This window comes from Bombina bombina, chromosome 5 (assembly GCF_027579735.1).
Source record: "Bombina bombina isolate aBomBom1 chromosome 5, aBomBom1.pri, whole genome shotgun sequence".
Lineage (NCBI taxonomy): Eukaryota > Metazoa > Chordata > Amphibia > Anura > Bombinatoridae > Bombina > Bombina bombina.
Window position 1 is genome coordinate 1128538530 of NC_069503.1, and position 72089 is coordinate 1128610618.

Sequence of the window (72089 nt, forward strand, 5' to 3'; positions counted from 1 at the left end):
GCTCTAAAAGTGAAAACCTTTATATTCCATAACAGCCGAAGAGCCTGTGACAGACTCCTCTGTCAGTACTGGAAGGGTTAACTTGGTTCAGCTTTGAGAAACTATTTTCTAAAAGACAGGTCCTGGCAGCAGCTATTGTTTACTGTAATTAAGTTTTAGTGATAAGCATTCACATTGTTTAATCACCTCCAGAGTCAGACTGCTAGGTGATAAGGACTCCATTGTTTACTTGTGTTTAAATTGTTTATTTGGTTCTATTTAAAAGGGCGTTTTCCCTCTATCTAATGTACAATACTCTTTCAACCCCCCATCTGGTCTCAGACCTGCATAAATACTGGGCATATAGCCCTCAATAAAACACATTCTGTTTTTACCTTCAATGTGGAGCCTGGTCTCATGTTTGAGGGGGGAATTAGCTGGGTTGTGTGTTGCTGATCCCACATTCAGGACATCTTTCATCTCGTATTAACCCTTGATATCTGTTGATACCATAACAATTGGTGGCAAGCGACGGGATGATCCTTATCGCCCAGAAGAGCAACTACACATCCAGACCTAATGGGAGTACCGTATGAAAGGCTGAAAAGAGCTACCCTTTAAGACCTGCTAAAACAACGGGGCCAACAAACCAGTAACCTCAGGAAGAGGGAGATTTTTACAATACTGACCGAGATGGACTGAGTACCAGGGCCCGAAGGAACCAATGAGCCCAGCATATCAGACAGAACCCCCGAAGAAGCAAGCTTTGACCGGGCGGTCAAAATAAGACTGGCACATTATGGCCCCAACCCGTCTGCGGAAATTATCGACCGGGTCATAGCCGCTGTGGAGGCCAATCTACTTCGCCAAAGCGGCGCTGCAGCAGCCCAAGTCACAGCCACCCCAGTGGAAAAGAGAAAAGTACATTTTGCAGCTCTTAAAAACTTCCTGGAAACAGAAGGAGAGATTGATGGGTACCTTGCGGATTTTGAGAGGCAATGTGCACTACACAAGGTACCCGCAGAGGACTGGGTCACGATATTATCCGGAAAATTATCCGGCCGGGCCATCAAGGCTTTTCGGGCCATTCCAGATGAGGAAGTCGGGGATTATAATGCTGTAAAAAAGGCTCTGCTCTCCAGGTATGCGGTTACACCGGAGGCATACAGGAGGCGGTTCAGAGACACTGTTAAATTAGCTGGTGATTCCTACGTTGAGTGGGCATGTACGGTGCACCGCACAGCAGCTCCCTGGATGGCGGGGTGCCAAGCCGTATCTGGGGAAGAGGTGCTGCAGCTATTCCTGTTGGAACATTGCTTTGACAAATTATCCGCAGGAGTTAGAGAGTGGGTTCGGGACTGTAAACCCTCTACCCTGCATGAAGCTGCTCGCCTGGCAGATGAGTATACGGATGCCCGCAAACTGGACACTGCTACCACTAAGCCCCCTGCCAGAGTGGAGTACAGACCCACAGTCACCCCAGCAGCTACCAGTTACCAACCCCCGGCGCCCCGCTATACCACACCGCCTTCAGCCACGAACTATCCTCAGACAGCCCGGTTCAACTCACGGGACTACTCACAGCCTATTCGGTGCTTTGGATGTAAGCAACTAGGGCACAAAAGACCAGAGTGTCCCCTAAACACAGCGAACCAAGCACAGTCCTGGAGGAGACCCGCCAGCGGAAACCCACATAACCCTCAGCCTGCTGCCCACTGCGTAGAGGAGGAAGAATGCTGGGGCATCCTACATGAAGCAGACCCCGTGCAAGCTGCCCACCGGGATAATGGACAACAGCACCGGCAACTGGTTAAAGTGAATGGGAAGGAGGTCAGTGGTCTACGGGATACTGGTGCTACCATGACCTTGCTCCAAAAGAACTTGGTGTCCGAGAACCAGCACACTGGAGACACTGTGGCTGTGAGGGTAGCAGGGGGCGCTGAGTTGCGACTACCTGTTGCCCGGGTACATTTGGATTGGGGAGTGGGCACTAGACATGTGAATGTGGGGGTCATGAAGGATTTACCAGCTGATGTTCTCCTTGGAAATGACTTGGCCCCCCTTGTTTCTGCCTACGCTCCAATGGGTCCCGCTGATGTTAACCCTGTGACGACCCGTGCCGCCGAGACCGACCCAACTGCTGCTGAGACCCAGGTAAGACTCTCTCCCCCGACTTGTACCCTAGATCAGGCCCCCTTAGGCTGGGATACCCCAGAGACGTATGGGAGGGAAACCCGGGAAGATCCGACCCTTCAGAAGTACAGGGCTAGGGCAGATGCTGGAGAAGAGGGGGTAGATGGGGAACGTTATGAGTGGGTGGGGGATAGGCTATATAGAATCCCCAAACCTGCCCAGAAAAGTACTGCCCCTCCGCAGAATCGGCAGCTGGTGGTGCCTGCGAAATACCGGCAAGAGATTCTGCGGATTGGGCATGATGTACCATTAGCTGGACATCTAGGGTCCCGCCGCACAGCTCACAGGATCACCCAAAATTTCTTCTGGCCCAATTTTAACCGAGATGTGCGGGTATATTGTAGTACTTGTGACACCTGTCAACGGGTGGGTAAGCGGGGGGATCACCCAAAAGCTAGGCTTATGTCTATGCCTGTCATTGGGGAACCCTTTTCCCGCATAGCCGTTGACATTGTGGGTCCACTGGCCAGAGCTAGTCCATCAGGTAAGAAGTATATTCTCACCGTGGTGGACTATACCACTCGTTACCCAGAGGCAGTAGCACTGTCGAATATAGAGGCAGAGACGGTAGCTGACGCCCTGGTTAAGGTTTTTACTAGGGTCGGGTTCCCTAAGGAGATTCTCTCCGATCAGGGGACCCAGTTTACCGCTGTGCTCACCCAGCAGCTGTGGAAGGTGTGCGGCATTAAACCATTGCTCAGTTCGCCTTATCACCCACAGACTAACGGTCTCTGCGAGCGCTTTAATGGCACCCTCAAGCAGATGCTGAGGACCTTTACTGACACTTGCAGAGACTGGGAACGATTCCTGCCTCATCTGTTATTTGCGTATAGAGAGGTGCCCCAGGAATCTACTGGGTTCTCTCCCTTTGAGTTACTCTATGGGAGAAGGGTCCGCGGACCCCTGGATCTCACTAGAGGACACTGGGAGGGAGAGACAGAGCAGGAGGGGATCCCCATAGTACCATATATCCTGGAACTCCGGGACCGCATGGAGAAACTGTCCCTGATGGTAAGAGAGAATCTCCAGGTGGCCCAGGGGAGGACAGAAGAGGTGGTAGGATCGGGGTGCCCGGCAGCGGGTCTTCCAGGTTGGACAGAAAGTTTTGGTGCTCAAGCCTGTGAAGACCAACAAGATGCAAGCATCTTGGCAGGGCCTGTATAAGGTGTTAGCTCAGGTGTGTGATACTACCTATATTATAGCCAGCTGTGCAGATGCAAGGATCCAGCGATCCTTTCATGTGAACATGCTGAAGGAGTATCAGGAGAGGCCAGAGGATGTCGCTGCAGTGTGTGCCCCTGCTGCAGACGACCCAGAGAATTTACCCCTGCCCGACTTACTAGAGAAGGACCCCCAGACTGACCTCACTAGTCTTGTGCAGCTAGGGGACTGGTTAAGCCCTACAGAGAAGGTACAGGCAAGACAGCTTCTGTGGGAGAAGCAGGCAACGTTCTCCCAAGAGCCCGGCTACACTACTCTAGCTGTACATAAGGTAGAGACCCCTGGACAGAATCCCCTGCGACAGCCCTTCTACCGTATCCCCGAAGCAGTCCGAGAAGGAATGCGGAAGGAGATACAGGAGATGGCTCGGCTGGGAGTCATCGAGCACTCCGATAGTCCTTGGGCTTCGCCTGTAGTCCTGGTACCTAAGAAAGATGGGACCACCCGGTTCTGTGTGGACTACAGGCGGCTCAACGAAAGGACCACCACTGACGCCTACCCGATGCCCCGGGTAGACGAATTACTAGACCGTATTGCTAGGGGACGCTATCTGACCACCATAGACCTGTGTAAGGGCTATTGGCAGATTCCCCTGGCCGAGGATGCTATCCCCAAGTCGGCATTCGTCACTCCATTCGGCCTGTACCAGTTTAAGATCATGCCCTTTGGGATGAAGAATGCTCCGGCTACCTTCCAGCGTATGGTGGATAGACTCCTCGATGGCTTCCAGGAATTTGCTTGTGCATACCTGGACGTCATGGCGGTTTACAGTGAGTCCTGGGAGGAACACCTAATCCATGTAGGGGTGATTCTGGACAAGATTCGGGCCGCTGGCCTGACCTTGAAACCAGACAAGTGCCATCTAGGTATGGCTGAAGTACAGTACTTGGGTCACCGAGTGGGGTGTGGGAGCCAGAGACCGGAGCCAGCCAAGGTAGAGGCTGTGGCTAACTGGCCCACACCTATCACTAAGACCCAAGTGCTAGCCTTCCTGGGGACGGCCGGTTATTACCAACGTTTTGTCCCAGACTACAGTACTCTCACCAAGCCCCTGACTGACCTGACTAAAAAGAACCTTCCTAAACAGGTCCTGTGGTCTCCAGCTTGTGAAGCCGCGTTTCAGGCACTGAAGCAGGCTCTTGTGAATGCCCCTGTCTTGGCTGCCCCAGTCCCTAACAAACGTTTTCTCATTCATACAGAAGGGTTAACTTGGTTCAGCTTTGAGAAACTATTTTCTAAAAAACAGGTCCTGGCAGCAGCTATTGTTTACTGTAATTAAGTTTTAGTGATAAGCATTCACATTGTTTAATCACCTCCAGAGTCAGACTGCTAGGTGATAAGAAGGACTCCATTGTTTTCTTGTGTTTAAATTGTTTATTTGGTTCTATTTAAAAGGGCGTTTTCCCTCTATCTAATGTACAATATTCTTTCAACCTCCCATCTGGTCTCAGACCTGCATAAATACTGGGCATATAGCCCTCAATAAAACACATTCTGATTTTACCTTCAATGTGGAGCCTGGTCTCATGTTTGAGGGGGGAATTAGCTGGGGTATGTGTTGCTGATCCCATATTCAGGACATCTTTCATCTGGTATTAACCCTTGATATCTGTTGATACCATAACAGAGCCCATAACATCTCACACATAAAGCAGCATAAAATCAAATAAACACAAGATTATTATTCCCCCCTGTTCAATAACTGTGACCCTGTCTTCTGTTTTAACATTAAATAATAAAAAATGAAACAATCTTACCACACTGCCCTTCAAGTGTGACAGGTCTTAGCATTGCTCCTGACATGGACTTGAGAGAAGAAAGCAGTCTGCGAAACTCGTCAACACCGATTGCTGTAGGAGCTGCTAATATGAGTCGGGATGGTGTCGCAGAGGAGAGCTCTCCCTGCAGCTCCGGACTCTAACTTTCACCCAGGCCCTCAGTGAGAAGCTTATAAGGCTACTTAAAACTCCTGTCCCATTGCGAAGAGTAGTACCCTCCATAAGAGACAAAACAAATTCTGACACTTCTCTGCCAACCTCCTGGGACGAAAGGCAAAGAATGACTGGGGGATGAGGAAAGTGGGAGGAATATTTAAGCCTTTGGCTGGGGTGTCTTTGCCTCCTCCTGGTGGCCAGTTTCTTATTTCCCAAAAGTAATGAATGCGGCTGTGGACTCTTTCCCATTAGGAAGAAAAGAGCAGTCTAAAACGGCATACGGAACATAACTCACGGGGCTGGATCACCCGGGCCCCCACATATTCTTCGCAAGAAGCAGAATCTGAATCAGAGATGTCCATCTCCAAAAAATCAGAATTCTCCAAACCCGGAATATTTAAAATTATGGCCAAAAAAATAAACGGCACCTTACACCCCCAATGGCTGGGGCACTCATCACCTCTTATGACCCAGACCAGTAGAAAAAAAAACAGACTCTCTCCGCTGCCACACAGTCAGGAATACAGAAATGGAAAACAAAAACGGGACCACGCCCAGTCACAAGGTGCATCATGTAGGCCAATGAAAAAGCGTGCCAATCCACAAGAACTGCACAGCTCAAAAAATCCAGTATGTTCCATAATAGCCACAAGCCCAAACATCACTACACATAAGCAGTCCAAATCTCATAAACATGATTAAAGTCCCCCACTGTTCAATAACCACCATCAGGAAATATTAACCCTTTATTCCATAAAGATGAAGGAGTCCCACTGAGACCCTGTCTTCTACATTAAACATACATTCACATTGAAAAGGAAACGATCTTACCGGAATCTAAGCCGTAGAACAGTAACACAGCCCTTCAAGTGTGACAGATAGTAGCGTTGCTTCTGACATGGACTTGAGTGAAGAAAGCAGGCAGCGAAACTAGTCAACGCTGATTGCTTATGGAGCTGTTAACATGAGTCGTGATGGTTTCGCAGAAAGACTCTCCCTGCATCTCGGGACTCTAAATTTCATCTATGCTCTCACTGAGAGTCTGACAGGACTACTTAAAATTCCAGTCCCATTTTGAAGAGTACTACCCTCCATAAGAGACTATCTTGAATCTTCTGACACTTCTCTGCCAACCTCCTGTGACAAAAGGCAAAGAATGACTGGAGGATGAGTGGGGGGAGGTATTTGAGCCTTTGCCTGGGGTGTCTTTGCCTCCTCCTGGTGGCCAGGTTCTGTATTTCCCAAAAGTAATGAATGCAGCTGTGGACTCTCCCCGTTTAAGAAGAAAAAAAAAGACTTACCCTCCAGGGTCTCTGCTGTGGAGCAGTCACAGAACTTCCAGGTCTGACAGCTTCATATCCACATCTGACAGGGACCTGAGGAATAAAGGAAAGCAGTGTAAGTCTACACTGGTTAAACATTCAAACACAAAAAGGAGCGTTGGTTAAAAATAGGAGGTGTCTATCCACCTATAGGTAACCTACTAAATATTATACAGTATATCCCTATAATCTATTAATGTGTAGCATTTAATTATTTAAGCTAAAAAAATCATTGAATATATATAGCAAATATACTATTAAAAACTACATTAAAAAGAAAAACAATTTAGTACATAAAATGCAAGAAAATATTCCGGAAAACAATCAATTAACTAACGTACACAAACATATTACAATGGTTACAATATGCACATAAAAAGAAATTACACAGAGTATTAGATGCAACTAGCAAAAACGTCTTTGTGTGATGTAGAACGGAGTTTAATCCAGAGCCTCAAAAATTTTCAAAAGTTTCAGAAACGGTTGTATACCGGGTCTTTTTGCTCCTGTTTAAGATTAGTCCTAACTTCCACAGACCGCTTGAAGTATAAGGCATCAAACAGCAAAGGTGGTAAAATGTCCTTAGGGCTTGTTTTGAAATATTCTTTGTTTTGAATTATTCTTCGTTTAGAGAGCCTTTGTATAGAGCTCAGGTGATTCTTGAAAATGTTTGGGATAATTATTTTTAACGGCTGTAGATGTATAGCATTTAGCCTATACCAAATACACAGAGCGTTGTATTTCCCCTTCCTACAACTGCTCCTACAGGTGCGTCTCTGGTTCAAAGTTTACACAGCTTAATGGAATTGAGCAACGCGTTTCCAAGGTCTCCCTCCTTTCTCAAGCTCAGTTTCCAGAAGACCCGGTATACAGCAGTTGCTGAAACTTTTGAAAATTTGAGGCTCTGGATTAAACGCTGTTATTCTATATCACACAAAGATGTTTTTGCTAGTTGCATTTAATCCTCTGTGTAATTTAATTTTATGTGCATATTGTAACCATTGTAATATGTTTGTGTCGGTTAGTCCGGAATATTTTCTTGCATTTTATGTAATAAATTGTTTTTCTTTTTAATGTATTTTTTAGTATATTTGCTATAAATATTCAACGATTTTTACCTTAAATAATTGAATGCTACACATTAATAGATTATAGGGATATATACTGTTTAGCATGTTACCTGTAGGTGGATAGAGACACCACCTATTCTTAACCAGGGCTCCTTTTTGTGTTTGAATGTTTAGTTGTTTTTAATCTTTTTCTCTAGATCCGTTTATAGAGGGAGCTCAGTATTCTTTAGTTGCGCAAATAACCCTTGCTGGTCTGTTTGTAAAGCTTACACTGGTTGCCAGAGGGGGTGTTAGCACACAGTGCTGGAAGGAAGACAGAATCTATTCCCTGTGACATCCAGCAGCTAACTTTCACCACAACTCTTACTAAGAGGATTACATGGTTACTCTGTGAACCTCAGTTTTGTCTTGCAGGGAAACTACCCATTAAAGGACTTCCAGAAATCTCCTTAGCACTTTCTTCATCAACCTCCAAGTTTACTAGGCAAATAATGACTGGGGGAGTGAAGGAAGTGGGAGGGATACTTATAAGTTTTGGCTGGGGTGTCTTTGCCTCCTCCTGGTGGCCAGGTGTTGTATTCCCAACAGTAATAATGAATTCATGGACTCTCCATGCCATTGGAAAGAAATGGTGAATGCCTGCAACAGCATTTAATGATGTTTAAACAGAGGAGGAGAGGGCTCTAATGGAGGCCCTATTTCTTTCTCTGTTTTGTCTAGAGGGACAAGTGACCCCTCATTGGGAAGTGTGGAGTCTGCCCTTTCAAATGGGTTCCCATGTGAAAGTAGTGATCACCATAACAATGCAATTACCTGCAACAGCATATAAATGCTATTTAACTTGAGAGGGAAGGGGCACTAATAAAGCCCCTATTTCTTTCCTGTTTTGTCAAGAGGGACAAGTGACCCATCATTTGCAAGCTCAAGCTCTCCTCTTTGAAATGAGGGGTCACTTGCACCTAGAGGATGCAGCTGATCACCGTTAAAAATGGTGGTCACCCTGCTGACTAGAAAAAGGGATTTCTATTGGTGGGAGCTACTATAGAGTATGTTTTAACTAGATGGATATGAGAACCCTCAAGAGAAAGAGGGGTCACACCCCTCTCTAATTTTCAGGTGGTCACCATGGTAAGTAGACAGCCATAATGTGTTTGAGGAGACGAATGGGGGGATTTTTAGAGCTCCCATCTCCTCCATATATCTGTATGAGAGACAGTGGCCACAAAGGTACTCCTATTCCCTAAAGACAGCATACAACACACATACAATCCGCCTCCCAGTTCTCCACTCCCGGGATGTGGATTGCTGACAGGTGGCAAGAGTGAGACTCTGCCCAGCGAATTATCTTTGATACTTCCATCATTGCTAGGGAGCTTCTTGTCCCTCCCTGATGGTTGATGTAAGCTACAGTCGTGATGTTGTCCGACTGAAACCTGATGAACCCCCGAGTTGTTAACTGGGGCCAAGCCAGAAGGGCATTGAGAACTGCTCTCAATTCCAGAATGTTTATTGGCAGGAGACTCTCCTCCTGATTCCATTGTCCCTGAGCCTTCAGAGAATTCCAGACAGCGCCCCAACCTAGTAGGCTGGCGTCTGTTGCTACAATTGTCCAGTCTGGCCTGCTGAATGGCATCCCCCTGGACAGATGTGGCCGAGAAAGCCACCATAGAAGAGAATTTCTGGTCTCTTGATCCAGATTCAGAGTAGTGGACAAGTCTGAGTAATCCCCATTCCACTGACTTAGCATGCACAATTGCAGCGGTCTGAGATGTAGGCGTGCAAAGGGTATTATGTCCATTGCCGCTACCATTAAGCTGATCACCTCCATGCATTGAGCTACTGACGGGTGTTGAATGGAATGAAGGACACGGCATGCATTTTGAAGCTTTGTTAACCTGTCTTCTGTCAGGTAAATCTTCATTTCTACAGAATCTATAAGAGTCCCCAAGAAGGGAACTCTTGTGAGTGGAAAAAGAGAACTCTTCTTTTCGTTCACCTTCCATCCATGCGACCTTAGAAATGCCAGTACTAACTCTGTATGAGACTTGGCAGTTTGAAAGCTTGAAGCTTGTATCAGAATGTCGTCTAGGTACGGAGCTACCGAAATTCCTCGCGGTCTTAGTACCGCCAGAAGAGCACCCAGAACCTTTGTGAAGATTCTTGGAGCCGTAGCCAATCCGAATGGAAGAGCTACAAACTGGTAATGCCTGTCTAGGAAGGCAAACCTTAGATACCGGTAATGATCTTTGTGAATCGGTATGTGAAGGTAAGCATCCTTTAAATCCACTGTGGTCATGTACTGACCCTTTTGGATCATGGGTAAGATTGTCCGAATAGTTTCCATTTTGAACGATGGAACTCTTAGGAATTTGTTTAGGATCTTTAAATCCAAGATTGGCCTGAAGGTTCCCTCTTTTTTGGGAACCACAAACAGATTTGAGTAAAACCCTTGTCCTTGTTCCGACCGCGGAACCGGATGGATCATTCCCATTAGTAAAAGATCTTGTACACAGTGTAGAAACGCCTCTTTCTTTATTTGGTTTGTTGACAACCTTGACAGATGAAATCTCCCTTTTGGGGGAGAGGATTTGAAGTCCAGAAGGTATCCCTGAGATATGATCTCTAACGCCCAGGGATCCTGGACATCTCTTGCCCAAGCCTTGGCGAAGAGAGAAAGTCTGCCCCCCACTAGATCCGTTCCCGGATCGGGGGCCCTCAATTCATGCTGTCTTAGGGGCAGCAGCAGGTTTCCTGGCCTGCTTGCCCTTGTTCCAGGACTGGTTAGGTCTCCAGCCTTGTCTGTAGCGAGCAACAGCTCCTTCCTGTTTTGGTGCAGAGGAAGTTGATGCTGCTCCTGCTTTGAAATTACGAAAGGAACGAAAATTAGACTGTCTAGCCTTAGGTTTGGCTCTGTCTTGAGGCAGGGCATGGCCTTTACCTCCTGTAATGTCAGCGATAATTTATTTCAACCCGGGCCCGAATAAGGTCTGCCCTTTGAAAGGTATGTTAAGTAATTTAGATTTAGAAGTAACGTCAGCTGACCAGGATTTTAGCCACAGTGCTCTGCGTGCCTGAATGGCGAATCCGGAATTCTTAGCCGTAAGTTTAGTTAAATGTACTACGGCATCCGAAATAAATGAATTAGCTAGCTTAAGTGTCTTAAGCTTGTTTGAAATCTCATCTATAGTTATTAAGTCAAGAGTCTCTTCCAGGGACTCGGACCAAAAAGCGGCCGCGGCCGTGACAGACGCAATACATGCAAGGGGTTGCAATATAAAACCTTGTTGAACAAACATTTTCTTAAGGTAACCCTCTAACTTTTTATCCATTGGATCTGAAAAGGCACAGCTATCCTCCACCGGGATAGTGGTACGCTTAGCCAGAGTAGAAACCACTCCCTCCACCTTAGGGACCGTCTGCCATAAGTCCCGTGTGGTGGCGTCTATTGGAAACATTTTTCTAAACACAGGAGGGGGGGAAAAGGGTACACCGGGCCTATCCCACTCCTTAGTAATAATCTCTGTAAGCCTCTTAGGTATAGGAAATACGTCAGTACTCGCCGGTACCGCATAGTATCTATCCAGCCTACATAATTTCTCTGGGATTGCAACGGTGTTACAATCATTTAGAGCTGCTAATACCTCCCCTAACAGTACACGGAGGTTTTCGAGTTTAAACTTAAAATTAGAAATGTCTGAATCCATTCTATTGGGATCAGAACCGTCACCTGCTGATTGAAGCTCTCCGTCCTCATGTTCAGCATACTGTGACGCAGTATCAGACATGGCCCTATTATCAACAGCGCACTCTGTTCTCACCCCAGAGTGATCACGCTTACCTCTTAGTTCTGGTAATTTAGCCAAAACTTCAGTCATAACATTAGCCATATCCTGTAATGTGATTTGTAATGGCCGCCCTGATGTACTCGGCGCTACAATATCACGCACCTCCCGAGCGGGAGATGCAGGTACTGACACGTGAGGCGAGTTAGTCGGCATAACTCTCCCCTCGTTGTTTGGTGAAATATGTTCAATTTGTACAGATTGACTTCTATTTAAAGTAGCATCAATGCAATTAGTACATACATTTCTATTGGGCTCCACTTTGGCTTTAGCACACATAGCACAGAGATATTCCTCTGAATCAGACATGTTTAACACACTAGCAAATAAACTAGCAACTTGGAAAAAACTTTTCAAAGTAATTTACAAATAATATGAAAACGTACTGTGCCTTTAAGAAGCACAGAAAAAACATAATTTATGCTTACCTGATAAATTCCTTTCTTCTGTTGTGTGATCAGTCCACGGGTCATCATTACTTCTGGGATATAACTCCTCCCCAACAGGAAATGCAAGAGGATTCACCCAGCAGAGCTGCATATAGCTCCTCCCCTCTACGTCAGTCCCAGTCATTCGACCAAGAATCAACGAGAAAGGAGTAACCAAGGGTGAAGTGGTGACTGGAGTATAATTTAAAAAATATTTACCTGCCTTAAAACAGGGCGGGCCGTGGACTGATCACACAACAGAAGAAAGGAATTTATCAGGTAAGCATAAATTATGTTTTCTTCTGTTATGTGTGATCAGTCCACGGGTCATCATTACTTCTGGGATACCAATACCAAAGCAAAAGTACACGGATGACGGGAGGGATAGGCAGGCTCATTATACAGAAGGAACCACTGCCTGAAGAACCTTTCTCCCAAAAATAGCCTCCGAAGAAGCAAAAGTGTCAAATTTGTAAAATTTGGAAAAAGTATGAAGCGAAGACCAAGTTGCAGCCTTGCAAATCTGTTCAACAGAGGCCTCATTCTTAAAGGCCCAAGTGGAAGCCACAGCTCTAGTGGAGTGGGCTGTAATTCTTTCAGGAGGCTGCTGTCCAGCAGTCTCATAGGCTAAACGTATTATGCTACGAAGCCAAAAAGAGAGAGAGGTAGCAGAAGCTTTTTGACCTCTCCTCTGTCCAGAATAAACGACAAACAGGGAAGAAGTTTGGCGAAAATCTTTAGTTGCCTGCAAGTAGAACTTGAGGGCACGAACTACATCCAGATTGTGTAGAAGACGTTCCTTCTTTGAAGAAGGATTTGGACACAAGGATGGAACAACAATCTCTTGATTGATATTCCTGTTAGTGACTACCTTAGGTAAGAACCCAGGTTTAGTACGCAGAACTACCTTGTCTGAGTGAAAAATCAGATAAGGAGAATCACAATGTAAGGCTGATAACTCAGAGACTCTTCGAGCCGAGGAAATAGCCATTAAAAACAGAACTTTCCAAGATAACAATTTTATATCAATGGAATGAAGGGGTTCAAACGGAACACCTTGTAAAACGTTAAGAACTAAGTTTAAACTCCATGGCGGAGCAACAGCTTTAAACACAGGCTTGATCCTAGCTAAAGCCTGACAAAAAGCCTGGACGTCTGGATTTTCTGACAGACGCCTGTGTAACAAGATGGACAGAGCTGAAATCTGTCCCTTTAATGAACTAGCTGATAAACCCTTTTCTAAACCTTCTTGTAGAAAAGACAATATCCTAGCGATCCTAACCTTACTCCAGGAGTAACCTTTGGATTCGCACCAGTATAGGTATTTACGCCATATTTTATGGTAAATCCTTCTGGTAACAGGCTTCCTAGCCTGTATCAGGGTATCAATAACCGACTCAGAAAAACCACGTTTTGATAAAATCAAGCGTTCAATTTCCAAGCAGTCAGCTTCAGAGAAGTTAGATTTTGATGTTTGAATGGACCCTGTATCAGAAGGTCCTGTCTTAGAGGTAGAGACCAAGGCGGACAGGATGACATGTCCACTAGATCTGCATACCAAGTCCTGCGTGGCCATGCAGGCGCTATTAGAATCACTGATGCTCTCTCCTGTTTGATTTTGGCAATCAATCGAGGAAGCAGCGGGAAGGGTGGAAACACATAAGCCATCCCGAAGTTCCAAGGTGCTGTCAAAGCATCTATCAGAACCGCTCCCGGATCCCTGGATCTGGACCCGTAGTGAGGAAGTTTGGCGTTCTGGCGAGACGCCATGAGATCTATCTCTGGTTTGCCCCAACGTCGAAGTATTTGGGCAAAGACCTCCGGATGAAGTTCCCACTCCCCCGGATGAAAAGTCTGGCGACTCAAGAAATCCGCCTCCCAGTTCTCCACTCCCGGGATGTGGATTGCTGACAGGTGGCAAGAGTGAGACTCTGCCCAGCGAATTATCTTTGATACTTCCATCATTGCTAGGGAGCTTCTTGTCCCTCCCTGATGGTTGATGTAAGCTACAGTCGTGATGTTGTCCGACTGAAACCTGATGAACCCCCGAGTTGTTAATTGGGGCCAAGCCAGAAGGGCATTGAGAACTGCTCTCAATTCCAGAATGTTTATTGGAAGGAGACTCTCCTCCTGATTCCATAGTCCCTGAGCCTTCAGAGAATTCCAGACAGCGCCCCAACCTAGTAGGCTGGCGTCTGTTGTTACAATTGTCCAGTCTGGCCTGCTGAATGGCATCCCCCTGGACAGGTGTGGCCGATAAAGCCACCATAGAAGAGAATTTCTGGTCTCTTGATTCAGATTCAGAGTAGGGGACAAATCTGAGTAATCCCCATTCCACTGACTTAGCATGCACAATTGCAGCGGTCTGAGGTGTAGGCGTGCAAAAGGTACTATGTCCATTGCCGCTACCATTAAGCCGATCACCTCCATGCATTGAGCTACTGACGGGTGTTGAATGGAATGAAGGACACGGCATGCATTTTGAAGCTTTGTTAACCTGTCTTCTGTCAGGTAAATCTTCATTTCTACAGAATCTATAAGAGTCCCCAAGAATGGAACTCTTGTGAGAGGAAAAAGAGAACTCTTCTTTTCGTTCACTTTCCATCCATGCGACCTTAGAAATGCCAGAACTAACTCTGTATGAGACTTGGCAGTCTGAAAGCTTGAAGCTTGTATTAGAATGTCGTCTAGGTACGGAGCTACCGAAATCCCTCGCGGTCTTAGTACCGCCAGAAGGGCACCCAGAACCTTTGTGAAGATTCTTGGAGCCGTAGCCAATCCGAATGGAAGAGCTACAAACTGGTAGTGCCTGTCTAAGAAGGCAAACCTTAGATACCGGTGATGATCTTTGTGGATCGGTATGTGAAGGTAAGCATCTTTTAAATCCACTGTGGTCATGTACTGACCCTTTTGGATCATGGGTAAGATTGTCCGAATAGTTTCCATTTTGAAGGATGGAACTCTTAGGAATTTGTTTAGAATCTTTAAATCTAAGATTGGCCTGAAAGTTCCCTCTTTTTTGGGAACCACAAACAGGTTTGAGTAGAACCCTTGTCCTTGTTCCGACCGCGGAACCGGATGGATCACTCCCATTAATAACAGATCTTGTACACAGCGTAGAAACGCCTCTTTCTTTATCTGGTTTGTTGACAACCTTGACAGATGAAATCTCCCTCTTGGGGGAGATAATTTGAAGTCTAGAAGGTATCCCTGAGATATGATCTCTAGTGCCCAGGGATCCTGAACATCTCTTGCCCAGGCCTGGGCGAAGAGAGAAAGTCTGCCCCCCACTAGATCCGGTCCCGGATCGGGGGCTCTCGATTCATGCTGTCTTTGGGGCAGCAGCAGGTTTCCTGGCCTGCTTGCTCTTGTTCCAGGACTGGTTAGGCTTCCAGCCTTGCCTGTAACGAGCAACGGCTCCCTCCTGTTTTGGTGCAGTGGAGGTTGATGCTGCTCCTGTTTTGAAATTCCGAAAGGGACGAAAATTAGACTGTCTAGCCTTAGCTTTGGCTTTGTCTTGAGGTAGGGCGTGGCCCTTACCTCCTGTAATGTCAGCGATAATTTCTTTCAAACCGGGCCCAAATAAAGACTGCCCCTTGAAAGGTATATTAAGTAATTTGGACTTAGAAGTAACATCGGCTGACCAGGATTTTAGCCACAGCGCCCTACGTGCCTGTATGGCGAATCCTGAGTTCTTAGCCGTAAGTTTGGTTAAATGTACTACGGCCTCCGAAATGAAAGAATTAGCTAGTTTAAGGACTCTAAGCCTGTCCGTAATGTCGTCTAGCGTAGATGAACTAAGGTTCTCTTCCAGAGACTCAATCCAAAATGCTGCCGTAGCCGTAATCGGCGCGATACATGCAAGGGGTTGCAATATAAAACCTTGTTGAACAAACATTTTCTTAAGGTAACCCTCTAATTTTTTATCCATTGGATCTGAAAAAGCACAGCTATCCTCCACCGGGATAGTGGTACGCTTAGCTAAAGTAGAAACTGCTCCCTCCACCTTAGGGACCGTTTGCCATAAGTCCCGAGTGGTGGCGTCTATTGGAAACATCTTTCTAAATATTGGAGGGGGTGAGAACGGCACACCGGGTCTATCCCACTCCTTAGTAACAATTTCAGTTAGTCTCTTAGGTATAGGAAAAACGTCAGTACTCGCCGGTACCGCAAAGTATTTATCCAACCTACACAGTTTCTCTGGTATTGCAACGGTGTTACAATCATTAAGAGCTGCTAAGACCTCCCCTAGTAATACACGGAGGTTTTCCAATTTAAATTTAAAATTTGAAATATCTGAATCCAATCTGTTTGGATCAGAACCGTCACCCACAGAATGAAGCTCTCCGTCCTCATGCTCTGCGAGCTGTGACGCAGTATCAGACATGGCCCTAGTATTGTCAGCGCACTCTGTTCTCACCCCAGAGTGATCACGCTTGCCTCTTAGTTCTGGTAATTTAGACAAAACTTCAGTCATAACAGTAGCCATATCTTGTAATGTTATCTGTAATGGCCGCCCAGATGTACTAGGCGCCATAATATCACGCACCTCCCGGGCGGGAGATGCAGGTACTGCCGCGTGAGGCGAGTTAGTCGGCATAACTCTCCCCTCGCTGTTTGGTGAAATTTGTTCACATTGTACAGATTGACTTTTATTTAAAGTATCATCAATACAGTTAGTACATAAATTTCTATTGGGCTCCACCTTGGCATTGGAACAAATGACACAGATATCTTCCTCTGAGTCAGACATGTTTAACACACTAGCAAAAAAACTTACAACTTGGTTATAATCTTTTTTAGCAAAAACGTACTGTGCCTCAAAGAGGTACTAAACGATTAAATGACAGTTGAAATAATGAACTGAAAAACAGTTATAGCATCAAACTTTAAAACAACACAACTTTTAGCAAAGGTTTGTTCCCATTAGTAAAATAACAATAATTAAATTTGACATAAAAAATACAAAGCAACGTTTTTATTCACAGTCACTATAAGAATTCTCACAGCTCTGCTGAGAGAATTTACCTCCCTTCAAAGAAGTTTGAAGACCCCTGAGATCTGTCAGAGATGAACCGGATCATGCAGGAAATATAAAAGTAACTGACTGGAATTTTTTGATGCGTAGCAAAGAGCGCCAAAAACGGCCCCTCCCTCTCCCACACAGCAGTGAAGAGAAACGAAACTGTCACAAATAAAAGCAAAAAAGGCTGCCAAGTGGAAAATAATGCCCAAATATTTATTCACACAGTACCTCAGCAATGTAAACGATTCTACATTCCAGCAAAAACGTTTAACATGATAAATAGTTATTAAAAGGATTAGTGACCTTTAACAGAGTAGTTCCGGTGAAATACCATCCCCAGAATACTGAAGTGTATACATACATGTCATTTTAACGGTATGGCAGGATTTTCTCATCAATTCCATTCAGAAAATAAAAACTGCTACATACCTCAATGCAGATTCATCTGCCCGCTGTCCCCTGATCTGAAGCCTTTACCTCCCTCAGATGGCCGAGAACAGCAATATGATCTTAACAACTCCGGTTAAAATCATAGTAAAAAACTCTGGCAGATTCTTCCTCAAACTCTGCCAGAGAAGTAATAACACGCTCCGGTGCTATTGTAAAATAACAAACTTTTGATTGAAGTCATAAAAACTAAGTATAATCACCATAGTCCTCTCACACATCCTATCTAGTCGTTGGGTGCAAGAGAATGACTGGGACTGACGTAGAGGGGAGGAGCTATATGCAGCTCTGCTGGGTGAATCCTCTTGCATTTCCTGTTGGGGAGGAGTTATATCCCAGAAGTAATGATGACCCGTGGACTGATCACACATAACAGAAGAAAGTTATGACAGTTGAGAAATAATAAACTGAGAAACTATAACATCAAATCTTTTCCGGTAAAAACACGATTTTAGCAAAGGATTGCCCCCATTAGTAATGGATAACTAATCCTGATAGCAGAAAAAAAATACAGAAATAAACGTTTTTTATCACAGTCAGCTACAATCTCACAGCTCTGCTGTGAGTGATTACCTCCCTCAAAATAAGTTTTGAAGACCCCTGAGCTCTGTAGAGACGAACCGGATCATGCAGGGAAGACAAGAGACTTCTGACTGAATTTTTTGATGCGTAGCAAAAGCGCCAAAATAGGCCCCTCCCCCTCACACACAACAGTGAGGGAGATCAGTAAACTGTCTTAAATTAAATAAAACGACTGCCAAGTGGAAAAAAACAGTGCCCAAAACATTTTTTCACCCAGTACCTCAGAAAATTAAACGATTTAGCATGCCAGCAAAAACGTTTAACATCAAATAAATGAAATGTCATTATAAAGCCTGTTGCTAGTCACTGCAAATTAGGCTAAAGTCTTATGCATACAGTATTATCCCAGTGAAGTGCCATTCCCCAGAATACTGAAGTGTAAAATATACATACATGACAGCCTGATACCAGTTGCTACTACTGCATTTAAGGCTGAGCTTACATTATATCGGTATGGCAGAATTTTCTCAGTCAATTCCATTGTCAGAAAATAATATGCTGCTACATACCTCTTTGCAGATTAACCTGCCCGCTGTCCCCTGATCTGAAGTTTATCTCACTCCTCAGATGGCCGAGAACAGCAATATGATCTTAACTACGCCGGCTAAAATCATACAAAAAACTCAGGTAGATTCTTCTTCAAATTCTACCAGAGAAGGAACAACACACTCCGGTGCTGTTATAAAATAACAAACTTTTGATTGAAGGTATAAAACTAAGTATAATCACCACAGTCCTCTCACACATCCTATCTATTAGTTGGGTGCAAGAGAATGACTGGGTGTGACGTAGAGGGGAGGAGCTATATAGCAGCTCTGCTGGGTGAATCCTCTTGCACTTCCTGTTGGGGAGGAGTTAATATCCCAGAAGTAATGATGACCCGTGGACTGACCACACTTAACAGGAGAAAAGGGGATTGCATATAATCAAATGAGTGGTATCATGCCCCTTTAAATAGCAGGTGATTGCCATAGAAATAGCAAACACCTGTATACTTTGTGCCTTTAACAGTCATCACAGCTATAAGAGAAACCTAGAACCCCAAAACATGCACTACCACAAGGCAACTGACTTTTTATTTTTAAGATGCAAGCCCACTTTTTTTAAAGGAGGGGACCCATGTCCGGTGGTTTTGTGTTGAGAAAGATCACCAGTCAGAACTCTAAGCATACTGAGCAATATCCCCTATTGCTGACACCACAATATATACATAGTCGAGACCCCTAATTTAAAGGCAACAATCCTGGTCTTTCAAATAATGGTACTGTGTCCAACCACTGCAAGCTGATTGTCACAACTTTGGTTCTTTTGTTTGGGGTTCTGATGCTTAGGAGGCCTTTAGTAACCCCTCACCATAACATTCCATAACACCCCTAATTTGAAAGAGTGAGGTTTCATGATTCAAATAAAGTGTTTTATATACTTATAGCTATGAAGTGATCACTATAGTAAGATTGATAACTTGGCAGTAACCGCTATCTTCATTTTTTTGTCATGTTGATGTTAGGGCTCATAGAACAATGTTTGTGTGATATAATGAAAATAAATAAATAAATAAATGTGAGAATTGAGAGGATGTAAAAATGGGTGATATTTTGTGAAATTCTATATAGGATGACTTGTGGTACAACTTTTTTTTTTTTGGCTAGTTTATTTTTTGCTATGCCGAGTGATTTTGGACAGATGTAGGCACATGCATACCATTTCCAAATGCGCTAACCTACCCCTCTGGGAATTCAGAATTTAGTTTAATTTTTCTGGCCCGTTGACAAGTTTTGAATCATGAAAGTTTCATTTTGACTTTAATGTGCTTTTAAGGTTTGTTTTGAGCGGTGGAGACTTTTATAAAAAAAAAAAAAAAAAAAAAAAAATCACTCTACATGTGATATGGAAAACCAGAACCAATGCAGAATATATAGCTGTGAAATTTGCCATTTACTACTTTCTAAATTCACCTGTGTTTAACCAAATGTTTATTTACAGCATTAAAATCTTAAGTACACTACTAAGCATTTGCACTGGAATCTAGATTTGTAATTGTTTATCTCCAAGACAAATCACATGCCCAGGGACAAGGACGATAGTTATTTACACTCAGACAAGGACCGGGTAAATATCACTGCTCCATACAGTGTTAGTGTGGAGTAAAAATAGAAGAAATGAACAGAACAAGTGTAGTTTTATAGTTTATATACTGAACCCTGAAAGAAAAAACTTGTCAGGCTGTCAATGCCCCTGACTCAAAAGAACGAAAGAAAACAAGTTACACAAAAACACTAGTTTTAATCAAATGCGCTTTCATGGTAAGAAAAGCAAAAAAAAAATTACGTTTATCTTACAAACTTTTTGTTGTAAATGCACATTTAACAAAAAAATCTTGCAACAATTTTTTTTTTACTGTTTTCCAGGCTTACCTAGAACGACAGCATGTTTGTATTTTATTGCTACAGAAGTTATACTTAGTTTGCCTTCAATTAAAGTTGAAAATATATTATGAGTGGTGAATGAGGCTTGATCTTCTGCTTGTACTACAAGATATTGCTGGGTTTTTAAGTAATGAGCACAAGAAATATTCACATCTGTCGTTGCATTTCACAAAAACAGAACTGAAAACCAGTCTTCATAATAGACAAAAAGATAATTAACATGTCCCATACTACATTCTAGTATGGAACATGATTTATGGAACATGTATTGTTTCAAGAAGTAAATATATTCTTATAATTTAAATGTTCTCAGTTTATGGTCAAGGAAACGCATGGAAATCAAAAAACAAACAGTAATGGAAACCAGTACCAACAGGCAAAGGGTCAAACAGGCTTTTATAGTGCTTTACCAATAATAAGGAAAGAGAAACAGGTTATCTGATGCAAAAACTGCATGGTTATATTGGATCGGTAAAGGGTATTTTTGAAAACAAAAAAAGTTGTGTGCAATAATCGGCCGGCAAATATCAGTCACAGGGCAAATCAATTATCACAAAAATAAAGTGCAAATGAAAGTGCTACTTAGAAGATATTTATGTATACATGAAATGCATTACTTAGTCATTTAGCTATGAGCTGTCTTGTCACTTACAGGGACAGTGGCTTGTCAGCCTTCCAATAAGTTAGTTAACAAAATGAGTATCCTGTACAAAGTGGAAAACAAGAAATACGTTTATCATAGTCTAAATTCAGACAGCAGCACCAGAAAGTAAAAAAGAATTTGGTCAACTGAATAAATGCATAATGAAATTAGAATTCAAAGTCTTCTTCTGTCATATCGATGGCCCAGGCAAACTTATCCCTCTGTGTTTTGTTATAAATCTTCTCTATGGGCACTCCATATTTCTTGCACCTATTGATGAAGGGATAAAAAAAAAAAATGGTCATTTTAACACTCTGCTAAACATTGTTGTCTTGAAAGACCAGCTCTGTGATAGCTTATTTTACACTTGAAATGTGTTACCATCACAATTAAAAGAACATTCTATTTTACTGAAAAATTCTAAACTCTAACAGGGTTAAAAACAAAGTGGTGTTCCTGTGCCAATACAGATAATGATACAGTGTGTAAGCAAATGAGAAGCAGCCATACATGAGTATGCTCCAATCACAGTCTCTAACCTCATCTGATGCAGAATGGGGGTTATAGAAGTGAGAAATGTTTAATGACATTAAATACATAGTAAAATGTGGTAATTTTTTAAAATCAAAATGCTCTAACATTACATGAGTGTTCACTTTTTTTAACCATAAATTCTAGGTATGTGCACTTGTTCGTTTTTAGCATTTGTGTAGTGAAAAATGAAATTTATGCTTACCTGATAAATTTGTTTCTTTTACAATACAATGAGTCCACGGATTTCATCCTTACTTGTGGGATATCGCCTCCTGGTCAGCAGGAGGAGGCAAAGAGCACCACAGCAGAGTTGTATGTATAGCTCCTCCCTTCCCTCCCACTCCAGTCATTCGACCGAAGTTAGGAAGAGAAAGGAAAAGCAAAGGTGCAGAGGTGACTGAAGTTTAACAAAATTAAAGACCTGTCTTAGAAAAAAAACAGGGAGGGCCGTGGACTCATCGTATTGTAAAAGAAACAAATTTATCAGGTAAGCATACATTTTCTTTTCTTTTTAAAGACACGATCAGTCCGCAGATTTCATCCTTACTTGTGGGATACAATACCAAAGCTATAGTACACGGATGAAACAGGAGGGACAAGACAGGGAACCTAAACAGAAGGCACCACTGCTTAAAGAACTTTCCTCCCAAAAACAGCCTCAGACGAGGCAAAAGTATCAAATTTGTAAAATTTGGAAAAAGTGTGAAGAGACGACCAAGTTGCAGCTTTGCAAATCTGCTTGACAGAAGCATAATTTTTGAATGCCAATGAGGCAGCCACAGCCCTAGTGGAATGAGCCGTAATTCGTTCAGGAGGCTGCCGTCCAGCAGTCTCATATGCAAACCGGATGATACTCTTCAGCCAAAATGAAAGAGAGGTAGCCGTAGCCTTCTGACCCCTACGCTTCCCAGAAAACACAATAAACAGGGAAGAAGATTGACGAAAATCCTTAGTGGCCTGTAAGTAAAACTTTAAAGCACGGACCACGTCCAAATTATGTAACAGCCGCTCCTTCTTAGAAGAAGGGTTAGGACACAAGGAAGGAACAACAATTTCCTGATTAATATTTTTATTAGAAACAACCTTAGGAAGAAAACCAGGTTTGGTACGTAACACCACCTTATCAGAATGGGAAATAAGATAAGGAGAATCACATTGTAATGCCGAAAGCTCAGAAACTCTGCGAGCAGAAGAAATAGCAACCAAAAATAAAACCCTCCACAATAACAATATCAAACTGAACCCCTTGAAGAACATTAAGAACTAAATTCAAAATCCAAGGAGGAGCAATTGGTCTAAACACAGGTCTGATTCTAGTCAGAGCCTGACAAAAAGATTGAACATCTGCCAGACGCTTGTGTAGCAAAATAGACAAAGCAGAAATCTGTCCCTTCAAGGAACTTGCCGACAATCCTTTCTCCAATCCCTCTTGGAGAAAAGACAAAATCCTGGGAATCCTAACCCTACTCCATGAGTAGCCCTTGGATTCGCACCAATAAAGATATTTACGCCATATCTTATGGTAAATCTTTCTAGTAACAGGTTTACGTGCCTGAATCAAGGTATCTATGACCGAATCAGAAAACCCCCGCTTAGATAAAATCAAGCGTTCAATCTCCAAGCAGTTAGCTGCAGAGAAACTAGATTCCGATGATGGAAGGGTCCCTGAATGAGAAGGTCTTTCCACAATGGAAGCCTCCAAGGTGGCTGAAATGACATGTCCACCAGATCGGCATACCAAGTCCTGCGAGGCCACGCAGGCACGATTAGGATCACTGATGCCCTCTCCTGTTTGACTCGAGCAATCACCCGGGGAAGGAGAGCAAATGGAGGGAACACATAAGCTAGGCTGAAAGACCAAGGAACTGCCAAGGCATCTATCAGCTCGGCCTGGGGGTCCCTGGACCTGGACCCGTATCTCGGAAGCTTGGCATTCTGACGAGATGCCATAAGATCAAACTCCGGCCTGCCCCACTTGAGAATCAGATTGGCAAATACCTCCGGATGGAGTTCCCATTCCCTCGGATGAAAAGTCTGTCTGCTCAGAAAATCCGCTTCCCAGTTTTCCACTCCTGGGATGTAGATTGCCGACAGATAACAAGAGTGAGCCTCCGCCCACTGAATTATCTTGGCTACTTCCGTCATCGCTAAGGAGCTCCTTGTTCCTCCTTGATGATTGATGTAGGCTACAGTTGTGATGTTGTCCGACTGGAATCTGATGAATTTGGCCGAAGCGAACTGAGGCCAAGCCTGAAGCGCATTGATATTGCTCTCAACTCCAGGATATTGATGGGAGTAGAGACTCCAATCGATTCCACACACCCTGAGCCCTCAGGGAGTTCCAGACTGCACCCCAACCTATCAGGCTGGCGTCCGTTGTCACTATCACCCATGAGGGTCTGCGGAAGCATGTCCCTTGGGACAGATGATTTGGCGACAACCACCATAGAAGAGTGTCCCTTGTCTCCTGATCTAGATCTATTTGAGGAGACAAATTTGCATAATCTCCATTCCATTGTCTGAGCATGCTCAGTTGAAGAAGTCTGAGATGAAAACGAGCAAAAGGAATGATGTCCATTGCCGCTACCATCAATCCAATCGCCTTCATGCATTGAGCCACTGACGGCCGAGGATTGGACTGAAGGGTTCGGCAGGTATTCAGAATCTTTAACTTTCTGACGTCTGTCAAAAAGATCTTCATGGCCAGAGAGTCAATTAGAGTTCCCAAAGGAACCTTGGTCTGTGGAACCAACAAACTCTTTTATAGATTCACTTTCCACCCATGAGTCCTTAGAAAGGACAGAACAATGTTGGTATGAGACTTTGTTAGCTGATAAGACGACGCCTGGATCAGAATATCGTCCAGATAAGGCGCCACTGCAATGCCCCGCGGCCTCAGAACCGCTAGCAGAGACCCCAGAACCTTCGTGAAAATTATGGGCGCCGTGGCCAGACCGAAAGAAAGAGCCATGAACTGAAAATGTTTGTCCAGAAATGCAAAACGGAGGAACTTGTGATGATCTTTGTGGATAGGAACTTGTAGATATGCATCCTTTAGATCCACGGTAGTCATAAATTGACCCTCCTGGATCAATGGAAGAATGGTACGAATAGTTTCCATCTTGAAAGATGGAACCCTGAGAAACTTGTTTAGACTTTTGAGCTCTAAAATGGGTCGGAACGTTCCCTCCTTTTTGGGAACTACAAACAGATTTGAATAAAACCCCTGTCCCTGTGATAGAACTGGACATATTACTCCCATAGAAAAGAGGTCTCCTACACAACGTAAGAACGCCTCTCTTTTTATCTGGTCTACAGATAATCGAGAAAGAAGAAACCTTCCTATGGGGGGAGAATTTCTGCCAGCTGATACCCCGAGACACAATTTCTAGTGTCCAGGGATCCTGAACATCTCTTATCCAAGCCTGGACAAAGAGAGAAAGTCTGCCCCCTACTAGATCCGGTCCCGGATTGGGGGCCGACCCTTCATGCTGATTTGGTAGTAGCGGCTGGTTTCTTGGATTATTTACCTTTGTTCCAAGACTGGTTGGGTCTCCAAGTAGACTTGGTTTGGGAATAATTCCCTTCCTGCTAAGTGGAAGAGGAAGAGGGAACTTCCTTGAAATTTCGAAAGGAACGAAAATGACTCTGTCGCCCTCTCTGTTTGGACTTTTTATCCTGAGGGAGGAGATGACCCTTACCTCCCGTTATGTCAGAAATAATTTCCTTCAAGTCAGGCCCGAACAGGGTCTTCCCCTTGTAAGGAATATCCAAAAGCTTAGACTTGGATGACACATCCGCAGACCAAGACTTCAACCATAAAGCCCTGTGTGCTAAGATGGCAAAGCCTGAACTCTTAGGCGCCAATTTAGTGATCTGCAGAGAAGCATCATTAATAAACAAATTAGCTAACTTAAGAGCTTTAATCCGATCCTGTATCTCTTCCAGAGTCTCCACTTTAAGAGACTCTTCAAGGGCATCGAACCAATAAGCGGCCGCGGTGGTAACTGTAACAATACAGGCCGCTGGTTGCAAAAGGAATCCCTGGTGAACATCATACATCTTCTTAAGGAGACCCTCCAACTTCTTGTCCATGGGGTCCTTAAAAGCACAACAAGGATCTCGGATGTTTTTCCAGTTCCTAAAAGAACTTCGGAGTATGAAGGAACTTCCAAATATTTGTCCAACTTACTCAATTTTTCTGGAGGAACCACTATTGAGTCACAATCATCCAGAGTAACCAACACCTCCCTTAGTAATAGGCGAAGGTGTTCAAGCTTAAACCTGAAAGATTCTTCAGAATCAGACATGGGCAAGGCGTTCCCAGAATCAGAGAGTTCACCCTCGGACAGGACATCCGTGCCCTCCCGTTTACTGCGGGCGGGGACGTCCTCAATCGCCATCAGAGAATCAGAGGCTGAATTGACCACACAATGGTCTTTTCTTGAACGCTTGCCGTGCAATATATTTGGAAAATTATATAACGCATCAGAAAGAGTAGAAGACATCACTGCAGCAATGTCTTTTAATGTAAATGCGGCAGGAACTGGTAAAATACCTGGCACCGCTTGAGCGGGAGTTAAAGGCTGTGACGCTTGGGGAGAAAGCTGCGGCATACTCTGCATCTCATCTGTAGACTCTTGAGAAGCATCCGCTTTAGGCAATGATGTATCAAAAAAAATATGGTCTTTATAGTGTAAAGCCTTCTGAACACATGAAGGGCAAAAAGGAACAGGAGGTTCCACAGGGGCATGCTAACAGATAGAACATGGAACAGTTTGGATTACATCTGAATCCATTTTTTGACAGAAAAATATAAACAACAACTGGTCTCATTAAAATAAAAAATATAAAGAGAACAACTGTCAGTACCCAGATAGAACTTACTGACACAATAAAAACAGGGAAAATGTTTGTTAACTAGCAAAGGGCAATAAATTTGAAAAACTTCAGACACCCTGAAAAAACACTGGCAAGTCGCCTCAGCAACTCTGCTGAGGCGCCTACCTGCCCCCTCGATCGACCAACAGTCAAATCCGCCTCTAAATTCAAGACCGGATAAGCACTACGACGCTGCAGTCCACTTGCTTCTAAACCATGCGGTTGTAGCGTCTCAGTACAGCATGTAACAGCAACCGGGACTTCCAGAAGTGAGTGCTGCATGGCATAATTACAGCCCCAGCGCGTCAAGGAAGTCCCGCCTATAGTGGGCATGTTCTAAGCCCATAGAAATCTGTGATACGGCCATATTATCAGACCGGGCAAGAATGTAAATGAAGCCCATGCTGTCGTGACGTCTCCGCTATCGGAACACAGTGATTAGCCCTGGAATGTGAACCGGATGGCTCCGGCAATAAAAAATGCACAAAACATCCCCAGCATCAGCCAAAAAACCCCCACAGCAATAACCATGAACCCTATGAGCGTGTCATCTTTAAGTAACACGCAGCTTTAGGGAGATTAACATATCAGTGTGAGTGCTACATAACCCTAAGAGAACCCACACACTGTAGATAAGGAGCCCTGTGAGAGCCCATGATCTGCTCCAGCAGAACAAAAAACGTACAGCCATATCTGAGATTTCTGCACCCAGAAAAATAAAGACTGCACTTACCTCAATGCTGAGTAACAGCATGAAAATGTCCCACAGTATCAAGAGGTCTTCTCCCTCCAGCAGCTCTGTGGAAACAGAAGGGCCTTAGTTACTATATGCTAAGACCATAATCCAGAGGGGCAGCACAAGTATGGGAGGCGCAGTGAGGCTAAAAACCCACCAGTTCCCACTGCTCTTTTTCCCTAATAAATCTGGCGCAGAAAATAAATAAATGCTGCAAACTAAATATATGCACATACCCAATAAATTCTACTTGATCAAGTTCTAGAGCTACAGCAGATGAAGCGAAGTTAGGTGCCTCACATACTAGGGAATGGCAGACACATGACAAAGGAAAGGGCAGATCATTCCCTTTTTCAACAATCCGGCTGTGAAGTAAGTATTGCCAGCAAGCAAGAGAAAGAGGATGAATGCAACCAAGAGAAAAATACAACAAAATGGAGAAGCATGAAAGAGGTATAATTAAAAATCCAATAGATCACAGGCGTCCTCAAAGCCCCCAAGAATATGGGGGGAAAAGGCTTTATAAAAAAAAAAAAAACAGAATTTATGTTTACCTGATAAATTACTTTCTCCAACGGTGTGTCCGGTCCACGGCGTCATCCTTACTTGTGGGATATTCTCTTCCCCAACAGGAAATGGCAAAGAGCCCAGCAAAGCTGGTCACATGATCCCTCCTAGGCTCCGCCTTCCCCAGTCATTCGACCGACGTAAAGGAGGAATATTTGCATAGGAGAAATCATATGATACCGTGGTGACTGTAGTTAAAGAAAATAAATTATCAGACCTGATTAAAAAACCAGGGCGGGCCGTGGACCGGACACACCGTTGGAGAAAGTAATTTATCAGGTAAACATAAATTCTGTTTTCTCCAACATAGGTGTGTCCGGTCCACGGCGTCATCCTTACTTGTGGGAACCAATACCAAAGCTTTAGGACACGGATGAAGGGAGGGAGCAAATCAGGTCACCTAAATGGAAGGCACCACGGCTTGCAAAACCTTTCTCCCAAAAATAGCCTCAGAAGAAGCAAAAGTATCAAACTTGTAAAATTTGGTAAAAGTGTGCAGTGAAGACCAAGTCGCTGCCCTACATATCTGATCAACAGAAGCCTCGTTCTTGAAGGCCCATGTGGAAGCCACAGCCCTAGTGGAATGAGCTGTGATTCTTTCAGGAGGCTGCCGTCCGGCAGTCTCATAAGCCAATCTGATGATGCTTTTAATCCAAAAAGAGAGAGAGGTAGAAGTTGCTTTTTGACCTCTCCTTTTACCAGAATAAACAACAAACAAGGAAGATGTTTGTCTAAAATCCTTTGTAGCATCTAAATAGAATTTTAGAGCGCGAACAACATCCAAATTGTGCAACAAACGTTCCTTCTTTGAAACTGGATTCGGACACAAAGAAGGCACGACTATCTCCTGGTTAATGTTTTTGTTAGAAACAACTTTCGGAAGAAAACCAGGTTTAGTACGTAAAACCACCTTATCTGCATGGAACACCAGATAAGGAGGAGAACACTGCAGAGCAGATAATTCTGAAACTCTTCTAGCAGAAGAAATTGCAACCAAAAACGAAACTTTCCAAGATAATAACTGAATATCAACGGAATGTAAGGGTTCAAACGGAACCCCCTGAAGAACTGAAAGAACTAAATTGAGACTCCAGGGAGGAGTCAAAGGTTTGTAAACAGGCTTGATTCTAACCAGAGCCTGAACAAAGGCTTGAACATCTGGCACAGCTGCCAGCTTTTTGTGAAGTAACACAGACAAGGCAGAAATCTGTCCCTTCAAGGAACTTGCAGATAATCCTTTCTCCAATCCTTCTTGAAGAAAGGATAGAATCTTAGGAATTTTTACCTTGTCCCAAGGGAATCCTTTAGATTCACACCAACAGATATATTTTTTCCATATTTTGTGGTAAATTTTTCTAGTTACAGGCTTTCTGGCCTGAACAAGAGTATCAATAACCGAATCTGAGAACCCTCGCTTTGATAAGATCAAGCGTTCAATCTCCAAGCAGTCAGTTGGAGTGAGACCAGATTCGGATGTTCGAACGGACCTTGAACAAGAAGGTCTCGTCTCAAAGGTAGCTTCCATGGTGGAGCCGATGACATATTCACCAGGTCTGCATACCAAGTCCTGCGTGGCCACGCAGGAGCTATCAAGATCACCGATGCCCTCTCCTGATTGATCCTGGCTACCAGCCTGGGGATGAGAGGAAACGGCGGGAATACATAAGCTAGTTTGAAGGTCCAAGGTGCTACTAGTGCATCTACTAGAGTCGCCTTGGGATCCCTGGATCTGGACCCGTAGCAAGGAACCTTGAAGTTCTGACGAGAGGCCATCAGATCCATGTCTGGAATGCCCCACAGTTGAGTAATGTGGGCAAAGATTTCCGGATGGAGTTCCCACTCCCCCGGATGTAATGTCTGACGACTCAGAAAATCCGCTTCCCAATTTTCCACTCCTGGGATGTGGATTGCAGACAAGTGGCAGGAGTGAGTCTCCGCCCATTGAATGATTTTGGTCACTTCTTCCATCGCCAGGGAACTCCTTGTTCCCCCCTGATGGTTGATGTACGCAACAGTCGTCATGTTGTCTGATTGAAACCGTATGAACTTGGCCTTTGCTAGCTGAGGCCAAGCCTTGAGAGCATTGAGTATCGCTCTCAGTTCCAGAATATTTATCGGTAGAAGAGATTCTTCCCGAGACCAAAGACCCTGAGCTTTCAGGGGTCCCCAGACCGCGCCCCAGCCCATCAGACTGGCGTCGGTCGTGACAATGACCCACTCTGGTCTGCGGAAGCTCATCCCCTGTGACAGGTTGTCCAGGGACAGCCACCAACAGAGTGAATCTCTGGTCCTCTGATTTACTTGTATCGTCGGAGACAAGTCTATATAGTCCCCATTCCACTGACTGAGCATGCACAGTTGTAATGGTCTTAGATGAATGCGCGCAAAAGGAACTATGTCCATTGCCGCTACCATCAAACCTATTACTTCCATGCACTGCGCTATGGAAGGAAGAGGAACGGAATGAAGTATTTGACAAGAGTTTAGAAGTTTTGTTTTTCTGGCCTCTGTCAGAAAAATCCTCATTTCTAAGGAGTCTATTATTGTTCCCAAGAAGGGAACCCTCGTTGACGGAGATAGAGAACTCTTTTCTACGTTCACTTTCCATCCGTGAGATCTGAGAAAGGCCAGGACAATGTCCGTGTGAGCCTTTGCTAGAGGAAGGGACGACGCTTGAATCAGAATGTCGTCCAAGTAAGGTACTACTGCAATGCCCCTTGGTCTTAGTACCGCTAGAAGGGACCCTAGTACCTTTGTGAAAATCCTTGGAGCAGTGGCTAATCCGAACGGAAGTGCCACGAACTGGTAATGCTTGTCCAGGAATGCGAACCTTAGGAACCGATGATGTTCCTTGTGGATAGGAATATGTAGATACGCATCCTTTAAATCCACCGTGGTCATGAATTGACCTTCCTGGATGGAAGGAAGAATTGTTCGAATGGTTTCCATTTTGAACGATGGAACCTTGAGAAACTTGTTTAGGATCTTGAGATCTAAGATTGGTCTGAACGTTCCCTCTTTTTTGGGAACTACGAACAGATTGGAGTAGAACCCCATCCCTTGTTCTCCTAATGGAACAGGATGAATCACTCCCATTTTTAACAGGTCTTCTACACAATGTAAGAATGCCTGTTTTTTTATGTGGTCTGAAGACAATTGAGACCTGTGGAACCTCCCCCTTGGGGGAAGCCCTTTGAATTCCAGAAGATAACCTTGGGAGACTATTTCTAGCGCCCAAGGATCCAGAACATCTCTTGCCCAAGCCTGAGCGAAGAGAGAGAGTCTGCCCCCCACCAGATCCGGTCCCGGATCGGGGGCCAACATCTCATGCTGTCTTGGTAGCAGTGGCAGGTTTCTTGGCCTGCTTTCCCTTGTTCCAGCCTTGCATTGGTCTCCAGGCTGGCTTGGCTTGAGAAGTATTACCCTCTTGCTTAGAGGACGTAGCACTTGGGGCTGGTCCGTTTCTACGAAAGGGACGAAAATTAGGTTTATTTTTGGCCTTGAAAGACCTATCCTGAGGAAGGGCGTGGCCCTTGCCCCCAGTGATATCAGAGATAATCTCTTTCAAGTCAGGGCCAAACAGCGTTTTCCCCTTGAAAGGAATGTTAAGCAATTTGTTCTTGGAAGACGCATCCGCTGACCAAGATTTTAACCAAAGCGCTCTGCGCGCCACAATAGCAAACCCAGAATTTTTCGCCGCTAACCTAGCCAATTGCAAAGTGGCGTCTAGGGTGAAAGAATTAGCCAATTTAAGAGCACGGATTCTGTCCATAATCTCCTCATAAGAAGGAGAATTACTAGTGATCGCCTTTTCTAGCTCATCGAACCAGAAACACGCGGCTGTAGTGACAGGGACAATGCATGAAATTGGTTGTAGAAGGTAACCTTGCTGAACAAACATCTTTTTAAGCAAACCTTCTAATTTTTTATCCATAGGATCTTTGAAAGCACAACTATCTTCTATGGGTATAGTGGTGCGTTTGTTTAGAGTAGAAACCGCCCCCTCGACCTTGGGAACTGTCTGCCATAAGTCCTTTCTGGGGTCGACCATAGGAAACAATTTTTTAAATATGGGGGGAGGGACGAAAGGTATACCGGGCCTTTCCCATTCTTTATTTACAATGTCCGCCACCCGCTTGGGTATAGGAAAAGCTTCGGGGGGCCCCGGGACCTCTAGGAACTTGTCCATTTTACATAGTTTCTCTGGGATGACCAAATTCTCACAATCATCCAGAGTGGATAACACCTCCTTAAGCAGAGCGCGGAGATGTTCCAACTTAAATTTAAATGTAATCACATCAGGTTCAGCTTGTTGAGAAATTTTCCCTGAATCTGAAATTTCTCCCTCAGACAAAACCTCCCTGGCCCCCTCAGACTGGTGTAGGGGCCCTTCAGAAACAATATCATCAGCGTCCTCATGCTCTTCAGTATTTTCTAAAACAGAGCAGTCGCGCTTTCGCTGATAAGTGGGCATTTTGGCTAAAATGTTTTTGATAGAATTATCCATTACAGCCGTTAATTGTTGCATAGTAAGGTGTATTGGCGCGCTAGATGTACAAGGGGACTCTTGTGTGGGCAAGACTGGTGTAGACGAAGGAGGGGATGATGCAGTACCATGCTTACTCCCCTCACTTGATGAATCATCTTGGGCATCATTTTCTCTAAATTTTGTGTCACATAAATCACATCTATTTAAATGAGAAGGGACCTTGGCTTCCCCACATTCAGAACACAGTCTATCTGGCAGTTCAGACATGTTAAACAGGCATAAACTTGATAACAAAGTACAAAAAACGTTTTAAAATAAAACCGTTACTGTCACTTTAAATTTTAAACTGAACACACTTTATTACTGCAATTGCGAAAAAGTATGAAGGAATTGTTCAAAATTCACCAAAATTTCACCACAGTGTCTTAAAGCCTTAAAAGTATTGCACACCAAATTTGGAAGCTTTAACCCTTAAAATAACGGAACCGGAGCCGTTTTTATATTTAACCCCTTTACAGTCCCTGGTATCTGCTTTGCTGAGACCCAACCAAGCCCAAAGGGGAATACGATACCAAATGACGCCTTCAGAAAGTCTTTTCTATGTATCAGAGCTCCTCACACATGCATCTGCATGTCATGCTTCTCAAAAACAAGTGCGCAATACAGGCGCGAAAATGAGACTCTGCCTATGAGTAGGGAAAGCCCCTAGAGAATAAGGTGTCCAATACAGTGCCTGCCGGTTATTTTACAAAATTCCCAAGATTAAAATAATTCCTCAAGGCTATGGAGTATAAAATATGTTTATATATAAATCGATTTAGCCCAGAAAATGTCTACAGTCTTAAAAAGCCCTTGTGAAGCCCTTATTTACTGTCTGTAATAAAATGGCTTACCGGATCCCATAGGGAAAATGACAGCTTCCAGCATTACATCGTCTTGTTAGAATGTGTCATACCTCAAGCAGCAAAAGTCTGCTCACTGTTCCCCCAACTGAAGTTAATTCCTCTCAACAGTCCTGTGTGGAACAGCCGTCGATTTTAGTAACGGTTGCTAAAATCATTTTCCTCTTACAAACAGAAATCTTCATCTCTTTTCTGTTTCAGAGTAAATAGTACATACCAGCACTATTTTAAAATAACAAACTCTTGATTGAATAATAAAAACTACAGTTAAACACTAAAAAACTCTAAGCCATCTCCGTGGAGATGTTGCCTGTACAACGGCAAAGAGAATGACTGGGGAAGGCGGAGCCTAGGAGGGATCATGTGACCAGCTTTGCTGGGCTCTTTGCCATTTCCTGTTGGGGAAGAGAATATCCCACAAGTAAGGATGACGCCGTGGACCGGACACACCTATGTTGGAGAAATACACTTCTTTGATTATTTGTAAGGGCAGAATGCTGCTGGGTATGCTGCTGAAAATCAATCATCAGTTTAAAGCCAAAATCTAGTATTGTGTTGAGGGGGGGGGGGGGGGATAATAAATGGACAATAAGAAAACTGACTCAAAACAGTAAACATCTTTAATGTCATAATAATTGTTAAGGCAAAAACCAGAAATCGGTGACTGCTACAAAATTATTCAAAAGAAGTTGCATGCTCAGCAATTCATAACTAAAGAGTTAAAATACACATTCAAAATGGAGACATGGCACCACAAAGCCACAATAAACCGGATGCTGTCCTAGACATACAAGCGCTACGGAATTTGGCGGCGCTTTACAAATAAATGATAATAATAATACAAGCAATACAAGTAGTAATCTTAGGGCTCACACAACAAGAGTAAAGGAGTGATACAAAGGAAGAAAATGCTAAATAGTCCAAGCACACAACACTACACATTGCACAGATAAATAACCTCTCCCCTTTTACGGTGAGTCACAAAAATGGTAAAACTGAGTGCAGGCATGAAAAGAAATGCCAAGCTATGATAAAAAAATTTAAACACACTGAAACTGCTTCATTAAAAGGACCATTATGAATTATACATCAGATTCACCGTAGTAAACTATATTTCACGCTTACAATGAGCTGCAAATGAGTTATGTAATTTGTAAGATACGATTGCTTGTATCACAAAGGGTTAAGCGCGTTAGAAGTTGAAGTGCAAACATACAGACTAATTTTATCATACACTTGGGAGTTAATTGACCTCAGCTTACCAGGCTACTGTAATCCTAGGGTCAAGGTAGTTCAACTTGGATGTGCCCAAGGCAATCTGTTTATTTTCTTCCTTGTCTGTGGCTTGAAGCGTTAGCTTCATCAGTTGTTCCTTTAGTCTCTCACACAGTTTTTTCTTCTTCTCCACCTCCCTAGATACACAAAAACAAAATGAAGCAAAATATATCCCTACTATGCATTAGTGTTGCTGGGTTAATACAGTCAAAAATAACTGATTCACAGAATTGCTTGCAAAATGGGAAATCTATATCTTCAAAATTATGGAAAAAATATATAAATATTACAACAGATCAAAAGATTTTTTTATCTAAAACTAACGGAAATTAATGAAGTTTGTTTTCTTTTATTCAAATATCTTCCCTTATCTTTTTAAGAGCAGCCATAAAGAATATTGCTAAGTTAATGGAAATAGATATAATGGTGTGATGTCTTAAAAGGACAGCAAAGTCATGTTCATGACTCAGAGCGTGCTATTTTAAAAAACTTTCCAATTTACTTTAGTATGAAGTCTTTGCTCTTTTAGTATCCTTTGTTAAAGAGTAAAGTTAGGTAGGCGAATATACTTACGAGTTTGTGCATGCATTAGCAATCTATGATAGCAGTGTTTGCAACTATGTATAATATTACTATAAACATTGTTGCAAACACTGCTGCCAGATCTTTTTGTTTTAATACTGTGCCCCCCACTTCTCAGAAAGCTGGCGATGAAGTGAATGCATAAGTGAAGTAGTAATTTGTGTCATACAAGGTACAGCTAACTGAGAAGGTGTGGTGTTTGAATATTGGTGCGTGTGTGTGTATGCCACTGAAATACAGTTAAAACTTTCACTAGAAGCATTTTTGCTAATGGACGTATGTTGTAAATGTTTCTATTTAAAATTAAAATGCACCCATGCACATTTCAATTTTGGCATTTCATCCATTTAAATACAGTAGAATTGCGTAAGCAACAAAAACTTTATAAAAAGAGAATGCAAAAGCACTTAATTTGAATTTTAAATGAGCAGTGGATTTTTTTTCTGACAAATTTTAAAACCTACTTCTGATAAAGCAAGGAAATAGTTAACCCCATTTAACTTGTTTTTTTCATTTGTCTTAGTAACTGCAACTTTTACTGATAATCTTGTATAGTAGTTCCTAAAGGAATGAGCTAATGAAAACATAGTAATTGGTAGATAACCTTTATAACCTAACTATAGGAACATTTTATGTTTTTATTTGCTTAAATAAAACCAAAATGGTATATAAATCAGAATACGCATTGATCTTGCATCCTACGTGTATCTCATTGCTACCTGCCACTGATGAACCAGAACACTTTGCTGCTAAATAATTGTTCTCGTGTACGTGTAGCATCTCTGAAAAAGGAAAATCTGCATCAACTTCAATTTGCCAGTCCCTGTATCATGTGACAGCCAATCAGAGACTCATACACATTTATGCTGTGAAATCAGTAGCAGCTAGTGCCTCAGAACATGTACATAGAAAAATAAAACAGAACAATTTGATAATGGACGCAAATTGGAAAGTCTCTTAAAATCACATAATCAATATTGACTTTAGTGGCCCTTTAAATAATTTGTCAGCAATTTAGTATGCACATCTCTATGAGGTTCTTTTGTAAATGTCATGTCCAAGACACCAAGATTTGAGCATACTGATACATTTCTTTCCATAACAGACTGTGATGCTTCCTGTATATTCAGTAAGCTATTCCTCGAATACTGAAAAGCCTCAGGTTCTATACAAACCATAGCTGAGTCAATGTGGGGATGGAGAGAAAACAAATTAACTGGAAAGATAAAAAAAAAAATGCCAGTCACTTGCACATTCCAAAATGTATTTACAGGCAAACCTTCAAGTGATATTAAACAGCTCCGGATTTTGTATAAAAAACAAAAATTTTGCTTACTTGATAACTTTCTTTCCGGGCATAGAAAGTACACAGATTCCAATTACTAGTGGGATATTCACTCCTGGCCAGCAAGAAGAGGCAAAAAACACCCCAGCAGAGCTGTTAAGTGTTTCTTCCCTTACCCATAATCCCCAGTCATTCGGCCGAAGGAAAACGGATAGAGAAGATAACACAAGGGTATAGAGGTGACTGAGATGCCTGAATAGAAAGAAATTTATCAGGTAAGCATAAATTTTGTTTTCTTTCCTATGGCATGGAGAGTCCTTGAATTCCAATTACTAGTGGGAACCAATACCCAAGCTAGAGGACACGGGATGAAAAGGGAGGGAGAATAAGACAGACCTAAACAGAAGGCACCACCGCTTGAAGAACCTTTCTCCCAAAAGAAGCCTCAGCCGAGGCAAAAGTATCAAATTTGTAGAATTTGGAAAAAGTATGCAAGGAAGACCAAGTGGCCGCCTTGGAGATTTGCTCCACTGATGCTTCCTTTTTGAAAGCCCAAGAAGAAGTTACAGCCCTGGTGGAATGAGCCGTAATTCTCTCAGGAGGCTGATGTCCAGAAAACTCATATGCAAATCTGATAACACTTCTCAACCAGAGAGAGAGAGTAATAGAAGTAGCCTTCTGACCCTTGCTTTTTCCAGCAAAAGTAAATTTATGCTTACCTGATAAATTAATTTCTTCTATGGTACGAGTCCACGGATTCATCCTTTACTTGTGGGATATTATCCTCCTGCTAACAGGAAGTGGCAAAGAGCACCACAGCAGAGCTGTCTATATAGCTCCTCCCTTAGCTCCACCCCCCAGTCATTCGACCGAAGGTACAGGAAGAAAAAGGAGAAACTAAAATGTGCAGAGGTGACTGAAGTTTAAAATAAAAAATATAATCTGTCTTAAAATGACAGGGCGGGCCATGGACTCGTCGTACCATAGAAGAAATTAATTTATCAGGCAAGCATAAATTTACTTTTCTTCTATAAGGTACGACAAGTCCACGGATTCATCCTTTACTTGTGGGATACAATACCAAAGCTACAGGACACGGATGAACGGGAGGGACAAGACAGATGGTTAAACAGAAGGCACCACTGCTTGAAGAACTTTTCTCCCAAAAATAGCCTCCGAAGAAACAAAAGTATCAAATTTGTAAAAGGTATGAAGCGAAGACCAAGTCGCAGCCTTACAAATCTGTTCAACAGAAGCATCATTTTTAAAAGCCCATGTGGAAGCCACTGCTCTAGTAGAGTGAGCTGTAATCCTTTCAGGAGGCTGCTGTCCAGCAGTCTCATATGCCAAACGGATGATGCTTTTCAGCCAAAAAGAAAGAGGTAGCCGTAGTTTTTTGACCTCTACATTTTCCAGAATAGACAACAAACAAAGAAGATGTTTGACGGAAATCTTTGGTTGCTTGCAAGTAAAACTTCAAAGCACGAACCACGTCCAAGTTGTGCAACAGACGCTCCTTCTTAGAGGAAGCATTAGGACACAGAGAAGGAACAACAATTTCCTGATTGATATTCCTATTAGTAACAACCTTAGAAAGGAATCCAGGTTTGGTACGCAAAACCACCTTATCAGCATGGAAAACCAGATAAGGCGAGTCGCATTGCAATGCAGATAGTTCAGAAACTCTTCGAGCCGAAGAGATAGCAACTAAAAACAGAACTTTCAAGATAGAAGCTTAATATCTATGGAATGCATAGGTTCAAACGGAACCCCTTGAAGAACTTTAAGAACTAAATTCAAACTCCATGGCGGAGCAACAGGTTTAAACACAGGCTTGATTCTAACTAAAGCCTGACAGAACGACTGAAGGTCTGGAACATCTGCCAGACACTTGTGCAATAGAATTGATAAAGCAGAAATCTGTCCCTTTAAGGAACTCGCTGATAGCCCCTTCTCCAATCCTTCTTGGAGAAAGGACAAAATCCTAGGAATCCTGATCTTACTCCATGAGTAGCCTTTGGATTCGCACCAATAAAGATATTTACGCCATATCTTATGATAAATTTTCCTAGTGACAGGCTTTCGAGCCTGAATCAAGGTATCTATAACCGACTCAGAGAACCCCCACTTGGATAAAATCAAGCGTTCAATCTCCAAGCAGTCAGCTGCAGAGAAACTAGATTTGGATGCTGGAACGGACCTTGAATCAGAAGATCCTGTCTCAGTGGCAGAGTCCATGGTGGAAGAGATGACATGTCCACCAGGTCTGGCAACTATGGATAAGTGACTGCGCCTAGATAGTATACCTGCTACACTATAAAAAAGACCCCCTAGTAAGGTCCTGAAGAAAGATACAATTTTGGCTATATAGGAGCGCCAATGGCTAAGGTATACAACAGGTTATTTGTCTACACCACTATATGTTCTAGATGTTACTCAGGACAACAAACTTCAATGATATAATTCAAATGTAAATATGATCCACATAAAAAAGATAGTTTGAAAGATCGTTTGGTAGATCGTATGAAAAAATATTTAATTCAAATATATTAAAACAGACAAAAACATAATTTATGCTTACCTGATAAATTTATTTCTCTTGTGATGTATCGAGTCCACGGATTCATCCTCACTTGTGGGATATTCTCCTCCCCTACAGGAAGTGGCAGAGAGAGCACCCACACCAGAGCTGCCTATATAGCTCCCCCCTTAGCTGCACCCCCCAGTCATTCGACCGAAGGCTAGGAAGAAAAAGGAGAAACTATAGGGTGCAGTGGTGACTGAAAGTTTAAAAATAAAAATATATATATATGCCTGTCTTAATAAACAGGGCGGGCCGTGGACTCGATACATCACAAGAGAAATAAATTTATCAGGTAAGCATAAATTATGTTTTCTCTTGTAAGATGTATCGAGTCCACAGATTCATCCTTTCTTGTGGGATACCAATACCAAAGCTTTAGGACACGGATGAAGGGAGGGACAAGACAGGGACCTTAAACGGAAGGCACCACCCAAAAAAGTATCAAATTTGTAAAATTTGGAAAAAGTATGAAACGAAGACCAAGTCGCCGCATTACAAATCTGTTTAACAGAAGCCTCATTTTTAAAAGCCATGTGGAAGCCACAGCTCTAGTAGAATGAGCAGTAATTCTTTCAGGAGACTGTTGGCCAGCAGTCTCATAAGCAAAACGGATGATGCTTTTCAGCCAAAAGGAAAGAGAGGTAGCCGTAGCCTTCTGACCTCTCCGCTTACCAGAATAAACAACAAACAATGAAGATGTTTGACGGAAATCTTTAGTTGCTTGTAAGTAGAACTTTAAAGCACGAACCACATCAAGATTGTGCAACAGACGTTCCTTCTTTGAAGAAGGATTAGGACACAGTGAAGGAACAACAATCTCTTGATTGATATTCTTATAAGAAACAACCTTAGGAAGAAACCCAGGTTTGGTACGCAAAACCACCTTATCTGCATGGAAAATAAGATAAGGGGAATCACACTGTAAAGCATATAGCTCAGAAACTCTTCGAGCCGAAGAGATAGCTACTAAAAACAAAACTTTCCAAGACGGAAACCCCTTGAAGAACTTTAAGAACTAAATTTAGGCTCCATGGCGGAGCAACAGGTTAAAATACAGGCTTGATTCTGACCAAAGCCTGACTAAATGCTCGAACGTCTGGGACATCTGCCAGATGTTTGTGTAGAAGAATAGACAAAACAGATATTTGTCCACTGGGCGGATCACCCCATGGTATGTAGGTCTTCTACACAGCGTAAGAACGCCTCTCTCTTTGTCTGTTTACAGACAATCGAGAAATGTGAAAAGTCCCCCTTGGAAGAGAGCCTTTGAATTCCAGAAAATATCCCTGGGACACAATTTCTAAAACCCAGGGATAGTGAACATCTCTTGCCCAAGCCTGAGCAAAGAGAGAGAGTCTGCCCCCTACTAGATCCGGTCCTGGATCGGGGGCTACCCCTTCATGCTGTCTTAGAGGCAGCTGCAGGCTTCTTGGCCTGTTTACCCTTGTTCCAAGCCTGGTTAGGTCTCCAGACTGACTTGGATTGGGCAAAATTCCCCTCTTGCTTTGCAGCAGAGGAAGCTGAAGCGGGACCACTCTTGAAATTCCAAAAGGAACAAAAATTATTTTGTTTGGTCCTCATCTTATTTGATCTATCCTGAGGGAGGGCATGACCTTTCCCTCCAGTGATGTCTGAAATAATCTCTTTCAGTTCAGGCCCGAATAGGGTCTTTCCTTTGAAAGGGATGTTCAAAAGTTTAGTTTTAGATGACACATCAGCAGACCAGGATTTAAGCCATAACGCCCTGCGTGCTAAAATGGCAAAACCTGAATTATTTGCCGCTAATTTAGCCAGTTGAAAAGCGTCATCTGTAATAAAAGAATTAGCCAATTTAAGGGCCTTAATTCTGTCCAAAATTTCTTCTAATGGAGTCTCCATCTGAAGAGCCTCTTCTAGAGCCTCAAACCAGAAAGCAGCTGCAGTAGTTGCAGGAACAATGCACGCAATAGGTTGAAGAAGAAAACCTTGATGAACAAAAATTTTCTTCAGGAGACCCTCTAATTTTTTATCCACAGGATCTTTTAAAGCACAACTGACTTCAATAGGTATAGTTGTACGCTTAGACAGAGTAAAAATAGCTCCATCCACCTTAGGAACTGTCTGCCACGAGTCCCGCATGGTGTCAGATATGGGAAACATTTTCTTAAAAACAGGAGGGGGAATGAACGGAATACCTGGTCTATCCCACTCCTTAGCAATAATATTCACAATCCTCTTAGGGACTGGAAAAAAACATCAGTGTAAACAGGAACCTCTAAGTATTTATCCATCTTACACAATTTCTCTGGGACCACTATAGGGTCACAATCATCTAGAGCCGCTAATACCTCCCTGAGCAATAAGCGGAGGTGTTCAATTTAAAGGCCGTCATATCAGAATCTGTCTGAGGAAGCGTCTTTCCTGAATCAGAAATTTCTCCCTCAGATAACAAATCCCTCACCCCTACCTCAGAGCATTGTGAGGGCATATCAGATACGGCTACTAAAGGGTCAGACTGCTCAGCATTTTTCCTTAACCCAGAGCTGTCCCGCTTTCCTTGAAAACCAGGCAGTCAGGATAAAACCTCTGTGAGGGTTGTATTCATAACTGTGGCCATGTCTTGTAAAATAAATGAATTTGACGCACTAGAGCAGTGTTTTACAACCAGTGTGCCGTGGCACACTAGTGTGCCGTGAGAGATCCTCAGGTGTGCCATGGCAGACTGACAACAGTGTGACATATTTTTTAAACTTTGCTTGTTTTTTACTCCCAGTGCAGGGGTAGTTTGTAGGAGGCATGGCATAACAGCACAATACATACAGTATGTGTGTGTTTGTGTGTATGTATATATATGCTGTATTAGGCTACAATGTGTGATTTTTTTTTTAACATTTTGGGATGGTGGTGTGCCACAGGATTTTTTAATGTAAAAAAGTGTGCCACGGAAAAAAAAAAGGTTAAAAATCACTGCAATAGAGGTACTTGGTGTCACTTGTGCGGGCGTTACTGGTTGTGACACTTGGGGAGAGCTAGATGCTAAACCCTCATTTACTTCTGACTGAGAATCATCTATTGCTCTATTTTTAAGTGCTAATATATGTTCTTTATAGTTTATGGACATATCAGTACAATTGGGACACATTCTAAGAGGGGGTACCACAATGGCTTCCAAACATATTGAACAAGGATTTTCCTTGGTGTCAGACATGTTAAACAGGCTAGTAATGTAACAAGCAAGCTTGGAAAACACTGTAATCAAAGTAAATAACACTTAGAAATAAAACTGTACTGTGCCTTTAAGAGAAAAAAAGCTGCACAAATTCTGCAAAACAGTGTAAAAAAGCAGTAAACATAACAAAATTATTACAGTAGTATCATATAGCCTTAGTAACTTTGCACAGCTATGCAAATAAACAATTAACCCCTTAATGGCAAAACCGGATTGAAAAAAACATCAAAACCAGTAAAAAAGACTTTCAGCACTTTGCCACAGTTCTGCTGTGGCTCCTACCTGCCCTTCAGAACAATTTGTGGGGAAAAAAAACTTCTTTTTCAGCCCTCAAACACGGCAGGAACCTCTACAGAAGCAGTTAGAAGTCTCAGAGGAAAAGAAACTGCACAACTGAGGCACGAAAATAGGCCCCTCTCACCTCACTCAATGTTTTGAGGCCTAACAGACAAACACTAGAGTGTCTCTAAATTAACCATGTGGGTTAGAAAACTCAAAAACAAGCCACAATGACCCCTTTAGTCCCTTCAAAAAAACTTTATAATTGCATCATTCACTGAATAAATAAAAACGTTTTTACCAAACAGTGTCACCAGTAACTAATGAGCCCTTCATGCAAGCTGAAATTCCTATCCAAGTGTCTGAATACAGCTTACCCTTCCCTCATGGGGATATTGCTAGCCTTTTCTAGAAATAACACAGTCTGTCTAGAAAAAAATAGACTGAACATACCTTAATGCAGTTTAGCCTGCAAACTGTTCCCCCAGCTGAAGTTTTCCTGTAATCTTCAGCCCTTGTGAGAACAGCAGTGGATCTTAGTTACAAAATGCTAAGATCATCATCCTTGCAGAAATCTTCATCCCTTTTCTGCCAGAGAGTAAATAGTACACAAACTTTTGCTTGAGAAAATAAAAACCTAACATTTTTGTCACCACACTCCTCTTTGCCCTTCCTAGCAGTTAAGCAGGCAGAGAGAATGACTGGGGGGTGGAGCTAAGGGGGGAGCTATATAGGCAGCTCTGCTGTGGGTGCTCTCTCTGCCACTTCCTGTAGGGGAGGAGAATATCCCACAAGTAAGGATGAATCCGTGGACTCGATACATCTTACAAGAGAAAGGGGAAATAACAATGAATGAAAAAAGTTAAAAACAATTAAAACTCCCAATATATCTATCAATATGATTCAAATGAACCATTAACTACCAATACACCTTCCGTGTTAGATGTACCTCAGTGTAATGAATACACTTACCCCAATGCACTCAGAAATAAAGAATTATAAATAATTATACAGGCAGTCCTCGGGTTACAGACATCCGACTTAAGTACAACTCGTACTTACATACAGAGAAAATAGAGCTTTATCGACAATCCTTCTTTCCAGGATAATCCAAAATACTGAAAATCCAATTGTCACAAGGACAGAAAGTGATGTGAAATTTTCTGAACAGGGGCACAGATAGCAAAACAAACTTTATCCTATGCTATCCAAAACAAAAAAAAAATGTTTGGCTAGAGTTTCACCTAAAAAAAGTGCCTGTTCCAACTTACATACAAATTCAACTTAAGAACAAACCTAAAGTCCCTATCTTGTACGTAACCCGGGGACTGCCTGTAAATATAAATTCTATCGATTATAATATATTGAGTTGTTAACACAAGCGATGTTAAGCTAGGTTACTATCATTGATGATCACAAGTGCATAATAGAAATAAGCTACATAAAAAGAACATATAAAAAGAACAAGGAAAAAAATTCTGATTGGATCAATACCGGTATGTCCACAAATTTGTGATAAAAATGTGACAAAATGTGATAAATTGGTGATGAAAAACTTCCACTAATATCAAAAATAAAAAATAATAAAAACACAAAAATGTGAAAAAACATAATTTATGTAAGAACTTACCTGATAAATTCATTTCTTTCATATTAGCAAGAGTCCATGAGCCAGTGACGTATGGGATATACATTCCTACCAGGAGGGGCAAAGTTTCCCAAACCTTAAAATGCCTATAAATACACCCCTCACCACACCCAAAATTCAGTTTAATGAAAAACATAAGCAGAAGATTCAAACTGAAACCGCTGCCTGAAGTACTTTTCTACCAAAAACTGCTTCAGAAGAAGAAAATACATCAAAATGGTAGAATTTGGTAAAAGTATGCAAAGAGGACCAAGTTGCCGCTTTGCAAATCTGATCAACCGAAGCTTCATTCCTAAACGCCCAGGAAGTAGAAACTGACCTAGTAGAATGAGCTGTAATCCTCTGAGGCGGAGTTTTACCCGACTCAACATAGGCAAGATGAATTAAAGATTTCAACCAAGATGCCAAAGAAATGGCAGAAGTTTTCTGGCCTTTCTAGAACCGGAAAAGATAACAAATAAACTAGAAGTCTTTCGGAAAGACTTAGTAGCTTCAACATAATATTTCAAAGCTCTAACAATATCCAAAGAATGCAACGATTTCTCCTTAGAATTCTTAGGATTAGGACATAATGAAGGAACCACAATGTCTCTACTAATGTTGTTGGAATTCACAACTTAGGTAAAAATTCAAAAGAAGTTCGCAACACCGCCTTATCCTGATGAAAAATCAGAAAAGGAGACTCACAAGAAAGAGCAGATAATTCAGAAACTCTTCTGGCAGAAGAGATGGCCAAAAGGAACAAAACTTTCCAAGAAAGTAATTTAATGTCCAATGAATGCATAGGTTCAAATGGAGGAGCTTGAAGAGCCCCCAGAACCAAATTCAAACTCCAAGGAGGAGAAATTGACTTAATGACAGGCTTTATACGAACCAAAGCTTGTACAAAACAATGAATATCAGGAAGAATAGCAATCTTTCTGTGAAAAAGAACAGAAAGAGCAGAGATTTGTCCTTTCAAGGAACTTGCGGACAAACCCTTATCTAAACCATCCTGAAGAAACGGTAATATTCTCGGTATTCTAAAAGAATGCCAAGAAAAATGATGAGAAAGACACCAAGAAATATAAGTCTTCCAGACTCTATAATATATCTCTCTGGATACAGATTTACGAGCCTGAAACATAGTATTAATCACAGAGTCAGAGAAACCTCTTTGACCAAGAATCAAGCGTTCAATCTCCATACCTTTAAATTTAAGGATTTCAGATCCTGATGGAAAAAAGGACCTTGAGACAGAAGGTCTGGTCTTAACGGAAGAGTCCACGGTTGGCAAGAGGCCATCCGGACAAGATCCGCATACCAAAACCTGTGAGGCCATGCCGGAGCTACCAGCAGAACAAACGAGCATTCCTTCAGAATCTTGGAGATTACTCTTGGAAGAAGAACTAGAGGCGGAAAGATATAGGCAGGATGATACTTCCAAGGAAGTGATAATGCATCCACTGCCTCCGCCTGAGGATCCCGGGATCTGGACAGATACCTGGGAAGTTTCTTGTTTAGATGAGAAGCCATCAGATCTATTTCTGGAAGTTCCCACATTTGAATAATCTGAAGAAATACCTCTGGGTGAAGAGACCATTCGCCCGGATGCAACGTTTGGCGACTGAGATAATCCGCTTTCCAATTGTCCATACCTGGGATATGAACCGCAGAGATTAGACAGGAGCTGGATTCCGCCCAAACCAAAATTCGAGATACTTCTTTCATAGCCAGAGGACTGTAAGTCCCTCCTTGATGATTGATGTATGCCACAGTTGTGACATTGTCTATCTGAAAACAAATGAACAACTCTCTCTTCAGAAGAGGCCAAGACTGAAGAGCTCTGAAAATTGCACGGAGTTCCAAAATATTGATTGGAAATCTCACCTCCTGAGATTCCCAAACCCCTTGTGCCGTCAGATACCCCCACACAGCTCCCCAACCTGTAAGACTTGCATCTGTTGAGATTATAGTCCAGGTCGGAAGAACAAGAAGCCCCCTGAACTAAACGATGGTGATCTGTCCACCATGTCAGAGAGTGTCGTAAAATCGGTTTAAAGATATTAATTGAAATATCTTTGAGTAATCCCTGCACCATTGGTTCAGCATACAGAGCTGAAGAGGTCGCATGTGAAAACGAGCAAAGGAGATCGCATCTGATGCGGCAGTCCTAAGACCCAACATTTCCATGCATAAGGCTACCAAAGGGAATGATTGTGACTGAAGGTTTTGACAAGCTGATATCAATGTTAAACTTCTCTTGTCTGACAAGGACAGAGTCATAGACACTGAATCTATCTAGAAACCTAAAAAGGTTACCCTTGTCTGAGGAATCAATGAATTGAATGGTAAATTGATCCTCCAACCATGAACTTGAAGAAACAACACAAGTCGATTCGTATGAGATTCTTCGAAAATGAGAAGACTGAGCAAGTACCAAGATATCGTCCAAATAAGGAAATACCAAAACCCTGTTCTCTGATTACAGAAAGAAGGGCACCGAGAACCTTTGAAAAAAATTCTTGGAACTGAGGCTAGGCCAAACGGTAGAGCCAAAAAACTGGTAATGCTTGTCTAAAAAGAGAATCTCAGACACTAAAAGTGATCTGGATGAATCGGAATATGCAGATACACATCCTGTAAATCTATTGTAGACATATAATGCCCTTGCTAAACAAAAGGCAGGATAGTCCTACAGTAACCATCTTGAATGTTGGTATCCTAACATAACGATTCAATAATGATAGATCCGGAACTGGTCTGAAGGAATTGACCTTCTTTGGTACAATGAAGAGATAAAATAAAACCCCAGCCCCTGTTCCAGAACTGGAACTGGCATAAATACTCCAGCCAACTCTAGATCTGAAACACATTTCAGAAATGCTGAGCCTTTGTTGTGTTAACTGGGACACAGGAAAGAAAAAAATCTCTTAGCAGGAGGCCTTAACTTGAAGCCAATTCTGTACCTTTCTGAAACAATGTTCTGAAACCAGAGATTGAGAACGGAATTGATCCAAATTTCTTTGAAGAAAACGTAATCTGCCCCATACCAGCTGAGCTGGAATAAGGGCCGCACCTTCATAGGTACTTAGGAGCTGGCTATAGGTTTCTCTAAGGCTTGGATATATTCCAAACTGGAAATGGTTTCTCTAAGGCTTGGATATATTCCAAACTGGAAATAGTTTCCAAACTGATACCGCTCCTGAGGATGAAGGATCAGGCTTTTGTTCCTTGTTGTGAGGAAAGGAACGAAAATGATTATTTACCCTGGAAAGAAAGGGAAAGCAAAGTTGACTTAGAAGACATGTCAGCATTCCAAGTTTAATCCATAAAGCTTTTCTAGCTAAAATAGCTAGAGACATATACCTGACATCAACTCTAATGATATCAAAAGATGGTATCACCAATAAAATTATTAGCATGTTATAGAATAATAATAATGCTATAAAATTATGATCTGTTACTTGTTGCGCTAAAGCTTCTAACCAAAAAGTTGAAGCTGCAGCAACATCCGCTAAAAATATAGCAGGTCTAAGAAGATTACCTGAACATAAGTAAGCTTTTCTTAGAAAGGATTCAATTTTCCTATCTAAAGGATCCTTAAATGAAGCACTATCTGCCGTAGGAATAGTAGTACAGTAGAGACAGCCCCATAACCTTAGGGATTTTTGTCCCAAAAAACTCTAATCTGCCAGATGGCACAGGATATAATTGCTTAAACGTCTAGAAGGAGTAAATAAATTACCCAAATTATTCCATTCCCTGGAAATTACTTCAGAAATAGCATCAGGGAGATAAAACACTAAACGTTTACATTTAGTATCAAGAGGACCAGAATCCTCTATTTCTAATGCAAATAATACTTCTTTAAGTAAAGAACGAATAAATTCCATCTTGAACAAATACAAAGATTTATCAGCATCAACCTCTGAGACAGAAACCTCTGAACCAGAAGAACCATTATCAGTATCAGAATGATGATGTTCATTTAAAAATTCATCTGAAAAAAGAGAAGTTTTAAAAGACTTTTATGTATACTAGAAGGAGAAATAACAGACATAGCCTTCTTAATGGATTTAAAAAATAAAATCTCTTATGTTATCAGTAACACTCTGAAAATTAGATGTTGACGGAACAGCAACAGGTAATGTAACAGTACTAAAGGAAATTTTATCTGCATTAATAAGTTTGACATGACATGCAATACAAACAACAGCTGGAGAAACAGATACCAAAAGTTTATAGCAGATACACTTAGCTTGGTAGCTCCAGCACTGGGCAGTGATTTTCCTGAAGTATCTTCTGACTCAGTTGCAACGTGGAACATCTTGCAATATGTAAAAGAAAAAAACAACATATAAAGCAAAATTGATCAAATTCCTTAAATGACAGTTTCAGGAATGGGAAAAAAATGAATGAACAAGCTTCTAGCAACCAGAAGCAATAAATAATGTGACTTAAATAATGTGGAGACAAAAGTGACGCCCATATTTTTTAGCGCCAAAAAAGACGCCCACATTATTTGGCGCCTAAATGCTTTTGGCGCCAAAAATGACGCCACATCCGGAACGCTGACATTTTTGACGCAAAAAAAACGTCAAACAATGACGCAACTTCCGGCGACACGTATGACGCCGGAAACAGAAAAAAAAATTTTGCGCCAAAAAAGTCTGCGCCAAGAATGACGCAATAAAATGAAGCATTTTCTGCCCCCGCGAGCCTAACAGCCCACAGGGAAAAAGTCAAATTTTTTAAGGTAAGAAAAAATGATTGAAACAAATGCATTTATCCCGAATATGAAACTGACTGTCTGAAAAATAAGTCAAGGCAAATAAATGTTTGAATACATATATTTAGAACTTTATAAACAAAGTGCCCAACCATAGCTTAGAATGTCACAGAAAATAAGATTTACTTACCCCAGGACACTCATCTACATGTTTGTAGAAAGCCAAACCAGTACTGAAACGAGAATCAGCAGAGGTAATGGTATATATAAGAGTATATCGTCGATCTGAAAAGGGAGGTAAGAGATGAATCTCTACGACCGATAACAGAGAACCTATGAAATAGACCCCGTAGAAGGAGATCACTGCATTCAAATAGGCAATACTCTCCTCACATCCCTCTGACATTCACTGCACGCTGAGAGGAAAACCGGGCTCCAACTTGCTGCGGAGCGCATATCAACGTAGAATCTAGCACAAACTTACTTCACCACCTCCATCGGAGGCAAAGTTTGTAAAACTGAATTGTGGGTGTGGTGAGGGGTGTATTTATAGGCATTTTAAGGTTTGGGAAACTTTGCCCCTCCTGGTAGGAATGTATATCCCATACGTCACTAGCTCATGGACTCTTGCTAATTACATGAAAGAAAGATTGATGAAAAAAAATGATAGTGATAGCAATCAAATTAATGAAAAACAATATTAAGCCAAATCTTAGTGAAGGGTATAAAACCAAAATACATATATACACAATTTATAATAAATTAATATGACTGATATGACAATGTTACCGTGTACTATAGCGGTGGTGTTTACTAGTCTAGTTAAACAACAGCTGAAAATACCCGAAAAACAATATTAAGCTAAATCCTAGTGAAGGGTATAAAACCAAAAATACATATATGTCCACAATTCCTAATATGTTGATACGACCGATATAACAGTATTTCGGTGTGTTATAGTAGTGCTAATTACTAGTCTAGTTGGACATCAGCTGATAAACCCAAAATATAAAAATATCCAAGTGAAATTCCCAAATTGCAATAAATAAATAAATGTCCCAAAATAAATGAAAAGTCAAATTAATGTCCCAATTAATGATAATCCATAGATTAATCCGAAAATATCCTCATCCTTTGTATTGTGCAGAATTCGATCCAGTATCCTAGTCCGTTGTGAGACAGAGACCTATGGAAAAAGAAAGTGCACTAAACAAAAAACCTTTGGGATATAGTCTATTGGTAAATACTTACCCAAATGCCGTTGTCCTGGGGGTATATGAGCCTCACAAATCTTACTTTCTGTCGTCTACGCGTTTCGGCCCTGAAAAGAGGGCCTTTTTCAAGACATATCGAGGCTCACATACTACTAACCTTAAATACCAGAGGTTAGTGGGAGTTGTTTTTGAAAAGAGCGCCAAACCAAGTCAGATGGAATCGGATTGCGCGCCGCCGCCAGCCACACTTTCGGTTTCTAAATTTCCGGTTCTTACGGAAAACATTTTTTCCGTGAGCAAGTGAGGGCAAGCGGTAAAACCGATCTAATAATCTGATTCAGAAATATAAATCTAAATTATGGAACCGCTTGATTGAAAGTTTATTTGGACAATTTGTTAGTTCCAAATCGAGATTAATTATACTTTCAAAGATTTCATATATAGGAAATTTATAGAACTTTGTCATTTATATCCTAATCACAATAACAAGGTTCTATTTTTATGTTAGCGATGTTTGTTAACAATTGGGTATATATTAACAATATATATGACAAGTTTACTCTTCAATTTTGTGTATCCTCTAGATTTTAGGCTCATATACTCCAGGACTTACATATTATGGCAACATAACATATTGAAACAACAGATCAATTTATACAGAAGAAAATGTTACATTACACTAAAAAACCTCTTTTCAGAGCTTTTGCTTCTCTAAGAACTTTTTCCGAAAAGCATCTCTCATATAAAAAATCTCTCATATAAAAATGTATTTTCTTATAAAAAATAAATGAAGAATGATAATATAAGAATATATGTGAATGGTTGGACCATATGATTGGGATAGATCATAATTTTACAATTCCCTAGGACCATATAATTAAGGATAAATCTGGATTTTCTGATTCCCTAAAATATGAATATTTGGTTAGATATCACAAAAACATCACATGATTATTCTAATTTTTGTGATATCTAACCAAATATTCATATTTTAGGGAATCAGAAAATCCAGATTTATCCTTAATTATATGGTCCTAGGGAATTGTAAAATTATGATCTATCCCAATCATATGGTCCAACCATTCACATATATTCTTATATTATCATTCTTCATTTATTTTTTATAAGAAACATCGCTAACATAAAAATAGAACCTTGTTATTGTGATTAGGATATAAATGACAAAGTTCTATAAATTTCCTATATATGAAATCTTTGAAAGTATAATTAATCTCGATTTGGAACTAACAAATTGCCCAAATAAACTTTCAATCAAGCGGTTCCATAATTTAGATTTATATTTCTGAATCAGACTATTAGATCGGTTTTACCGCTTGCCCTCACTTGCCCACAGAAAAAATGGTTCCGTAAGAACCGGAAATGAAGAAACCGGAAGTACCGGACATCCGGTTTGCAAAACGGAAGTGCGGCTGGCGGCGGCGGGCAATCCGATTCCATCTGAGTTGGTTTGGCGCTCTTTTCAAAAACAACTCCCACTAACCTCTGGTATTTAAGGTTAGTAGTATGTGAGCCTCGATATGTCTTGAAAAAGGCCCTCTTTTCAGGAACAAAACGCGTAGACGACAGAAAGTAAGATTTGTGAGGCTCATATACCCCCAGGACAACGGCATTTGGGTAAGTCTATTTACCAATAGACTATATCCCAAAGGTTTCTTGTTTAGTGCACTCTCTTTTTCCATAGGTCTCTGTCTCACAACGGACTAGGGATACTGGATCGAATTCTGCACAATACAAAGGATGAGGATATTTTCAGATTAATCAATGGATTATCATTAATTGGGACATTAATTTCACTTGGATATTTTTATATTTTGGGTTTATCAGCTGATGTCCAACTAGACTAGTAATTAGCACTGCTATAACACACCGAAATACTGTTACATCGGTCGTATCAACATATTAGGAATTGTGGACATATATGTATTTTTGGTTTTATACCCTTCACTAGGATTTAGCTTAATATTGTTTTTCGGGTATTTTCAGCTGTTGTTTAACTAGACTAGTAAACACCACTGCTATAGTACACGGTAACATTGTCATATCAGTCATATTAATTTATTATAAATTGTGTATATATGTATTTTGGTTTTATACCCTTCACTAAGATTTGGCTTAATATTGTTTTTCATTAATTTGATTGCTATCACTATCATTTTTTTTCATCATTTTTTCATCAATCTTTTTCACCTTTTTGTGTTTTTATTATTTTTAATTTTTGATATTAGTGGAAGTTTTTCATCACCAATTTATCACATTTTGTCACATTTTTATCATGAATTTGTGGACATACCGGTATTGATCCAATCAGAATTTTTTCCTTGTTCTTTTTATATGTTCTTTTTTATGTATCTTATTTCTATTATGCACTTGTGATCATCAATGATAGTAACCTAGCTTAACATCGCTTGTGTTAACAACTCAATATATTATAACCTCGATAGAATTTATATTTATAATTATTTATAATTCTGTATTTCTGAGTGCATGTGCATTGGGGTAAGTGTATTCATTACACTGAGGTACATCTAATACGGAAGGTGTATTGGTAGTTAATGGTTCATTTGAATCATATTGATAGATATATTGGGAGTTTTAATTGTTTTTAACATTGTTATTTCCCCTTTTGTCTGATGTTTTAATATATGTGAATTAAATTTTTTTTCATACGATCTATCAAACAATCTTTTTTATGTGGATCATATTTACATTTGAATTATCTCATTGAAGTTTGTTGTCCTGAGTAACATCTAGAACATATAGTGGTGTAGACAAATAACCTGTTGTATACCTTAGCCATTGGCGCTCCTATATACCCAAAATTATGTCCACCAGGTCTGCATACCAAGTCCTGCGTGGCCACGCAGGTGCTATCAAGATCACCAAAGCTCTCTCCTGTTTGATTCTGGCAATCAAACGAGGAAGGAGAGTAAATGGTGGAAACACATAAGCCAGGTTGAACGACCAGGGTACTGCTAGAGCATCTATCAGTACTGCCTGAGGATCCCTTGATCTGGACCCGTAACAATTAAGTTTGGCGTTCTGACGAGACACCATCAGATCCAATTCTGGTGTGCCCTATTGCTGAATCAATTGTGCAAACACCTCCGGATGGAGTTCCCACTCCCCCGGATGAAAAGTCTGGCAACTTAGAAAATCCGCTTCCCAGTTCTCCACTCCTGGGATATAGATTGCTGATAGATGGCAAGAGTGAGTCTCTGCCCATCAAATTATTTTGGTAACCTCTATCATCGCTAGAGAACTCTTTGTTCCCCCCTGATGATTGATATATGCTACAGTCGTGATATTGTCCGACTGGAATCTTATAAATCTGGCTGAAGCCAGCTGAGGCCACGCCAGAAGCGTGTTGAATATCGCTCTCAGTTCTAGAATATTTATCGGGAGGAGAGCCTCCTCCTGAGTCCACAAACCCTGCGCTTTCAGGGAATTCCAGACTGCACCCCAGCCCAATAGGCTGGCGTCCGTCATCACTATGACCCATGCTGGCCTGCGGAAACACATTCCCTGGGGCAGATGATCCTGTGACAACCACCAAAGAAGAGAGTCTCTGGTCTCTTGATCCAGATTTATCTGAGGAGATAAATCTGCATAATCCCCATTCCACTGCTTGAGCATGCATAGTTGCAGTGGTCTGAGATGCAAGCGAGCAAACGGAACTATGTCCATTGCCGCTACCATTAGTCCGTTTACCTCCATACACTGAGCCACTGACGGCCGAGGAATGGAATGAAGAGCTCGGCAGATGGTTAAAATCTTTGATTTCCTGACCTCCGTCAGAAACATTTTCATGTCCACTGAATCTATCAGAGTTCCCAGGAATGGAACTCTTGTGAAAATTCTGGGAGCTGTGGCCAACCCGAAGGGAAGAGCCACAAACTGGTAATGCTTGTCCATAAAGGCGAACCTGAGGAACTGGTGATGATCTTTGTGGATAGGGATGTGTAGATATGTATCCTTTAAGTCCACGGCGGTCATATATTGACCCTCCTGGATCATTGGAAAAATATTCCGAATGGTCTCCATCTTGAAGGATGGGACTCTGAGGAATTTGTTTAGGATCTTGAGATCTAAAATTGGTCTGAAGGTTCCCTCTTTTTTGGGAACCACAAACAGATTGGAGTAGAACCCCTGCCCCTATTCTGTTTTCGGAACTGGGCAGATCACTCGCATGGTATATAGGTCTTCTACACAGCGTAAGAACGCATCTCTTTTTGCCTGGTTTTATAGACAATCGAGAAAGATGGAATCTCCCCCTTGGAGGAGAATCTTTGAAATCTAGAAGATACCACTGGGTTACGATTTCTAAAGCCCAGGAGTCCTGAACGTCTCTTGCCCAAGCCTGAGCAAAGAGAGAAAGTCTGCCCCATACTAGATCCAGTCCCGGATCGGGGGCTACCCCTTCATGCTGTCTTGGTGGCAGCAGCGGGCTTCTTGGCCTGTTTACCCTTGTTCCAAGTCTGATTAGGTCTCCAGACTGACTTGGATTGAGCAAAATTCCCCTCTTGCTTTGCAGCAGGGGAAGAGGTAGAGCGACCACCTTTGAAGTTTTGAAAGGAATGAAAATCATTTTGGTTGGTCCTCATCTTATTTGTCTTATCCTGAGGAAGGGCATGTCCTTTCCCTCCAGTGATGTCTGAAATGATCTCTTTTAGTTCAGGCCCGAATAGGGTCTTACCCTTGAAAGGGATGGCTAAAAGCTTAGATTTTGATGACACATCAGCAGACCAGGACTTAAGCCATAACGCTCTACGCGCTAAAATGGCAAAACCTGAATTCTTTGCCGCTAATTTAGCCAGTTGAAAAGCGGCATCTGTAATGAAAGAATTAGCTAGCTTGAGAGCCCTAATTCTATCCAGAATATCATCTAATGGGGTCTCAACCTGAAGAGCCTCCTCCAGAGCCTCGAACCAAAAAGCAGCTGCAGTAGTTACAGGAACAATGCACGCTATAGGTTGGAGAAGAAAACCCTGATGAACAAATATTTTCTTTAGGAGAGCCTCTAATTTTCTATCCATAGGATCTTTGAAAGCACAACTGTCCTCAATAGGTATAGTTGTACGCTTAGCCAGGGTAGAAATAGCTCCCTCCACCTTAGGGACCGTCTGCCACGAGTCCCGCATGGTGTCTGATATGGGAAACATTTTCTTAAAAGTAGGAGGGGGAGAGAACGGAATACCTGGTCTATCCCACTCCTTAGTAACAATGTCCGAAATCCTCTTAGGGACCGGAAAAACATCAGTGTAGGTAGGAACCTCTAGAAATCTGTCCATTTTACACAATTTCTCTGGAACTACAATAGGGTCACAATCATCCAGAGTCGCTAAAACCTCCCTGAGCAATAAGCGGAGGTGTTCTAGTTTAAATTTATTAGCCGTCATATCTGAGTGTCTAAGGGAACATCTTTCCTGAATCAGAAATCTCTCCCTCACCCCCAACACAGAACATTGTGAGGGTACATCGGATATGGCTAATAAAGCGTCAGAGGGCTCAGCATTTGTTCTCACACCAGACCTACTGCGCTTCCCCTGCAACCAAGGCAGCTTAGATAAAACCTCTGTGAGGGTAGTATCCATAACTGCGGCTATATCTTGCAGGGTGAAAGAATTAGACGCACTAGAAGTACTTGGCGTCGCTTGTGCGAGCGTTAACGGTTGTGACACTTGGGGAGAATTAGATGGCATAACCTGATTCCCTTCTGACTGAGAATCATCCTGCGACATACTTTTAGTTGCTAAAATATGTTCTTTGCAATTTATTGACCTTTCAGTGCATGAGGGACACATTCTAAGTGGGGGTTCCACAATGGCTTCTAAACATATTAAACAATGACTTTCTTCAATGTCAGACATGTTGAACAGGCTAGTAATGACTACAAACAAGCATGAAAACACTTTATTTAGTGAAAAAAATAATCTTAAAAAACGGTACTGCGCCTTTAAGAGAAAAAAAAAGCATACACGTTCTGCAAAATTGCTTTAAAATGCACCAATTTTTTCCAAATTTTTGCAAGCAGACTCAATATGTGTAGTTAAGTTTGCTCCACAAGGAAATTTTAACATTTAACCCCTTAATGTGCAAACCGGATTGAAATCAGGCCTAAATCCGGAAAAAAACACCCCCAGGGCCTACCTGCCCTCAGGGATAGTAAATATGGGGTTAAAGCTTCGATTTGGCCCAAAACATTCACAAGGGCCTTCAGGAGTTGGAGCTTGCTGAGTGAAAACAACTGTGCATCTGAGGCGCGAAAATAGGCCCCGCCCATCTCACTTGATGTCTCTACAGCCTCAAAGAACCGCACCAGAGCGGTTTTAAACTAGCCATGTGGGTTCTGAGACCCAAAAAATAAGCCAAGTGTACCCTCAATAAAGTTGCCCAAAAAACGTTATTGCCCACAAAACGTTAACAGCACTCCCAGTTCATAAAACGTTTGCCCACAAACATTCAAAACTCAGTGTCAACCATTTTTGTAATTAGCCCCTTATGCAAGCTTAGTAATGCCTTTCTATAGCTCTTAGGATTACTGCTTACCCTTACCCTCATGGGGATACTGTCAGCCTTTCTGAAATACACAGTCTCTCCAGAAAAAATGACTAAACATACCTCACTGCTATATAGCATGAAAACGTTCCTCACACTGAAGTTTCTTGTACCCCATAGCCTCTTTGGGAACAGCACTGGATCTTAGTTACAAATGTTAAGATCATCATCCTCCAGGCAGAAGTATTCATCCATCTGCTGCATGAGAGTAAATAGTACACACCGGTACCATTTAAAACAAAAAACTCTTGCTTGAAGAAATTAAAAACTAATATTTTATCACCTCTTTCACTTTACCCTTCCTAGTACTTAGAGTAGGCAAAGAGAATGACTGGGGGGTGGAGCTAAGGGAGGAGCTATATAGACAGCTCTGCTGTGGTGCTCTTTGCCACTTCCTGTTAGGAGGATAATATCCCACAAGTAAAGGATGAATCTGTGGACTCGTCGTACCTTATAGAAGAAAAGGTATATGCGCCAAACATTATGGTAAATTTTGCGAGTAACTGGCTTACGCACCTTGATCAAAGTGTCATTAACCTTATCAGAAAAACCTTGTCTAGACAAAACTAGGCGTTCAATCTCCATGCAGTCAGCTTCAGAGAATCTAGATTTGGATGTAGAAAAGGACCCTGAAGTAGAAGGTCTTTCCTCAGCGGTAATTTCCACGGGGGAGAGGACGACATCCTCACCAGGTCAGCAAACCAAGATAGATCAATTAGAATCACCGAAGCCTGCTCCTGCTTGATACGGGCTATTTCCTGAGGAAGGTGAGCAAATGGTGGAAACAGGTAAATGAGACCGAAATCCCATAAAACCGCTAGAGCGTCCACCAGAACTGCTTGTGAATCTCTTGATCTGGATCTGTATCTGGGAAGCTTGGAGTTTAGACGAGACGCCATCAGGTCCAACTTCGGAACCCCCAACCTGAGGGTAATCATTGAGAATACCTCCGGATGAAGAGCCCACTCCCTTGGGTGAAACGTCTGCCTGCTCAGGTAATCTGCTACCCAGTTGTCCACACCTGGTATGTGAATGGCAGAAATGTAGTGGTAGTTGTGAGACTCCGCCCATCGAAGGACGCAAGACACCCTCATCGCAAAAAAACTCCTTGTTCCTCCCTGATGGTTGATATAAGCCACTGATGTGATGTTGTCCGATTGAAATCTGATAAATCAGACCGAACTCAGTTGAGGCCAGGCTATCAGGGCACTGAAGATTGCTCTCAATTACAAGATATTTGTTGGAAGGGCAGACTCCGTCTGAGTCCAGGTTCCCTGAGCTCTTAAGGGAATCCAAACTGCTCCCCAGCCTAAAAGGCTGCCATCCGTAGTCTCAATCTCCCAGGATGTTCTCAAAAACACAATTTATGCTTACCTGATACATTTATTTCTCTAGTGGTGTATCCAGTCCACGGATCATCCATTACTTATGGGATATTCTCATTCCCAACAGGAAGTTGCAAGAGGACCCACAGCAAAGCTGTTATATAGCTCCTCCCCTTCCTACCATATCCAGTCATTCGACTGAAAACAAGCAGAGAAAGGAGAAACCATAGGGTGCAGTGGTGACTGTAGTTTAAATTTAAAATAACCTGCCTTAAAATGACAGGGCGGGCCGTGGACTGGATACACCACTAGAGAAATAAATTTATCAGGTAAGCATAAATTGTGTTTTCTCTAGTAAGGTGTATCCAGTCCACGGATGATCCATTACTTATGGGATACCAATACCAAAGCTAAAGTACACAGATGAAGGGAAGGACAAGGCAGGAACTTAAACGGAAGGTACCACTGCCTGTAAAACCTTTCAAGTATCAAATTTGTAAAATTTTGAAAAAGTATGAAGTGAAGACCAAGTCGCCGCCTTGCAAATCTGTTCAACAGAGGCCTCATTTTTAAAGGCCCAGTTGGAAGCCACAGCTCTAGTAGAATGAGCTGTAATCCTTTCAGGGGACTGCTGTCCAGCAGTCTCATAGGCTAAGCGTATTATGCTTCTTAGCCAAAAAGAAAGAGAGGTTGCCGAAGCCTTTTGACCTCTCCTCTGACCAGAGTAAACAACAAACAAAGCAGATGTTTGTCGAAAATCCTTAGTAGCTTGTAAGTAAAACTTTAAAGCACGAACCACGTCCAAATTGTGTAATAGGCGTTCCTTCTTCGAAGAAGGATTAGGACACAAGGATGGAACAACAATCTCTTGATTGATATTCTTGTTAGATACCACCTTAGGTAAAAACCCAGGTTTGGTACGCAGGACTACCTTATCAGAATGAAAAATTAGATAAGGAGAATCACATTGTAAGGCAGATAACTCGGAGACTCTACGAGCCGAGGAAATAGCTACCAAAAAAAGGACTTTCCAAGATAAAAGTTTTATATCAATGGAATGAAGAGGTTCAAACGGGACTCCTTGAAGAACCTTAAGAACCAAATTTAAGCTCCATGGTGGAGCAACAGGTTTAAACACAGGCTTGATTCTGACTAAAGCCTGACAAAATGCCTGAACGTCTGGAACATCTGCCAGACGCTTGTGCAAAAGAATAGACAGAGCAGAAATCTGTCCCTTTAAGGAACTAGCTGATAAACCTTTTTCCAAGCCTTCTTGGAGAAAGGATAATATCCTAGGAATCCTGACCTTACTCCATGAGTAGCCCTTGGATTCACACCAATAAAGATATTTACGCCATATTTTATGATAAATTTTCCTGGTGACAGGCTTTCGTGCCTGTATTAAGGTATCAATGACTGACTCGGAGAAGCCACGCTTTGATAAAATCAAGCGTTCAATCTCCATGCAGTCAGTCTCAGAGAAATTAGATTTGGATGGAGGAAAGGACTCTGAAGTAGAAGGTCCTGTCTCAGAGGCAGAGTCCATGGTGGAAAGGATGACATGTCCACTAGGTCTGCATACCAGGTCCTGCGTGGCAACGCAGGCGCTATTAAAATCAAAGATGCTCTCTCCTGCTTGATCTTGGCAATCAGTCGAGGGAGCAGAGGAAACGGTGGAAACACATAAGCCAGGTTGAAAGACCAGGGCGCTGCTAGAGCATCTATCAGCGTCGCCCTGGGGTCCCTGGACCTGGATCCGTAACAAGGAAGCTTGGCATTCTGTCGAGATGCCATGAGATCCAGTTCTGGTTTGCCCCAGCGATGAATCACTTGTGCAAACACCTCCGGATGGAGTTCCCACTCCCCCGGATGAAAAGTCTGTCGACTTAGAAAATCCGCCTCCCAGTTCTCTACACCTGGGATATGGATAGCTGATAGATGGCAGGAGTGAAACTCCGCCTAGCGAATTATCTTTGAGACTTCTAACATCGCTTGGGAACTTCTTGTTCCCCCTTGATGGTTGATGTAAGCCACAGTCGTGATGTTGTCCGACTGAAATCTGAAGTACCTCAGAGTTGCTAACTGAGGCCAAGCCTGAAGAGCATTGAATATCGCTCTTAGTTCCAGAATATTTATTGGAAGGAGAGACTCCTCCTGAGTCCACAATCCCTGAGTCTTCAGAGAGTTCCAGACTGCACCCCAACCTAGAAGGCTGGCATCTGTTGTTACAATCGTCCAATCTGGCCTGCGAAAGGTCATACCTTTGGACAGATGGACCCGAGATAGCCACCAGAGGAGAGAATCCCTGGTCTCTTGGTCCAGATTCAGTTGAGGGGACAAATCTGTATAATCACGTTGCACTGACTGAGCATGCATAGTTGCAGCGGTCTGAGATGTAAGCGTGCAAACGGCACTATGTCCATTGTCACTACCATTAAGCCGATTACTTCCATACACTGAACCACCGAATGGTGCGGAATGGAATGAAGAACCAGGCAGGAATTTAGAAGCTTTGATAACCTGGACTCCGTCAGGTAAATTTTAATTTCTACAGAATCTATCAGAGTCCCTAGAAAGGAAACTCTCGTGAGTGGGGATAGAGAACTCTTTTCTTCGTTCACTTTCCACCCATGCAACCTCAGAAATGCCAGTACTACGTCCGTATGAGACTTGGCAATTTGGAAATTTGACGCCTGTATCAGGATGTCGTCTAAATAAGGTGCTACTGCTATGCCCCGCGGCCTTAGGACCGCTAGAAGCGACCCTAGAACCTTTGTAAAAATTCTTGGGGCTGTAGCTAACCCAAAGGGAAGAGCTACAAACTGGTAATGCCTGTCTAGAAAGGCAAACCTGAGAAACCGATGATGATCTTTGTGTATCGGAATGTGAAGGTAAGCATCCTTTAGATCCACTGTAGTCATATATTGACCCTCCTGGATCATAGGCAGGATGGTACGGATAGTTTCCATCTTGAATGATGGAACCCTGAGGAATTTGTTTAAGATCTTTAGATCCAAAATTGGTCTGAATGTTCCCTCTTTTTTGGGAACCACAAACAGATTTGAGTAAAAACCCTGTCCTTGTTCCTCTTTTGGAACTGGATGGATCACTCCCATAACTAGGAGGTCTCGTACACAGTGTAAGAATGCCTCTCTCTTTATCTGGTTTGCAGATAATTGTGAAAGGTGAAATCTCCCTATGGGGGGAGAAGCTTTGAAGTCCAGAAGATATCCCTGGGATATAATTTCCAACGCCCAGGGATCCTGAACATCTCTTGCCCACGCCTGGGCGAAGAGTGAAAGTCTGCCCCCCACTAGATCCGTTACCGGATAGGGGGCCGTTCCTTCATGCTGTCTTGGAGGCAGCAGCAGGTTTTTTTAGCCTGCTTACCTTTGTTCCAGGTCTGGTTTGGCTTCCAGACCGCTTTGGATTGAGCAACAGTTCCCTCTTGTCTTGCATTAGAAAAGGTTGATGCCGCACCTGCCTTGAAGTTTCGAAAGGCACGAAAATTAGACTCTTTGGCCCTGGATTTGGACCTGTCCTGAGGAAGGGCATGACCTTTTCCTCCAGTGATATCAGCAATGATCTCCTTCAAACCAGGCCCGAATAAGGTCTGCCCCTTGAAGGGAATGTTAAGCAGCTTAGATTTGGAAGTCACGTCAGCTGACCATGATTTAAGCCATAGCGCTCTGTGCGCCTGTATAGCAAAACCAGAATTCTTAGCCGTTAGTTTAGTCAAATGAACAATGGCATCAGAAACAAAAGAATTGGCTAGCTTAAGTGCCCTAAGTTTGCCAAGTATGTCATCCAATGGAGTCGCTACCTGTAAGGCCTCTTCTAGAGACTCAAACCAGAACGCCGCAGCAGCAGTGACAGGGGCAATGCATGCAAGGGGCTGAAGGATAAAACCTTGTTGACAAAATATTTTCTTAAGGTAACCTAATTTTTTGTCCATTGGATCTAAAAAAGCACAACTGTCCTCGACAGGGATAGTAGTCCGTGCTAAAGTAGAAACTGCTCCCTCCACCTTAGGGACTGTCTGCCATAAGTCCCGTGTGGTGGCGTCTATAGGAAACATTTTTCTAAAAATAGGAGGTGGAGAGAACGGCACACCTGGCCTATCCCATTCCTTAGTAATAATTTCTGTAAACCTTTTAGGTATTGGAAAAACATCAGTACACACCGGCACTGCAAAGTATTTATCCAGTCTACACAATTTCTCTGGCACTGCAATTGTGTCACAGTCATTCAGAGCAGCTAAAACCTCCTTTAGTAACACGCAGAGGTGTTCAAGCTTAAATTTAAATGTAGAAACATCAGAATCAGGTACTCTGCCTGAGTCAGAAACATCACCCACAGACTGAAGTTCTCCTTCTTCAGCTTCAGCATATTGTGAGACAGTATCAGACATGGATCTTAAAGCGTCAGTATGCTCTGCATTTCGTCTAACTCCAGAGCTATCTCGCTTACCTCTAAATTCAGGTAGTCTGGCTAATACCGCTGACAGGGTATTATCCATGACTGCCGCCATGTCTTGTAAAGTAAACGCTATAGGTGCCCTTGATGTACTTGGCGCCATTTGAGCGTGAGTCCCTTGAGCGTGAGTCAAAGGATCTGACACGTGGGGAGAGTGAGTCGGCATAACTTCCCCCTCATCAGAATCCTCTGGTGATAAATTTTGCAAAGACATAATATGATCTTTATTGCTTAAAGTGAAATCAGTACATTTGGTACACATTCTCAGAGGGGGTTCCACCATGGCTTTTAAACATAATGAACAAGGAGTTTCCTCTATGTCAGACATGTTTATACAGACTAACAATGAGACTAGCAAGCTTGGAAAACACTTTAATTCAAGTTAACAAGCAATATAAATAAACGGTACTGTGCCTTTAAGAGAAACAAATTTTGTCAAAATTTGAAAAACAGTGAAAAAAGGCAGTTACACAAACGAAATTTTTACAGTGTATGTAATAGGCTAACAGAGCATTGCACCCACTTGCAAATGGATGATTAACCCCTTAGTTAAAAAAACGGATACAAAAAAAAACGACAGACAACAGTCCCAGCAAAGTGCCACAGCTTTACTGTGGCTCCTACCTTCCCCAATAAACGATTCTAGGCTCTTTAGAGATGTCCTGTAGCATTCAGGGGACTCCTAAGGAAAACTGGATGCCTCAGTCTGTAATTTTAACTGCGCAATAAAGCGCTAAAATAGGCCCCTCCCACTCATATTACAACAGTGGAAAGCCTCAGGAAACTGTTTCTAGGCAAAAATACAGCCAGCCATGTGGAAAAAATTAGGCCCCAATAAAGTTTTATCACCAATCATATATAAAAAACGATTAAACAAGGGTAATACCCCTGAGAGTAAGCATGATACTAGTCGTTATTAAATCACTGTATTCAGGCTTAACTTACATTTATCAGGAATCAGCAGCATTTTCTAGCATTTCCAATCCTAGAAAAAATCATAACTGCACATACCTGATAGCAAAATAAACTGCACGCTATTCTCCCTCTGAAGTTACCTCACTCCTCCGACATGTGTGAGAACAGCAATGGATCTTAGTTACAACCTGCTAAGATCATAGAAAACTCAGGCAGATTCTTCTTCCAGCTCTGCCTGAGAAACAATAGCACAACTCCGGTACTATTTAAAATAAACTTTTGATTGAAGAAATAAACTAACTATTTTTCACCACTTTCCTCTAACAACCTCCCTGCGCGTTGAGAGTTGCAAGAGAATGACTGGATATGGTAGGAAGGGGAGGAGCTATATAACAGCTTTGCTGTGGGTCCTCTTGCAACTTCCTGTTGGGAATGAGAATATCCCATAAGTAATGGATGATCCGTGGACTGGATACACCTTACTAGAGAAAAGCATGTGCCTTGGGACAGATGGTCCTGAGAGATCCACCAGGGCAGAGAGTGTCTCTCATCAGGTTGTCTACGACTATGCTCTGAGAGAGTGGTATCTGTTCCATTTTCTGAGCATGCATAACTGCAGAGGTCTGAGATGGAAACGAGCAAAAGGAATAATGTCAATAGAGGCCACCAAGAGACCAATTACTTCCATACACTTAGCCACTGAGGTACGGACAGATGACTGAAGAGAAAGACAGGCAGAGAGAAGTTTGGACTTCCGTTAAGAAAATCTTAATCGAGATTGAATCTATGACCGTCCCTAGAAAAAACAATTTATGCTTACCAGATGAATTCCATACCTTCCTGGCAGGGAGAGTCTACAACTCTTTTTTTTTTTTTTTATTAATAATTTTTATTGAGGCAGCAATGGCACACAAAAAACAATTTATGTAAGAACTTACCTGATAAATTCATTTCTTTCATATTAGCAAGAGTCCATGAGCTAGTGACGTATGGGATATACATTCCTACCAGGAGGGGCAAAGTTTTCCAAACCTTAAAATGCCTATAAATACACCCCTCACCACACCCACAAATCAGTTTAACGAATAGCCAAGAAGTGGGGTGATAAGAAAAAAGTGCGAAAGCATAAAAAATAAGGAATTGGAATAATTGTGCTTTATACAAAAAAATCATAACCACCACAAAAAAAGGGTGGGCCTCATGGACTCTTGCTAATATGAAAGTAATGAATTTATCAGGTAAGTTCTTACATAAATTATGTTTTCTTTCATGTAATTAGCAAGAATCCATGAGCTAGTGACGTATGGGATAATGACTACCAAAGATGTGGATCTTTCCACGCAAGAGTCACTAGAGAGGGAGGGATAAAATAAAGACACTGGTCTAAAAGAGGCTGCTTCCGGGTGGTAAATCGCCATAGAACAAGCCACTGATCTGTTGTTCGTTCCTGGTAGAGCGCTTCTCTCTTTGTATGCAAATTATTATGACCCTGGGGAAGTCTCCCTATGGGTGATGGGGGAAACCAGACGTGGACTCCTTGCCCAGTGTGCTTAGAGGAATGTGGCTGAACCTCACTGACAAGGCCCATAGGAGGCCGAAACGATCGTCTGGGGTTGTCATGTTCCTTGTTCAGAGGAGAATTGCCTGGTATTTCGGGGCTGGACTGACCTTACTTGGCGGGATCAGACTGATATACTTCAGGAAAGTTTTCTTCTGTGAAAAGCACACTGGTCTAAAAGAGGCTGCTTCCGGGTGGTAAATCGCCATAGAACAAGCCACTGAGCTGTTGTTCGTTCCTGGTAGAGCGCTTCTCTCTTTGTATGCAAATTATTATGACCCTGGGGAAGTCTCCCTATGGGTGATGGGGGAAACCAGACGTGGACTCCTTGCCCAGTGTGCTTAGAGGAATGTGGCTGCACCTCACTGACGAGGCCCATAGGAGGCCGAAACGATCGTCTGGGGTTGTCATGTTCCTTGTTCAGAGGAGAATTGCCTGGTATTTCGGGGCTGGACTGACCTTACTTGGCGGGATCAGACTGATATACTTCAGGAAAGTTTTCTTCTGTGAAAAGCACACTGGTCTAAAAGAGGCTGCTTCCGGGTGGTAAATCGCCATAGAACAAGCCACTGAGCTGTTGTTCGTTCCTGGTAGAGCGCTTCTCTCTTTGTATGCAAATTATTATGACCCTGGGGAAGTCTCCCTATGGGTGATGGGGGAAACCAGACGTGGACTCCTTGCCCAGTGTGCTTAGAGGAATGTGGCTGCACCTCACTGACGAGGCCCATAGGAGGCCGAAACGATCGTCTGGGGTTGTCATGTTCCTTGTTCAGAGGAGAATTGCCTGGTATTTCGGGGCTGGACTGACCTTACTTGGCGGGATCAGACTGATATACTTCAGGAAAGTTTTCTTCTGTGAAAAGCACACTGGTCTAAAAGAGGCTGCTTCCGGGTGGTAAATCGCCATAGAACAAGCCACTGAGCTGTTGTTCGTTCCTGGTAGAGCGCTTCTCTCTTTGTATGCAAATTATTATGACCCTGGGGAAGTCTCCCTATGGGTGATGGGGGAAACCAGACGTGGACTCCTTGCCCAGTGTGCTTAGAGGAATGTGGCTGCACCTCACTGACGAGGCCCATAGGAGGCCGAAACGATCGTCTGGGGTTGTCATGTTCCTTGTTCAGAGGAGAATTGCCTGGTATTTCGGGGCTGGACTGACCTTACTTGGCGGGATCAGACTGATATACTTCAGGAAAGTTTTCTTCTGTGAAAAGCACACTGGTCTAAAAGAGGCTGCTTCCGGGTGGTAAATCGCCATAGAACAAGCCACTGAGCTGTTGTTCGTTCCTGGTAGAGCGCTTCTCTCTTTGTATGCAAATTATTATGACCCTGGGGAAGTCTCCCTATGGGTGATGGGGGAAACCAGACGTGGACTCCTTGCCCAGTGTGCTTAGAGGAATGTGGCTGCACCTCACTGACGAGGCCAATAGGAGGCCGAAACGATCGTCTGGGGTTGTCATGTTCCTTGTTCAGAGGAGAATTGCCTGGTATTTCGGGGCTGGACTGACCTTACTTGGCGGGATCAGACTGATATACTTCAGGAAAGTTTTCTTCTGTGAAAAGCACACTGGTCTAAAAGAGGCTGCTTCCGGGTGGTAAATCGCCATAGAACAAGCCACTGAGCTGTTGTTCGTTCCTGGTAGAGCGCTTCTCTCTTTGTATGCAAATTATTATGACCCTGGGGAAGTCTCCCTATGGGTGATGGGGGAAACCAGACGTGGACTCCTTGCCCAGTGTGCTTAGAGGAATGTGGCTGCACCTCACTGACGAGGCCCATAGGAGGCCGAAACGATCGTCTGGGGTTGTCATGTTCCTTGTTCAGAGGAGAATTGCCTGGTATTTCGGGGCTGGACTGACCTTACTTGGCGGGATCACACTGATATACTTCAGGAAAGTTTTCTTCTGTGAAAAGCACACTGGTCTAAAAGAGGCTGCTTCCGGGTGGTAAATCGCCATAGAACAAGCCACTGAGCTGTTGTTCGTTCCTGGTAGAGCGCTTCTCTCTTTGTATGCAAATTATTATGACCCTGGGGAAGTCTCCCTATGGGTGATGGGGGAAACCAGACGTGGACTCCTTGCCCAGTGTGCTTAGAGGAATGTGGCTGCACCTCACTGACGAGGCCCATAGGAGGCCGAAACGATCGTCTGGGGTTGTCATGTTCCTTGTTCAGAGGAGAATTGCCTGGTATTTCGGGGCTGGACTGACCTTACTTGGCGGGATCAGACTGATATACTTCAGGAAAGTTTTCTTCTGTGAAAAGCACACTGGTCTAAAAGAGGCTGCTTCCGGGTGGTAAATCGCCATAGAACAAGCCACTGAGCTGTTGTTCGTTCCTGGTAGAGCGCTTCTCTCTTTGTATATAAAATAAAGACAGCCAATTCCTGCTGAAAATAATCCACACCCAAAATAAAGTTTAATAAAAACATAAGCAGAAGATTCAAACTAAAACCGCTGCCTGAAGTACTTTTCTACCAAAAACTGCTTCAGAAGAAGAAAACACATCAAGATGGTAGAATTTAGTAAAAGTATGCAAAGAGGACCAAGTTGCTGCTTTGCAAATCTGATCAACCTAAGCTTCATTCCTAAACACCCAGGAAGTAGAAACTGACCTAGTAGAATGAGCTGTAATCCTATGAGGCGGAGTTTAACCCGACTCGACATAGGCATGATGAATTAAACATTTCAACCAAGATGCCAAAGAAAAGGCAGAAGCTTTCTGACCTTTTCTAGAACCGGAAAAGATGACAGACTAAAAGTCTTTTGGAAAGACTTAGTAGCTTCCACATAATATTTCAAAGCTCTAACAACATCCAAAGGCCTAGATTTGGAGTTCGGCGGTAAAAGGGCTGTTAACGCTCCGCGGGTTTTTTTCTGGCCGCACCATAAATTTAACTCTGGTATCGAGAGTTCAAACAAATGCTGCGTTAGGCTCCAAAAAAGGAGCGTAGAGCATATTTACCGCAAATGCAACTCTCGATACCAGAGTTGCTTACGGACGCGGCCGGCATCAAAAACGTGCTCGTGCACGATTCTCCCATAGGAAACAATGGGGCAGTTTGAGCTGAAAAAAAACCTAACACCTGCAAAAAAGCAAGCGTTCAGCTCTTAACGCAGCCCCATTGTTTCCTATGGGGAAACACTTCCTACGTCTGCACCTAACACTCTAACATGTACCCCGAGTCTAAACACCCCTAACCTTACACTTATTAACCCCTAATCTGCCGCCCCCGCTATCGCTGACCCCTGCATTACACTTTTAACCCCTAATCTGCCGCTCCGTAAACCGCCGCCACCTACGTTATCCCTATGTACCCCTAATCTGCTGCCCTAACATCGCCGACCCCTATGTTATATTTATTAACCCCTAATCTGCCCCCCACAACGTCGCCGACACCTGCCTACACTTATTAACCCCTAATCTGCCGAGCGGACCTGAGCGCTACTATAATAAAGTTATTAACCCCTAATCCGCCTCACTAACCCTATCATAAATAGTATTAACCCCTAATCTGCCCTCCCTAACATCGCCGACACCTACCTTCAATTATTAACCCCTAATCTGCCGACCGGAGCTCACCGCTATTCTAATAAATGTATTAACCCCTAAAGCTAAGTCTAACCCTAACACTAACACCCCCGGAACAGCCAATAGAATGCGAGCTCAATCTGATTGGCTGATTGGATCAGCCAATCGGATTGAACTATATTCTGATTGGCTGATTCCATCAGCCAATCAGAAAATTCCTACCTTAATTCCGATTGGCTGATAGAATCCTATCAGCCAATCGGAATTCGAGGGACGCCATCTTGGATGACGTCCCTTAAAGGAACCGTCATTCGTCGTCTAGTCGTCGGAAGAAGAGGATGGATCCGCGCTGGAGGTCTTCAAGATGGAGCCGGTCGTCATCGGATGGAAGAAGATAGAAGATGCCGCTTGGAGAAGATGTTTGCCGGTCCGGATGTCCTCTTCTTGCCGGATAGGAGGAAGACTTTGGAGCACCGGATTATGGATCGCCAACCCCCGCTTGGGTTGGATGAAGATCTTGGAGCCAGGACGGATCGGTGAACCTGGTATGGTGAAGACAAGGTAGGAAGATCTTCAGGGGATTAGTGTTAGGTTTATTTAAGGGGGGTTTGGGTTAGATTAGGGGTATGTGGGTGGTGGGTTGTAATGTTGGGGGGGGGGGTATTGTATGTTTTTTTTTACAGGCAAAAGAGCTGAAATTCTTGGGGCATGCCCCGCAAAGGGCCCTGTTCAGGGCTGGTAAGGTAAAAGAGCTTGTAATATTTGTATTTTAGAATAGGGTAGGGAATTTTTTATTTTGGGGGGCTTTGTTATTTTATTAGGGGGCTTAGAGTAGGTGTAATTAGTTTAAAATTGTTGTAATATTTTTCTTATGTTTGTAAATATTTTATTATTTTCTGTAACTTAGTTCTTTTTTATTTTTTGTACTTTAGATAGTTTATTTAATTGTATTTATTTGTAGCAATTGTGTTTAATTAATTTATTGATAGTGTAGTGTTAGTTTAATTGTAGGTAATTGTAGGTAGTTTATTTAATTATTTTATTGATAGGGTAGTGTTAGGTTTAATTATATCTTAGGTTAGGATTTATTTTACAGGTAAATTTGTTATTATTTTAACTAGGTAACTATTAAATAGTTCTTAACTATTTAATAGCTATTGTACCTGGTTAAAATAATTACAAAGTTGCCTGTAAAATAAATATTAATCCTAAAATAGCTATAATATAATTATAATTTATATTGTAGCTATATTAGGATGTATTTTACAGGTAAGTATTTAGCTTTAAATAGGAATTATTTATTTAATAAGAGTTAATTTATTTCGTTAGATAAAAATTATATTTAACTTAGGGGGGTGTTAGTGTTAGGGTTAGACTTAGCTTTAGGGGTTAATACATTTATTAGAATAGCAGTGAGCTCCGGTCGGCAGATTAGGGGTTAATAATTGAAGGTAGGTGTCGGCGATGTTAGGGAGGGCAGATTAGGGGTTAATACTATTTATGATAGGGTTAGTGAGGCGGATTAGGGGTTAATAACTTTATTATAGTAGCGCTCAGGTCCGCTCGGCAGATTAGGGGTTAATAAGTGTAGGTAGGTGTCGGCGACGTTGAGGGGGGCAGATTAGGGGTTAATAAATATAACATAGGGGTCGGCGATGTTAGGGGTAGCAGATTAGGGGTACATAGGGATAACGTAGGTGGCGGCGATTTGCGGTCGGAAGATTAGGGGTTAATTATTTTAAGTAGCTTGCGGCGACGTTGTGGGGGGCAAGTTAGGGGTTAATAGATATAATACAGGGGTCGGCGGTGTTAGGGGCAGCAGATTAGGGGTACATAAGTATAACGTAGGTGGCGGTCGGCAGATTAGGGGTTAAAAATTTTAATCGAGTGGCGGCGATGTGGGGGGAGCTCGGTTTAGGGGTACATAGGTAGTTTATGGGTGTTAGTGTACTTTAGGGTACAGTAGTTAAGAGCTTTATAAACCGGCGTTAGCCAGAAAGCTCTTAACTCCTGCTTTTTTCAGGCGGCTGGAATCTTGTCGTTAGAGCTCTAACGCTCACTGCAGAAACGACTCTAAATACCGGCGTTAGGAAGATCCCATTGAAAAGATAGGCTACGCAAATGGCGTAGGGGGATCTGCGGTATGGAAAAGTCGCGGCTGAAAAGTGAGCGTTAGACCCTTTAATCACTGACTCCAAATACCAGCGGGCGGCCAAAACCAGCGTTAGGAGCCTCTAACGCTGGTTTTGACGGCTACCGCCGAACTCTAAATCTAGGCCAAAGAATGCAATAATTTCTCCTTAGAATTCTTAGGATTAGGACATATTGAAGGAACCACAATTTCAATTCTAATGTTGTTAGAATTCACAACCTTAGGTAAAAAATTCAAAAGAAGTTCGCAACACCGCCTTATCCTGATGAAAAATCAGAAAAGGAGACTCACAAGAAAGAGCAGATAATTTCAGAGACTCTTCTGGCAGAAGAGATGGCCAAAAGAAACAACTTTCCAAGAAAGAAGTTTAATGTCCAATGAATGCATGGGTTCAAAAGGAGGAGCTAGAAGAGCCCCCAGAACCAAAATCAAACTCCAAAGAGGAGAAAATGACTTAATGACAGGTTTATACGAACCAAGTCTTGTACAAAACAATGAAAATCAGGAAGATTAGCAATCTTTCTGTGAAAAAAGAACAGAAAGAGCAGACATTTGACCTGTCAAGGAACTTGCGGACAAACCTTTACCTAAACCATCCTGAAGAAACTGTAAAATTCTCGGAATTCTAAAAGAATGCCAGGAAAAATAATGAGAAGACACCAAGAAATATAAGTCTTCCAGACTCTATAATATATCTCTCTAGATAAAGAATTACGAGCCTGTAACATAGTATTAATCACAGAGTCAGAGAAACCTCTTTGACCAAGAATCAAGAGTTCAATCTCCATACCTTTAAATGTAAGGATTTGAGATCCTGATGGAAAAAAAAGGACCTTGCGACAGAAGGTCTGGTCTTAACGGAAGAGTCCACGGTTGGCAAGAGGCCATCCGAACAAGATCCGTATACCAGAACCTGTGAGGCCATGCTGGAGCTACCAGCAGAACAAACAAGCATTCCTTCAGAATCTTGGAGATTACTCTTGGAAGAAGAACTAGAGGCGGAAAGATATAGGCAGGATGATACTTCCAAGGAAGAGATAATGCATTCACTGCCTCCGCCTGAGGATCCCGGGATCTGAACAGATACCTGGGAAGTTTCTTATTTAGATGAGAAGCCATCAGATCTATTTCTGGAAGTTCCCACATTTGAACAATCTGAAGAAATACCTCTGGGTGAAGAGACCATTCGCCCGGATGTAACGTTTTGACGACTGAGATAATCCGCTTCCCAATTGTCTATACCTGGGAATGAACCGCAGAGATTAGACAGGAGCTGGATTCCGCCCAAACCAGAATTCGAGATACTTCTTTCATAGCCAGAGGACTGTGAGTCCCTCCTTGATGATTGATGTATGCCACAGTTGTGACATTGTCTGTCTGAAAACAAATGAACGACTCTCTCTTCAGAAGAGGCCAAGACTGAAGAGGTCTGAAAATTGCACGGAGTTCCAAAATAATGATCTGTAATCTCACCTCCTGAGATTCCCAAACCCCTTGTGCTGTCAGAGACCCCCACACAGCTCCCCAACCTGTAAGACTTGCATGTGTTGAAAT

The 72089-nt window shown here is 42.4% G+C and overlaps 1 long non-coding RNA gene across 1 annotated transcript; it reads right to left on the bottom strand.

Annotated features, from left to right (window-relative positions):
- Positions 1–20307: 20307 nt before the first annotated feature.
- LOC128659644 (uncharacterized) lies at positions 20308–34768 on the bottom strand. Its single transcript, XR_008402451.1, has 2 exons — positions 34485–34768; positions 20308–21383 (listed from the first exon to the last, which is right to left on the bottom strand). It is a non-coding gene; the product is annotated as an uncharacterized LOC128659644 (long non-coding RNA).
- Between the last annotated feature and the right edge of the window lie 37321 nt (positions 34769–72089).